Consider the following 72,089-nt stretch of genomic DNA (forward strand, 5'->3'; position numbering starts at 1 on the left):
GTAGTATATTACCACTACTTGGTGTCATCCCCTGGGTGGTTTGCGACCTAAGATGGCCTTCTATGCTGAGCATTTTCTTGTTATTTAGGATGATATTGTTGTCCACCTTGCCTATCTTTACTAGTGTTGGAATCATGCATTATGGTTCTCTTTGGGCTCTTTTAGGGTTGGTTCTCATCGTCTCAAGGCTCAGACTGATCACCATATGGATCTGGCTGATCGATTATGCCAGTTATGCACTCTGATGGAGGTTGAGACCGAGACTCACTTCATATTTCATTGTCCTCATTACTATGAGCTCAGAGGGAGATTCTATTACCTTTTTAGAGAATGTTCTTCTCTCTCGATGTTCTTTAGTTATATTGATCAGCAGTGTTTAACACTTTATCTTCAGGAGGCCACCCATCTTCGAGAGAATACCTTGTAGTCCTTTCATCAGAGATGGACTTTTGATCAGCTCATTACCACCTTTTTCTCTCCCTTTTCTCCTCCACGGGGTTTGAAAAGGCCTTCCACTACTTCACATTCTAGATTTGTCAGACATTGTACCAGTCTCTATAGGCAACATGAGTCCTATAGGGATTCTTCACGACATCTTAAGACTATGGATTGTCCACAGATGTATCTCTCTATTATGAATTTCTTTGTGACAATGAAGGACCCTTAGTCCTTTCCTTGTCTTTCTTTCTTCTTGTTGCTTTATTCCTTTTCAATCACCGTTTGGTGCCTTTGCTTGGCTGGCTCTTGTGTTTGTATGCTCAGTCCCATAAACCGTTTTGGTTTTTCGTGGACATTAATAATTTTATCTTATCTATCTTATCTTATCTAGCTTAATATTTGTTAGCTCATGTTATGAATTTAGTTTTAAAAGTGTAGTTTTGAGGAGAAAGAGGAAGCAATTTAACCCGTTCTTGATTGCAGTGAGCGTGAAATGAACACCTCAAACCCAAAACTAATTGACTCCAAATGAGATATTCCCATTGTAGTGATCCTTAAGACAACCAATGATAAAGCATTGATATCGTGCCTTAGTTGAAACACCTGTACCATAGGTTGTATATGCCTTGTTCATTCTTTGATGGAGGAGTATTCATGAGGTCATCCAGTCAACAACAACACAAGGCATTGATATTTTATATTTCTAATTTAATTAAAAAATGGATCATAGTAAAGGACAAAGTCTTGTTAATTTATGAAGGTATAAGTAAGAGAAGACATCAAAAGAAAAGACAAGGACAAGATTAATATGTTGAACTTCCCAGTGACGAACTGCAGATGAACATTTTCTGTGAAGGATATATATTTAGATTGAGGACAACAACGATTTAGATTTTATGATGAAACCAAGTGAACAATGAGATAATCAATTCAAAATTGTTTATTTATATGATCTATTAATTAGGAATTTACATAGGAATATTTAGAATAAGCATAGTTCTCTCTCTATATATATATGGAGGGTTCAAACTTGTGAGGCAATCCAATAAAGGCACAAGGTCTATGAGCTACCAACTAGTGAAGGCCACCATTGAAATGATTTACGAACTTGATATGAGCGCACTCTTGCCTGAAACCTCTTTGACTTAGACCCAAGGACTAAGGGGCATCTATGCTATCAAAATCACCTGAGGCACAATCCCAACCTCATCCCTTATGGTGTCAGAGCCTTGCACTCAACAAGACTTGATCCCTGTTGGGCTCTTTGCAAGCCATTCAAGTTCACCAATAGACCAAAGGCCCATTGACATAGTTGCATTTTAGATCAGAAGGGGGGAAGAAATTCATTTTTCCATTGCAAAACACTTAAATGGCATGTAACAACTACAATAAAGTAAACACCATCCTATTCCAACAATAAAAATCAGGAAGAGAACAATCAATCTACCCTAGATATATTGATCCTCTTAAGGAATAGAAAATGCCTATTAATAAAGAGACATAGCTATCTAATACCTTTAGAGGGATCAAATAATGCCACCAAAAATCCCTTTGTTAACAATTATCATAAGAAGAAATATGCGCCATATCCCTATTTCTTTTTTTCCACATCTTACATGTTGTCCACTAAAGAGATGTAGAACCTATTTAAAATAATGAAAAGTAAATGTAGAATCATATTAGACATATACTAGTCCTTTGTATAATCTATTGGAGTATATCAAGGTTGATCAAATTGAAATATTGAGTTAATGAATGGAAGAATATGAAGGAGAGAGTAGGTCTCAATCAATGGATAAAAATGAGAAAGCATTGGAATAATTTCAAGTAAACATTATTTTGGGTTTTGATTGGATCATGGTGTTGGGAAGAATTTCTATAGAAGAAACATTAAGAAATGAAGGAGGATGTGAAGCCATGAATTTCAAAGCTACGAGGGCATGAAAGTGTGACAAAAACATAATGAAGTGTCATAGAGGAAAGAAGAGAAATATCAAATGATTATAGGAACATGTGATTAAGTGACCTAGAGAAAGATAACAAATATCAAACAAATATTAAGTGACCTAGTGAGGCTAGTGTTCCTTTCGTGCCGGTGGTTGCTTTGGCGTCTCATCCTATGGATTCAGTGGCTGTGGGCGGCGTTCTCTCCAAGCTGGTGGTAAAGGATTTGGTCTCTCCCCCTGCTTCGGTTGACCCTCCTAGGGGTCAATTGTTGTCTGTCTCTCATAGGGTTGTTGAGGCCTCTGTGTCCCCTGGGTTCCACGGGTCTTTGTCCTCTGAGGATTGGGTGACTGAGGTAGCGAAGTTTGAGGACGGTTAGATTGCGGTTAAACGGAAGAAGGCTAAGCCTTTTGCTCCCCCTTTAGATATGACCCTTCGGTCGCGTAAGGGTAACCTCATTTTAAAAGGATAATCTTTTGTTCCCTTATGCTGACTGGTTCTTCTGGGTTGGTGTTATGGTCTTGTCACTGGTTTTCTGGTATCTGGTTTGGATAGCCTTCCTGGCTGCTTTGCTCCAGTTTGTTTGTCCTTTCAAATTCCAAAGTTTTTGGTTAATTTTACTGGTCATACCTGCTGGTTTCAAGTCCCTACAAAACCTGGTTTAGTTGTTTGGCTGGTTTCAGGTCCTTTTAAAACCTGGTTGTGCTTAATGGTTTATCTTTCTCTTTGATGTAATGGGTTTCAGGGCCCCTTCAAAACCTGCTTTTACCTTAATCTAAAACAAATATCAAACAATGATAGGAACATGAAAAAAGTGCAAGAATGGTAGTACAAAAAATTAACAAGAGAGGAAAACAGTAACTATCATCATTGGGAAAGTGACTCAATATGTCAAAACAGTGGCCTAATTACTACTCTAGAAGAAACATTAAGAAAAGAGAGGAAAAAAGAAACTATCATAATTGGGAAAGCACCTCAATAAGTCAAAACAACTTCATAGTCACTACTATAGAAGAAGCATTAAGAAATGAAGCCATAAATTTCAATGCTACTAGAACATGGAAGTGTTATAAAAATGTGATTAAGTTTTGTAGAGAAAAAATTATAATTATTAGACCATGATAAGAACATGCAATTTAAGTGTCCTAGAAAAAAGATAACAAATACCAAATAATGATAGGAAAATGAAAGAAGTGCAAATATGGTAGTACAAAAAATGAACAAAGAAAAAAGAAGTAACTATCATGATTGGAAAACTGCCTCAATATGTCAAAACAATGACACATTTATAATTATCACAACTGAAAAAGGAAAGATATTCATGTTATGACAAATAGAGAGTAAATAATTGATTTCGTGGACATAAATACAATGTAATAATGTGCATAGTATGATGAAGCATGACAAAAGTATTAACATAGAGATCCAATATTTATGAAAAGTATAGAAGAGTAGGAATAAGTTCCCTAAGGTTTGAGGCTTGGAGTGCTCCCTTCCAATGAGTTTATTGTGGATGTATAAAATAATAGTCAACAAAATCTTCTTCACCACTCATTTAGGTTTGTCCATTTATTGATGGTTCTGCCTAGGCTTTCCTTGTTGGTTGCTAGAGGTCTTGCAATGGTTACTCCCAGTGAGGTGTGAGTCTCTAGCCTTTTGCCTTCCATGTCATGTACTACCTCTCTGGTCACTCGAGATGGTGATGTCATTGGTCCTAGTGGTAGGTTAGATTTTTCCAAGCCTACATCAGGTCCTTCTAAGATGCCTATTTGGGTCAGGCTCCCCAACCTCCCACTCCATCTTTGGGTAGATTCTCTTCTTAAGGTGGTGGGTGAGGCTCTTGGTGATTGATGGTGAATGTAGAGTCTTCAAATATTTTTATTCCATCCATGCTCATATTCTAGTGGATATTGATTCCTTTAAGGGATTGCCTACAGAAGTCAAGCTTATTTCTCCTAAAGGCAATTGGATTAAGCCTTTGGGTTATGAAGGGATTCCCTTAAGGTGCAAAAGGTGTTTTAAAAATGGACATATTGTGACTAAGTGTGGTCAATGTAAATTTAAGAGCTATGCAACTTGGTGAAATGATGCCTCTTCTCAATATTATATAGTTGAGCAGAACTTGCCCAAACAGAGCTTTTCCTAGGTTGTTACATAAGATTGTCCTGCTTCTTCCTCTTTGGATTGTGTGCCAATGGTGGTTATGGTTTGAGTATGCTTGGAATGGTTGTTTCTGTTGATGTTCTTGCTTCAATCGAGGGATCTCTTCATTTTTTCTATTAATGGTGTTGTTGGCATTGTCCCTTTGACCAATGTTGGTTCTTCAACCATTGTTGCCTCCACTCCATTAGTTTCTGTTGGCTATTTGGTGCGCCCTTTTCCTGACTCTTTAGGGGTGGGACTTCTTTATTGCATTCAATTTCTTGGCAGGATGAGGTCGTAAAAGTGGAAGAGGGTTGGACTACAGTGCAAGGGAAACAATCTAAGTCATCACCCTCTTTTGAGATGACTCTTCAATCCCATAAGGGGAAGAAGAAAAGTATCCCTTATAGCTCTTTTTGTCAGTTGTAGGCATGGACTGGGTTTTTTCTAGTCTTGCCTGCTTTGCATTGGTTTCATGTGGTCTTTCTCTTGTCATGCAACATTTGTCTTTGTTCATGAAAGCCTAATGAGACTTTTACATACTTTTGATAATGTCTTGTTGTGGTGTTGACCTATTTAATGTTGTGGGATATCTTGAATATCTTTCATTATGGGTTTTAGGTCCCTTCAAAACCTATTTTGTATAGGGTTTTAGATCCCTTCAAAAGTCTATTTTGCTTTTGATAAAAAATAATGGGTTTACATATATCATTTGCTTGCCATTTCAATGCATCAACATTTGGTAGCACAATGGAAATGAGTTGGCATGTTTTTTGATACACAATTTGTTTCTTGTTCATGTATGGGTGGCCCCTTTATACCATCTAATTGTTGGCACAATTTCTTTGTCATACATTCACATACATATTATACAAACTTGTGCAAACTCTAAGCTCCATAAACAATTAAATCAAACTCTTTAGATGGGTGAAATTATTCTTGTATATATATTACAATTTGCTTCTCTACATATATTTTCTCCACAACTATATTTTATATTTACACTTGTAGGAAATAATATCTATAGTTCCTTATCCATTTTATTAATTATATTACAATTTCGAAGGCACCCATTGCCTACAATTTATTTCTTACCTCCTAAGTATGCTATAGGGTAGATTAAATTTGTATCTTGTATTTCTATTATCAATTGATCTCGATTGTTAATTTTGAAGATTTCTAAGTATCTATTAGCTTTATATCATTAAAAATATTTACTAACTATTATCATTTTATGTTGTGGAAAATATATTTAGAATTTTTAAAAAAAAAACATGGTTGAGTAATATGTTTTTGCCTTTTGTGATGGAGAGAAATAATTGTGAAACATTTTATTTATAATTATCTATTTTAAAGGAACATCTTAATAACTAAAAATAATAATGGAACACATGTCAAATTATATCTCTTTTCCTCATCATGGTTCTTATCCATATTTACTTATATATTAATGCACATTTACATATGACCTTTACCTTACAATTACCTATACATTGACATTTAATTGATTCCTTGTTAAAATAAAAAAAATTACCGGCTTCTATCAAAAGGTTTGACTACACATATTTGACTTATTGCTTCATCTTCTTATTTAAAAATATTTATTACATTTTGTAATTATTTTTTCAATCATTAAAGTGTGTTTAGCATTGGAGATAATTTGTCCACCTTTTGTAGCTATTGTGGCTCCCTTTGGCTACCTAGACCCTCAGATTGTCGCTCTTGATTTAAGCCAACCTTTGGTTAATGATGTGCAACATTGCCAACACTTTGTTCCTCATGCTTATAATCTCACAAATGGGGTTCCACCATCTTGTTGTGGCGGCCCTGGTGATTGAATCATCTAGTCAGTTGTTTGCCAATGAAGGAAATGTTGTTCTTTAGTTTCTCACTCTCCTCCCCATGTTGTGGGTGAGTTGTTTATGCACTCTTGATGTGGGTTACTAGTTGTGTTGCTAATGTGTTGTCAATGGTCAATGGTATGTTCTTGACCATGTTGAATATTGGTCATTTTGGCCTATTATTTTTCCCTCTAGATATAATTTTGCAACAAAGAATGCCATTGTTTTATTTTTATTAAGGCAAAATAATTAGATCTAGTTTTGCTATAGAGAATGCCATTGTTTTATTTTTTATTAAGGTAAAAAAAGGGTTTTGAAGATACCTGAAACCCTTTACAAAGTCATTATGTGTGAGATATTTCAATACAGTTCCTCATCACGAAATAGACACAACAACAACTAGACTATCAGAAAGCAAAAAACACACATCAAAACCAACCCAACCCCAACAACAAGCCAACAATAACCCAACAAAATACAACAATCTACAGAAATACAATAACCCAAATTTTTCAAAGTCTCAATGACCTCTTTCTCAAGTTAGCTAATCCTCTGAGAAACATACTTCAAGTCCATAGTGTCCTACGACGCATAACAAGTCATACTCCTCGCATTGGCTATGGTTCTTTTATCTGAACCAAAAAAAATCTCCAACAATAATCTATTTCTCTTGGTAATACTATAAGTTTTCCAGATTATACACTAGAGCTTTCATATTCTTTACAGAAGGCTTGAAAAATTTGTAGCAATGATCCATTATCTTCCTAAGACTGGAGTCAACTTTGATATCCTTTAATTCATATCCTCTAGCTTCTTATCATACATTTCCATGGTTTCCTTCTTCACCTCAACATACTTAGTAAGACCACCCATAATAACTTTCTTCTCATCCGAAGATGAAATAGTACAAATTGAAGGATATTTGTTGGTATTAACTAGGCCCGTTGAAGAGAAAGCATCAAGACCAACCTATGTTGAACTTTATTTTCATCTTTGAGTTGCATCTTCTCAAATTTGGAGACAAAGCTCGATGCTTTAGGTGGAGGCTCTTAGTCTCATGATAGACCCATCTCATCAATCTAAAAGAATAAACTAAATTTCAATTAGTAGTTAGCAACAGACTAAGACAAATTATATCTTGTCCTCAAAATCATCAAGACTCAACTCCATAGAGGAAAACTAAGCTTCTCCCTCCTTTTGATGAAAGGACTCATCAAACTGGGAAGGAGATATAGGGACATCATGATCAACATAGCTAGCATAGTGAACTAAAACTGGGCTTTTATCTTTCCCAATATCAGTATTTTCATTCATGTTGTCCTCGGAGTCGGGAGACCCTTTACCGTTCTTTGCATTTTTTATACTAATGTTTATAATAGGGGAGGGCAAATAGACATCTCCTTTTGAACTCTTTACCTTGCTAGTTCCCACAACCTTCTTAACAAGGGTATGCATTTTCTTCTTTTTTTTCATAGGAGGAGCCTCATTAGCATCATTTTCTATATTCCACCCCTCCTCAAAACCTTTGATTTGTATGGTTCCAACAACCTTCTTAATAGGACTTTTTTGTTTAAAAAAAAAAAAAATTGTAGGGGGAGGGGCCTCTTCATTGCCTTCCTTTGTCTCCCAACCGTTCTCATCCCCAACAAGCCTAACCACCCCAACACCTTCAACAACAACAACAAATCTAGAGGGGGATTCAAGAACTATAGCACACAAGTGCTCGAAGATTAAAAGAATTAAGGCTTGGTGCACAACAAGGGTTTTGGGGTTCTTCCTATGCTCACTAATGTTGGTCCAAGTTGTTGGAGTTAAGCATGGACTAAAGATAAAAGGGAAAATAGATCACAACCTTATGTTTGACAACACCCTTGTTTTGTTTCTTATTATTATCAAAAACATTGGAGATCATTTACACACAAGTAGTGTGTACCCTTTATTTCAATTGGAGCTCTATATAGTTTAGGCTTGCATATCTTAGGTTAAGGATCCATTTGGTTTAATGTAGATATCAATATTATTTAGGTTTATGGTTAAATCTAAATTAGTGTTTTTGATTAGATAAATAGATTTTGAAGGGTGTCTGAAACCCTGTACAAGACTAAAGATATTCAATAAACTCAGAAACAAAGATACAACAAACAAAAGCAGAATTGGTCACCCCTTGAAACATAGGGTAACCAAGGTGACAAAAAGCCTATCACCAACCAAAAGAAATGATCTAGCAAGGGTGCAAAGCCAGATATATCACGATTTGCCCTTTGATTTTGAGCCACCCTTGCACGATCTGAGGTTCATATCTAAAGAAGCAGCAGATGATCTAGTGTTCTTTCTTTTAACCGCAGTCCAACCATCCTCCACGTTAGCTGCCTCAGCAATCCAATCCCCAGATGAAACCGAACAAGGAAGCCCAGGGGGATCCAAAACACCAACATTCATCCTAGAAGAGCCCGTAACCAACTGGCCCCCCACAGAAAGGATAGGGCCAGGGCCAGGAAAAGGGTCCTGGCCCCCAACAGGACCAAGAGGAACATCTAGTACAGGGGCAGGAACCTCCTCAAACACTAGCACCGAAAGAACATCTGTAGAGGAAACGTCCTCGGATACAACCGTTGAATCCAGAGGCGCATCACTGGACTTTACCACCGTATAGTGTTCAGAAGAGGCCCCTGACCACCAAGAAGGAGGACGCCTAGATTTAGTCTTCATAGTGGCACAATGAGCAACAATGTGACCAGTTACAATTAGTGTTTAATTTTATTATTTGATGTTTTTTAGTGGTAGGGTTTTTATTAGGTATAAAATTAGAGTTAATGTAGGTGTTAAAACAAATTAATAATTACTAATTGAATTGAGTTTGATGTTAAATTAGGTTTAGGATTAGCATTTAATTTGTTTTAGTGTTCAATTTTTAAAGTTTAGGATTAGGATCTAATTATGGTTAGAGTTGGGCTTATACATTTAGATTTAGTGTTAGTATTTGTGTAAATGATTTGTTTAGGCACAAGGTTTCAAACTCATTTATCTTTGGGGCTGGGTTTTGATTTGGTTATGCAAGGCATGGTGCTCTTGTAACTGAATCATATAATGACTTATCTAAGATATTTCTATTACAATTAAATTATTTTCAAGTACTTAATCGAAACATTAGATTGAATCACAATATCGATCTTTCACCATGCTTGATAATCAAGTACAATTACATCTAGTAATCTAGGTTGATTTATGTTTAAGTGTACGCATTTAATATGAGACAATAAAGAAAAAGTCGACATAGGAGCAACTATAATTGGAGAGCAAAAATGCTCATAGCTCAATTAAGAACTATCTCCCAACACTTGAAGAGAGAAACCCGTTGGTGGATGATACCTAAAGAAGAAAGAATAAAGAGAATTTACCCTTTTTGGAACATGAAAGAAGTAGGGACTAAGCAATATTTTTCATTAGATGCCTAGTATATTGTGACATTCACACCAGTTATGAGGACATTTTGAGAATAAACAATTTAAAAAAAATCTTGATGTAACAAAGCTAGACAAAACCACATACCTTTTGACCAAATATTACTATAGAAGAACAAATCTTGAAAGGAGGTTAAGAATTGCATGACCTTGTTTTTCTAGGTTGTGTGTTGGAAAAATGGTTAGTGCTCCCCTTAGGATCCATAACAAGAGACTAACTACCTCTTGTGAATTTTATAAGTCTAGTTGTTATATTAGGCATTGACAAGTTGATCATTTAGTGCAATGACCACCACACTTGTAACAAGTGGTATCAAAGCTAGCCATAGGTTTGATTTCCCTAAAGTAAGGTTGGGGAAGAAATTGTTGGAAAAATGGTTTGCCCTCCCTTCGAGATTCATGAGAAGAGACTAACCACCACCTTTGAATTATATAAGTTGTGTGGTTGTATTGAGCATTGGCAGGTCATTCTATTAGTGCAGTGGCAACCACATTTTTAACAATGTGCTATTTGTGGGTCCCATAAACTACTTTGGTAATACGAACCTCATTAAAACCATTCATTTATTCATTACACTTGGTAAACATGCGATTGGACAATTCATTTTCAACGGAAGTTTGATTATTAATTTAAGGATCTCTTCCCAATATATTTATTTATCCATACAGGATTGTATTTCCAGCCATATGGTTTAAGGCTATTGTTATATACCAATATTACTTTATCATACATGAAAACAATATATTTGTTTAGATGATTCTTAAGTACTTCCACTTAAAGAAAATTGTTGCGTTTTTCTAGATTTTCTCGTCAAGGTTTTATGTTCATGGATAATTGATTTAGCAATTGAAACACAATTCTCTTTGTTGGGTGCCTCACTTCTATTAGAACCAACTAGTATATTTAATATTGTACCCAAATACATTTTAATTTTTGTTTAAAGTTTTATGGATATGAAGGCATTTGTCAAGAATTAGATTTCTTGTTATTAGAGATTTGTGACTCACTTGGACTTGCCAAGACTCAACAAGTCTAGGGCTAGGTGACCTTGGATGAATCCCAAGCCAAGTGACCTTGGGAGAGTCAAAGGGCTTAGATTTGGCTCATATGAGCCATGGGAAAGACTCACTAGAGTCTCAAGACACACGGAGTCGACCATGACATCAAACCAACGAGTCCCAATGGCCAAACTTGGTCAATGTCATGAAATAAAGAAGAAGAAGAAGAAGCAAGTATCATATAAAGCCTTGTTTTGACTCCTCTTTGTTTTTCTCTAATTCTTCTTCAACCCTAAAAGTGAGCTCATTTCATTCTACTAGCAAAAATGGACAATAGTGAACTATGAGGAAAAATAAGAGTCCACAAGAGAGCAATTGACAAGGAGAAAGAGCAAAAAGGTGTCAAAATATCACATTAGGGCAGCTTAATACTTGCATTTGGTGCATCAAAAGCTTAGTATCAATGATTGCAAAGAGGTTGCATCTCACTTGAAGTTTGATCTAAGAGATACAATTTGATTTGATTTAATTTTATGAAATTTATAAATAATAAAAACTTCATTGTTTTCTATAAAACATTTTAAGCTTGTTTCCTTTCAAATTCAAACTTTGAAGAAAGAACAATCGACAAATACAAATCTTAGATTGTATTTTGAAAAAATAGCTTACTTTTTAAATTATAATGGATAAATTTTAATCTTTTTGTAATATTATCTTATTCCAACACCCTAAAGCTTTCAAAGACTATTTTTAATTTTATTTACACAATGGCTACTCCTAACCTTAAGGCTAAGGCTACCCTTGAAGCCAGTCAAAACTATGCAGCTTGGATACCTACCAAAGATTTTTGTCATAGAAAAAATGAGAGGCAAAATGTAAATATTGTAATGGTGGCATCAATAGACCGATAATCTATATTGTTTCAATATGCAAGCATGATGTTTTGTGTGATTTAGCATATCTCAAGACTAATTATCAATGCCAAGTGAAATTATTAACATTTACAATAGACAAAGAAATGATGAAGAGGTAAAAGGAGGAGTTGTCGAGTATCCATTCAACAACTTCAAGTTGTTTTGGAGAGGCTTTTTCCATGCCTCTGTTTTGTCTCAGTGCTTGTGCTCGTGCTAGTAACTTTTAACATTGATCTTAGAGTCTGCAATTCTAGGATGGATTTCTCTTTTGAGCCATACACTACATAATTCCCAACCCTCACTTAAGAGCATGGGTTGGAATAATGAGGTAAAAGGATGCAACTAGATGTGCATTTGTCAAGATTTAGTACTATTACACTGCCATTTTTCACAAACAACTAGTTCTTTTTTATTTGATTGTTTTAAAATTTATAGTTTGTTCTATCTAATGCACCTCTGTCTAATGCACTTTTATTAGACATACGTAATATATTTGTGACATGTCTCCTTATTGAAAAACAATGGTAGACATTCTAAACATTTGTGAGGTGGGGTTCATATCACCTAAAAATTTCTAATTAAGTGGCTTATGTTTGTAGAGGCAATGAATGGTGTAAGATTCACATTAGAGGAACAACATGTGGTATGCAACAAATATGATGGCACCATCATGACTTATGGTTGGACCAATAAGAGAAATAAGAAGCTCCTATAAACTGCCTTGTTTTTTAGGTCATTGATCATTCTACTTCCTTAATTGCATTGAAGAATTTGAATTTGATTTAGTGATTGATATTTTCAATTTTCAATTTATCATTTTTTTATTGATCAATAATTTTACTTTCTTTTCATGTACCACCATGTTCGTTAAGTTCGTTGATGCTTTTGTACATAACAATAATGCAACATACTTATGTGAGGCTATAAAGGAAGTTACACGTGCTGGTAGGTGAAGAAAACACAATTCAAGTGGTCAATGTCAATGTAGAAAATAATGTTGTTGTGGGTAGACTTTTGATGATGACACACTTGAACATATTTTAGTCTCCATGTGTTGCCCATTTCCTTGACTTTCAATAAGCGGATATTGCCAAAGTTTCTATGCATAGATAAGGCCAAAAACATTTGCGAATTTGCAATCACACATAGGTCCCTAGCCTATTGAGGTAATATTGGAGGAAAAGGAGTTGGTTCGCTATGGAATCATGGGATTTGCAACCAATCTCACCACACTACAATCCTTGATTCAATCAAAGTCACCTTTGATACAAATGTTTGTTGGTAAGTAGATTTCATCCTATGCTACAATCACTAGAGGGATTGATGTTGCTGGTTACATTTCTAATTAGATATGCTTTTGTGCCCCTTATGTAGGTAATTTATTTTATAAATTCTATATTGTGTTTTACTTCTAATTATTATTTATATTTTTCTTCTCTTTTTCTCAATTAAATTCACACTCAACCATTAATGTTTCACAATATTTGAAGTTCACTAAAATTCACATAGCCCCTTATAGTTGTCCTACGAGTTGGTAATGTAGAGAACCCTGAGATCGACTACGTATATGAGGGCATGAATTGGGCTAAAGAGGCCATTAGATCCATTTATAAAGGAGATGTGAGCAATTATATAATATAAACACATTTGGGAGATAATTGATAAGAGATGTCACCTACAACTTCACAGGTCCACCCATGTCGCTTGTTAGTTATTACCTTAATCCAACAATCCATTTCCACATAGATTATAAGGTGGATGAGGTTCTTAATGGGCTCTTCTCAATGATAGCTAAAATGTAAAATTTTGATTAAGTAAAAATAGGTTTTGAAAGGACCTAAAACCTTGTATAGAAGGACAAGAAAGATATAACAATGAGGATCTTAAAACAACTGTGGAATACTAGCCGACAAACTAGAGGGACACACCAAAGTTTCCAACAAGAGGGCAAACAACCCAAGAGCCACAAACCATCAAGATTTACATTTTGGTCTAGTCTTTTGAGAACGTAAAGACATATCAAATGAAGGTTTCGAGGATTTGACTTTTTTCCCTTTAATTGATGTCCAACCATCCTCCACCTTCCTAGCAGTCTTCTGCCAATCCCCACTAAACCCCAAAACCCTCGCAACAAGAGAAGCACTAGCAACTATGTTCTGGACAAAGCCAACTGTAGAATAAGGGACAACAACAGCATTCTGAATCAAAGCCGCCAAAGGGACAACAATCGAATTGTCAAATGAGCAATTGAAGGAGGGTCAACAACAACATTTTGAGTCAAAACCATCGTAGAGACAACATTCAAATCATCAAAGACAATAATAGAATCCTCAGCCAAAGAAAGATCAATATGGGAAGAGCTATTCAACCCATTCACATTTGTGGATACTTTCTAAACCGTATAGTGATCATCTAAAACCCCCAATAACCAAGAAGGTGATTTCTTCGATCTAACCTTGTTAGAAGAGCATCATGGAGCGAGATAGCCAGTCTTATGACATTTCTTGCATCTAAAGGGAATACCCTCATAATCAAGAAGCTGAATTCAAGAACCATTTGGAGAAGCCGACTTAATCTTTTCAGGGAGCCCCTTGGAGACATCCATCTCCACAAGGATGCAAGCATATGTCCTCCTATAAATATTGGAGGAATCCGAATCAACCAACATGAAATCCCCAAGGGCATCCCACACAACCTCAAAGATTGAATCCAACCAAAAGTGAAGAGGAAGATTCAACATTCTTACCCAAAGAGGAATCTTATTAAAGGATTCAGTAGTCGGATCAAAATCCTGATACCAAAATTTGGCCATCAAGGGGAACCTTTCCTCCTGAGAGAAACCAAGACACAAGATGGAATTTCTATCTTCAACATTTGCAAATTTCACAATAAAACAACCCCTTGCCACAAGGTATATCTGAACTAAATCCGAAATGATTGATTCCCAATATTTGGAAATCCAAGCATGCAAATCCAAAAGAGAGGGCCAAAAACCCCTAAAACAAAAAATAGCAACAGTAGAAGAGTAATCCTCCCCATATGTGGAAATCTCATCAATTTCTAAATCTAGATGAAACACAAGTAGATTATAGAGACACACACTGCCATACAACTAACAAAAGACACAATTGTATGGATCCCCCTTTTTATAACAGGAGCACCAATACCTACCTTAAAAACAGCCACATCCACATAAGATATTGCAAATTTCCCCACAGCAACCTGAGACCCAAGGTAAGCACTAGGAAATGGAGAGCATCCACATCATAAGCAGGACTTGCGACAGTGACCCGAGCCATAGCATGCGGGCAAAAAGCCCCCACATCCGCAGCTAGAGGACGATGGGAATCCTTGACAGTAGCTTGAGGATGATGGGCGAGAGAGATGACATGTTGAACCCCAACATGAGTAGCGTGGGCAATAGCAGGCACATGAGCCGGAGCAAGAGCCTTCATTTCAAAAAAATATTGGAGCTGATATGTAAAGTTGATATAAATAGTATCATATACATTAGTTATTACCTTAATCCAACATTCCATTTCCATGCAGATTACAAGGCAGATGAGGTTCTTAATGGGCTCTTCTCAATGAGAGTTGAATATGTAAAGTTAATACAAATAGTATCATACACAAGATAGAGGCCCTTTAAATGGACCAAGGGAGCTCTCCTCTCATCAAATTTGTAAAGATAATTAGACAATATTACAACCAGGTGAATATATTTCATGTGATTACTTTGATTTTATTACTTCAATTCTTAAAGTTGGAAATGAGACTACGTTTTTTTTTTTCTTTTGCTCATCTTAGATACATGGTAGCAAATGTTTGGTGCTAAAACACAAAACCTCCAGAGGTTTGCCATCTGCATATTGTGCCAACAATGCGGTGCTTCAAATTTGAGTGCAATTGGAATATGTTTGAACACATACACTCCAAAATCCCCAATCCAATATCTATGGGGAGGTAAATAACCTACTTTTTGTTCATTACAACCTCCACAGTAGGAATTGATAGTTTATGGAGCCAAACTCCACCCCATTCATGCTAGAGGCAGCCGATCCAGAATTTGAGTGGATCATTGAGGCAATGGATCCTATCTTTAGTGACAAGGACCTTGATTAATATAACTAGGCAGATAGATTGGCTGAGATTGTACCCATGGTGGAGGAGGATAGAGCACGTGCTGCACAACTAGTGTTGGTGAGCATGGTATGGAGTCATATAACTAGGCAGATAGATTGGCTGAGATTGTACCCATGGTGGAGGAGGATAGAGAACGTGCTGCACAACTAGTGTTGGTGAGCATGGTATGGAGTCATAGGCAAAGACCATGGGTGATTCATCTAGAACCTACCTTAAATCCATTCATAGGAGGGATGAAGGGTCTTCTGGGACAAAGGCTTGTAGATTTTGATTTGACACATGTTTTGAACATTTGATGTCATGGATTTCATATTCTATGAGTTTTGTACACATTTGACAATATTTATAATTTTATATATCTAAGTTTGCTATTTCCTTCAGCTACAATTTGCATTTATACTTAAGTAATCGATGTACACTTGTGTATATGATCAAATTCAGCTCTATTTGATGATGTTATTGTATCTTTAAGTTCTATTTAATAAAGGGGCATGTAACAACTTCCAAATCCTTTTAAAATCTCTAAATTTAATGGACTATTACCTTTGCTGGGTTCTGGTTCTCAAGTTGGGTCAGCCTTGTCGAGGCCACACCAAGTCAGAGTCTTGTTTTCATGCTTTTTACTGTTTTCAAGGAAAAGAAAATCGTTGCAGTCAAGAGTAATTAGACAACATCTACTACAGTTTTGTTAGACACACCTGCCTAACTAATCTCATAACCAGTTGTGTGCACAACACTGGCCTGCAACTTACCTGTGCTCTACAGCATTATACTGTTGATTAGTTGAAATTCATGACACAGCTGTCCTGATCAGTAAAATGAAAGTGATTTAACTGCCCTCCAAAATGACCCAGATTATCTCTTCTTTATATGGGACTCGGTTATTACCTTCAATTATCATTGCATCAAAATGAGACTATTTAAATTCATCACTTCAGGTTAGAACATAATTTCCATTCGCCATTTATACAGAATAATTATAGTTGTGTGTCTAAGTGGGATCTTCTTGCTTTGTAATTGTTTACCAATAAAATAAGAAAAATATGGTAGGTCACCTTAAGATGACTAAAACTGAGTCCAAATCCCACAATAATTAAAAATTTAAAATCTAATGTTGTGATGATATCATGATCTTCCATTTATGAAATTAATACACAATGTAGGTATAGTCAAAGGTTTAGTGTTGCCCAAATTGTTTAAATCAAATTAAGGAATTTTGAATTCAAGACATTTCAGACAGTTGTATTTTTTGACGATAAATGTAAAATGATTTAAATTCAAGAGAAAATTCAATGCTTGCAAAAGTTAACTGATCATTCAATTCTTACTTACCATACATCCACAATACAAGATTTCACAAGGATCAGTAATCGTTAAGTACAAAAATTCCACAATACAAGATTTCACAAGGATCAGTAATCGTTAAGTACAAAAATTACAGAATTAAAAAGAAAAACCAAGGCAAATTTAGCATACTTATAACTCAGTATGCCTCATCTCAGGATGTTCGTTTATGTGGTTGCTATGCTTCCCAAGGTAAATTTCTGCAAGTGCAGTATGCATGGCTGCTCCTATAGGAAGAACATCTTCATCCAAAAAGAACATTGGGGAGTGCGGAGAATGGACTGCTCCAATACTTTCATTTCTAATTCCAATAAGAAACATTACGCCTGGTATGCTCTGTAGATAGAATGAAAAATCTTCGCCTCCCATTAGTGGAAAAGCAATTTTTACATTGTTTTGACCAAGCAGGGTTGCTCCAACATCCATTACATGATTATGCAAGTTTTCATCATTTTCTATAGCTGGGAACATTTTGTAGCGATCTTCCAAAAAATCTACAGAAGCCATGCATCTGTGTACAACAGCTTGACTTTCAATTACCTACACATAATCCAATTAATGAACTTATTTCCTTGATAAGCTTTCTTGACTTTCTTAAATGGGTTTTGATATAAACTAACATCAAAACAATTAATTTCAACTGTTTACATACAAGCATTAGGAACTAACCTCCTTTACTCTTTTCTTAAGATTGATGAGACCTTTTGTTGTAAAGCTTCTCAAAGTGCCTCCAAATTTGACTGTGGTAGGAATAACATTATGCCCCTCACCACCATTGATAAACCCAATGGATAGCACCTTATTTATAAAGAAACCAATGCATCAGTTCATCTTTTCGCAGATGCCGCAAAATATATGATTTTCACTCTACGCAGAAAAAGCTACCAGTCTGTTAACTAATTCAGGCTATGAATAAACTATCCTTACACTTGTGAAAGTCATCTCATAAACATCTGACGTTGATGTTCAGGAATACATTGTGACCTTAGCTATTAAGATAAGGACTTGTTTCTCATTTAGATTTTTCATCTTTTAAATCTTCTTTCAGAATGTTCTGTACAATGGATCTGAGAAGAGTAATTGCTGGAAATTTTATTTTTAAGCAAATATAAAAGATACCTTGGTCAACAACATTACCGAATTCTGATATAAGGCATAGAAGAAATAGTTGCACATGGGCAGATAGATTTAAGGAGAAAACACAGAATTATTTATATGAGTAAGCTTATTCATGAAAGATTTCACCTTATTAATCCATATCCAACGCTGTGCACTCTTTCAACAAATGCTTAAAGCAAAACTGCTTTATGGTTTTTCTATGGATTTTCTCTTGTGAAAAGAATCCATCCTTTTCAGAAAAACATGGTGATTGTACAAAATCTTTAAAGTTCTTGAATGTTCCAAGAAAATCTTGGTTTGTAAAAGTTCTGATTTTCATGTAGGCCTTGAAATGTGCTTGACTACATTGAATATAACTCTTTTGTCGAGCATGCAAACCCCAAAACTGTAGCAGTTACAAACAACCTTACCCTACACGTGTAACATGAAAATGGTTTTCAAAACATGGACTACAAACTTACAGGCATTTTTTGGATGACACTTTAAAAAAGTGCCTGTGACTGCTTCCCAACATTAACTTGTCAAATAGTTAATAGCACCAGAATGTTTCTTGGTACATCTGCAATAAATCCAACACAATAACTGGATTGATCTTCCTATTAAATTCTATAAAAAAACTACAACATTCACAAAAGAGTTTCCATTACTATCATAGTTACTTAACTCTTCCATCTGCATGGCTTGAGAAAAGGAACCTCTCTCAAACTGTTCTTCTTTCTGAAAGATTACAAGGAACACAATTGTAGTGTCATATTGTAACCCTTTACTATCTCTATCCTTTTTTGGACCTTGCTTTAGTGCACACCTTCCTGAGCCTATTTTTGTCCCTATCACATCCAAACTGTCATTCATGTGCACATGAGATGACCAAATCCTAAGATATGCAAACTAGTGCATGATATGCAAAATAGCACTAAAAAGGAAACTATAACCCTCTATCCATATCTGCAGTCCATTTTTGTAGAGTGTGCTTTAGGTATATTTTATTCGCAATTTTGTGTTTCCACTATCCGCTGAATTACTTGGACATTTTAGCACATAGGATGGATTTGTTGCATTGGATGACTTTGGGCATCTTGAGCATTGTTTTTGTTAGTGAACAGTTTTTCTCTTTTACAATCTCAATTAATTCACAGCTCTATTCCCAATATTGAGAAAAACTAATACACCAACAAATGAGTATCTTTACTAGCAAACTCTCTGCATTTACAAGGTGCAGCTCCCTTACTAAAAAGATTTTGCAATTAACTCTTATTATGAAAGAATAATTTAAAATGATACTTTTAACCAGAAAGTATAGGCAATAACATTCAACTCATAAAAATGAAGAGAATGTGCAGATTAAAGAACCACTCAAACCTCACTACACTATAAGCCACATGACTAATTACCACAATGAAATCACCAAGATCAGTTAACTCAAATGACCTCTCTCTGCTACTTTGGATAGGAAAATATCATACAATGACAAGAGAACCAACTTTACATATCATTCATTTCCATAAGAAGACAAATACTATGCATTCATAAACCACAAGATTTACCACTCAGATGATTCACATATAAAACCATAAGATTTCATATTTCTATTACATCATATAAAGTTTCAAACAGATCCAAAGCAAAACATTAAACGTAAGTTATTTTGTCCCAAAACAGAGCCGACCCTCTCAATGTCTTAAAAATATACAAAAATAGCCATGCAGGGCTTCAAAATTCAGTTTTGATACCTAACTCCTCCGGAAGTCGGTAAACTATCATCATTTTCAGCAAAACTTTTTAAAACAACTAACTAAAACAAAGAAACACCCTACTGGCTATTAGCCTCTAAATCCCTATCTAACCGCCAGTTGTGGCAGGAGGATTGGCCTATTGATCCTGGTTTGCAGCAAGACCTCCACCTGCTTCCTTCCACTCCTTGTGCACGGCCATGAATCCGATCGATTCTTTTTATTGTGGCACTTCTAGGTGCTCTAGCCTCAGCTTCCATATGTCCTTTATCCTATGAATGCAGTCCATTTTCCTTTCATGTGCCTCCAAGTGGTCTCTACAAAATGATCATCACAAAGTCAGGTCGGGCGATGGTAGTGAAATCTTTCATTGAAATTTCTCTGATTTCCTTCATAATTTTCATCTTATCAATATTTCCTTGGGTCCTCAGTACAGCCAATCCTCATTCTCCATTATCCTAAAATCAATGCATTTGATGTCATTATCCAAGATCTGCCTAAGACACTCCATTTGTTTCAAGAGCTCTGATGATTCATCTAAGCCTTGTTCAATAACCGCATTCCTCCATTCCAAATTGGCCCTTGCCACAAACAAGAAAACAGCATTAATCTCAGTATTGGGTTTTTCTGTCAAGAATTTGGCCACACCATAGGCTTGAACCTCGTTGATCCGGATGATATATTCATCCCATTTGACCTTCTCTACCTCTCACACATTGAGTTTAGACTCTAGTTCAATAATCACCTTGTTTGTCTGTGCCTTAGTTTCGGTGAAATTGGAAAATAGTTCACTTCATTGGCCATTATTGAGTCTACCTAATCATTGAACACCCTGGCAACAGATCTACCCCTCTTCATTTGATCTAAAAATCTTTGATTAGCAGGGGATGTGACATCTACTAAAGAAGTAGTGTTCGACAAGGTCAATGCATTAGGATTTTTAAGGGCATGGATGTATTCAACCATCAATTGCATGGATTGCTTTAGGTCTCTCTTATCCTTCTAATCTTTCCTAATCCTATTTGCGATCTTTTGATTGCTGGCATTGAAAATTTTCATGTTTGTTGCCCTTGCCCAAGGTCAGTTCTTTCAATTGTATGGTCCTGTGGTAGGATTTCATCCTAGCTCTTGTTGCTAGTTGGTTTGTATACATCAGCATCCAATGTCCAATTTTCTCATGTACTAGAGCATAGCTTCAACTTTGGGCCTTTTCCTTTTTGGTGTTTTACCCAGACACTTGTTGACCATGTCTTCTACCGGAACAGTCATAGGCACTATACTCCTCTTTTGAAAGAAAGGTTGAACCAATCAGGTGCAGTGGAGCTGCCTTTGGTTTGTGGTGTTTGAAGCTTTTAAGGGTTTCTGACAGCCAGCGAGATCAAAGTGTTGGTGTTGTCAGTTGTTTGTTTGTTCCCCTAATCCATGGCTTCTATAGGACTTCCTGCAGTAGATTTTGCTACTAATACACCTTTGCATTGCTCCTTGTCCCACCATAACTATTTCTTGCAGCTTTTTCCTTTGACTTTGTGAACACGGTGAAGATTGAATTTGAACCTGAACTAGTTTCCGCACAAGGGGTTTAGCTTCGGGTTCAGGTTCTTGATTATTTGCAGAGGGACATGGTACAATTTCATCAACATGTAAGGGGGGCAATACTGAACTAGAACTAGTTGAATCTATCTAGGAGGTCTATTTTGTTCCCTTCAATTTCAACTCCCTTTTCTCTTTAAGCCACTCCTCAGTCCTATTAATGACAAAAGGAGTTCTTGGATGGTCAACTTCTTCTAGCTTGCCCCAATCTAGTTTGGATATATGGAAGGTTTCAACCTGTTCTACAAATTTTGGATCTACTACTTTGTCTTCAACCTCTTCAACCCCGGAGATTTCCATTGGTAATTTGAACTCTATAATTTGTTTCAAAGTGAATCTGGACCACAACCACTTTCTTACGACCACCTCTTTCTTACTTCAAAGTCATCTTCACAATCTGCCCAGTAATAATCTTCCATCTGAGGTTCATGGACGAATGAGAGGTCTAGTTCAAATTGAAGAATAGACAAAGCCTTTTCTGTCAAATTTAGGCCAGGCCGAGTGGGGCTTCAAGTTCATAGTTTTTTAATTTAGAATCCAGTTTAAAAGCATCTTGAATGCTCTTGCAGTGACAGTGACTCAATTCAATAGGAAAGACAAATCCAGAACCTCTCCTGATTTTACAATTTCTGTTCACATCAGCAACTTGTCGACATATCTCAATTAACACATATCTGTCTAAACGGTACCTAGGTAACTTCAATGGTTTCCCCTGAAATCCACCAACCCTTAAATATGTGAATTTAGGGAATTAGACAAAGAAACTGCCATAAATTGTAATTAGTTGTACAACTTCTTCAGACAACCTTCTATTCTCCTTCCCCTGCAACTCGAAAACTAGTCTAGCCATAAATATGTCATGTAGCCTTTGGAAATCTTCAGGGTTTCTTTTATTTTGTAGCAGAAGATAGTAATCATAGATTGTCATGTTATCAGTCAAAACTTGGTGAGGTAAGCCTTCCCACTCTTTGCAACAGGCTAGAACATAAAATATACAAGATGACATGAAAAAGCCGACGATTCCAAATACTTGTGAAAGCTCCTCATGAAACTTGTCTGCAATAATCTTTGCCCAATCAATTTATTTACCCTTGCCCATAATAGTTTGAATGAAGAAATACATCCAGTTTTCCCACAGAAAAGCATGTTGATTCTATCTTATCCTATTCAAGAAAATGATAATATCCCTGATTTCTAGAATCATGTGCTATCCGGTTAAAGGCCGTAATAGACAAGAACCGCCCTTTTCTGGCTTCAGCAAAGAATCCTTGGCAATGACACTATTAAAATCTTTAGTATTTGTAGTTACCTAGGAATATGATAAGCTTATTGTCCAATCCTCGCACACCCCCTTGGGCGCAATTCTTAAGGCTCCCATGACAGTGACGTGATTCACATACACCAGAACCTCACTGCGGTGAGTCCTGATACATCTCTCAGTGGCGTCACATTTATCCCTACATTCTAGAACCAGCTCAAGACAAAGAATAGCTTCAAGAACCCACCGGCTTATACTAACCCACTTGCATATACCTTTTTGGCTATAAACCCAAGTTGAGTTTTCTTAAACCTAGACACTACCTTCTCATTTTCCTCATCAACTAGTGTGGCATCCCCTAATTCTAGTAGGAAACTCATCAAGGGCACATATTTATTTTCCTAAGGTAATTTGGGATGGGAGGTAGCCATGGGAAATTGTAGGTTTTAATTTTGCATCAATGAAAGGGGTATGGGAAAAGAAACTAGAGGTGTTTTAATACTGAAAAAGAAAGTAAAACTAAAGATTTGGGTAGGAGATACAAACTCACCGTGTTGGAATCCATGAAAAATATTATGATGCAAACACTACTTCCTCACTTCCTTTTAACTCCAAGAAGACACAGTGAACTTAGCTTGTTCATACAATCATGGCAACTTTGCCAAGAAAGGGGTTTATGATAGCTCAAGTCTGGGCAACATGCTCGTTGAATGATAGGGGAAAATACCGATTTGACAAGCATCATAATCTTTAATGAGGGAATTTACTTTCACACATACTAAATCTCATTCTACCGTCACCATTTTCAATCACCATTTAATACATGTCCTTTCACCTTTTTCAGAAGGAATTAAATATTTTTGTAATGCCACGTGTTTATGGGCGCCTAGCTATAAGCTTGTGAACTTGGAACTTTTGAGCCATGAAATAATTGGTTCAGAGTTCAAGTTCCATTTGCCAATGATATTGGGACATGGCACTCAACAAACCTGACTCATAATGACCTTGACCGAATTTTACGTTATTGAACTTTGAACTCGAACTAGCAAGACACAAGGTACAAAGTTCAACTTTATTTAAGAGTGCCAAGGTCCACTAGCGCTTAGGAAACTTCAAGTCGAACATACAAAACATACAAGGATGAACCATTGAACTTTGAACCTTGAACCAAGCGGTTCAATGGTTCAAGTTTGACTTAAGATGAAGCAAGGCAGAGCAACTTGACATGAGGCAAGGGGTGACTTTGAACCTTTAAACCACAAACCTAGAAAGTTCAAGTTCAAGGTTCGAGACTCCTTTGAGGGTCTTTTGTGTTCAACAAAAGTTTTGAAAAAAAGCCAAGGCAAAACGCGAGTAATAGTTTTCATGCACTTATCTATTTGTAGACACATTGAGTTAAAGTGCAATTCTTGTGCATAATATTTTTGGAATTTCATACATTCTATTATCCCTTATTTTGTACATGCATTGTATTATAAAGTATCATGGGGGTTGTGTAGTGCCTTTTGTTTTGCCATCACACTTATGTCCAGTGAGCGCCCCTCCATGATGACATTAAATCCTAGTGATTCTTGTCCCATGTGTGTGTCCATTGGATGCGTATCCTTTTCTAATTACAACTTCTACCTTGCAACCATCCTTCTATTACAAAGTAATTGGTAAAATAATTGCTTTATTAACAAGGACCGAGAGGTCTATATATACAAAAGAATGGAACGATGGTTCCTTAGGAAACAATTGTAAAGAATAGAAACTTTCTATTCTAGCTAAAAGAAAATTAACAGTTATCTACAACTAACTATATATTAGAAACATTCTAATATTTACAATAGATTACAAATAGATTACCATTAACTAATAATGGACCTTTATCTAAATTTGTGAACCCACTGAGTCTAGGATTAGAACTTCGAGAGTAAAGAAGTACATAATCTGAAATGCCCTTCACATAACGAAGTACACACTTTGTTGTCATCCATTGATCAGCCTTGGGAGTTGTCATAAAGTGTGAGATGTAGCTGACTGCGAAGCTGATATTAGACCTAGTAGCAGAGAGGTAGATGAGGCTGCCTACTAGTTGTTTGTATGTAGTATCATCAATGGGAGGAGAATCAGACTTGGCTGATAACTTGCGAACTTTCTCCATGGGTGTATATGCAAGCTTGCAATCCTGCATACGGAATTTGTCTAACAGAGTCCTGGCATATTTGGACTGAGAGATGAATATACCAAAAGACTGTTGCCAAACCTCAAAACCTAGGCAATAATGCATGAGCCCAAGGTTAGTCATATCAAAAGAATCGCATAAATTTTGTTTGATTCCCTAAATCAAAGATGTCAAACTGCTAGTGATGATTAAATCATCCACATAAATAATTAGAAGAATGATGTCACTGTCAGTAGTCTTGATGTACAAATTTGAGTTTGAAGAATTCCTCTAAAAGCCTTGATCACTGAGGTACTCATCAATTATCATGTACCATGCCAAAGGAGCCTACTTAAAGCCATAGAGCTTTCACCAATCTGAGAACCTGATGGTCTTTACCAACAACCTTGAAACCAGGAGGCTCCATCATGTAGACCTCTTCGTGGAGATCACCATTTAGGAAAGCACTCTTGACATCCATCTGATGGACCTTCTAGCCAAACTGTGTTGCCATGGCTAGGACTAATCTGATTGTGTTCATCTTTACAGTAGGAGCAAATGTCTCATAATCAACGCCCTGACACTGAGAAAAGCCCTTCGCAACTAAACGAGCTTTGTACTTATCCAAAGTACCATCAGATTTGTATTTGATTTTGTAAACCCATTTGCAACCAATGGGTTTCTTCGTTGGTGGAACATCGGAAAGGATCCAAGTGTTATTCTTCAGCAGGCTCTGGTGTTTAGATGTCATGGTCTATTCCCACTCTAGAATTCCTTTAGCCTTGGAATATGTTTGAGGTTCAAACACACTATGAATGTTGGCCATCAGAGCAAAGTTAACAAACTTTGTAGCTTTGCTCTCTTTTCGAGCAATTTTCCAATCAATGAGCTCATTACCACGAAGATCACCAAGTGTCTTAGCCCACCACTTAGGCCGGAGAGAAGAATGACCAACATTAGTATCAAGGAGATGCTCTATGATCAAGTTCCTTATCAAAAGAATCTGGATCAAACTCATGTGAAGCATCTATGAATCAAGATGATCCTATAGGAGAAGCTAGAGGTATCTATACAGGGATCACTGGTACGTTGGAGCTGTAGGAGCTACTAGAGCCTTCCCATCAAGTGGACCTAATGGAAGCCACTCCAAAATCATGAGCCTTTATAGGCTCGTCTGCTAGATCAGGAACGGGAGAAACATGCATGAATGGGCCTTGTTGCTCATCAAATACTACATCACGACTATATAGGAGACGAGAAGTCTCAATGTCGATCAAGCGGTAGGCTCTATGAAGATTGTTTTATCTAGCAAGCATGAGTTTCTAACTCTTGTCATCCAACTTGGTGCATGATGCATCATAGATCCAAACAAAAGCAAGGGAGCCAAAAACCTTTCGGTGACTGATTCTAGGCATGCAACTTGATCAGGCCTCTTCCAGAGTTTTACCTTTGACCGCCACTGTGGGTGATCGGTTCAAAAGATAAACTGCACTGTTAACTGCTTCTAGCTAGAACTGCTTCGGAATATGTCTACATTCGAATATGGATCAAGCCATCTTGGTGATTGTTCTATTTCGACTATCAACTACACTGTTTTGTTCTAGTGTGTGGGGTTTGGTTAACTGGCGTTTGATACCACGAGTATCCAAGAAGCTAGAGAATTCATTAGAACAAAATTCCCCCCCATTGTCTTATCTAAGAGTAATAATAGATTTCCCAGACTCTTTCAAATTTTCAATTAAAGGTTTAAACTTCTGAAACAAAGGAAATGCATCTGTTTCTTTTTAAGAAAATACACCCACATTTTTCTACTGAAAACATCAACAAACAACAAAATACTTGGACCCAATAACAGGAGTGGCCATAGGGCCGCAAATATTGACATAAACAAGCTGAAGTACCTGAGCAGCCCGTCATAAATCGTCATTGGTGAAAGGTGTGCGATGTTGCTTCCTAGTTGGGCATACATCACAAACTCCAAGCCGCTAAGTTTGAATCTCTAGTAATCCAAGGACAAGCTCTTCCTGAGCAAGCTAAGAGAGATAATGCACATTTAAGTGCCCATACCGACGATGCCAAAGTGTGCTAACAGAAGATCGTCGAGTAGCCATAGCTAAATCTTGAGAATCACCACAACCCGTAAGTCGGAAAAGACCATGATCCTCATGACCCACTCCAACAATTGACTAAGATGCCATATAGTGATGGTACACTAATGTGAACTGAACATGACATCCAAGTGTGGAGAATGTCGCAGTAACTGACTGACTGAGAGTAGATTAAGTTCCATCCCTGGAACATAGTACACATCGAGGAAAATGAGATTCTTCCTAGCAGACTGAATCTAAATGTTGCCTTTACCAACAACGGTGTACTCTTCTCTGCCACCAAAAATAACAGTTGTATAAGGCTGGTAATTAGTGAACTAGTCTCTGCGGTGGGTGAAATGACGAGAGGCACCTGAATCATTGTACCAGGCAGACGACTTCACATGATTTGTAGGTCTTTTAGCCATGAAGGCATAAAAGACAAATTTTGTTTGCTCAGTATGCTCTGCATTGTTCGCTTTGGGTTGCGAACCTGATTGCTTAAATTGGGTAGCTAAGCATTTCCGACATTCAACCTTCATGTGACCAAACTTGTGGCAATGGACTTCTATTGAGAAGACTGTTGAGACTTGCCTTTATCCTTCTGAAAGGATTTAGAAACAAAGGTTTGCTCTGTGGAGGAGCTGGAACTACTATCAAACTGTTGTTTCCAGTGATCTTGTTGAAGCAAAAGCGTGCAGAGATCAGTGAACTTCAGATCAACACTAGAAGACGTGATGTTGGGAATCTCGATAAAATGCTCATAGGACTTTGGTAGACTCTAGAGAGTGATAACCACAATGTCCTCTTCCTCCATCTTGCAAGCAATTGATTACGGATTTCCTGAATCCTATTCAGGTGAACCTGGAACAAGGTTCGCTCATCCATGATAATAGAAAACAAAGTGTTCTTCAAGAAGAAAGCTCTGCTTTTGTCAGAAGTCTCATGAAGACCTTTGAGATGTGCCCATTTCTCAGCAAATGTCATGTTAGATGGAATCTGAGAGAGCTGATCATCAGCCACAAATAATTTGAGAAGCATCACCACCTCTCGATTATTCATATCCCAAGAATCCTAATCAATACCAGGGGCAGTCGGATGCTGTGCAACACCTAGAACAATTTGATCAGTGTTCTGATATTCAAAAATTGCTATGATCTGTTGCTTCCAAGTGTCGTAGTTTCAACCATTGAACTTTGAATTGCTCTCGAGCAGAATATTGGTCAATGATGCCATTGCACATTTTTCAATGAAAAAGCGTGAAAATCTGTGAAGGCACTTCTTTGAGGAAAAAGAACAAAAGACCCAAATATTTTGAAGGGTACCCCAAAAGAGAGCTCAAAAAACCTAGAAAGAATTTACTCTCGGTTTCTGGATCCCCTCGCTCGAAAATTGAGACACCCAAAAAAAATCAGACGAAAAACCCAGGTGAGCTCTCGAAAAACCCACTAAGAATCTAGAATCAAAAAATCAAGGTAAAAAAACTAGGGTTTTGAGCAAAAAAGCAGGTCAGCAGCCATGGAGCTCAGATATGCGGACAAAAATGGTGGATTTGATCGAGAAAATGCCCAATTTTCCACAGGGACGTGTGTTGCTTGCTGAGACATCATAGGAGTTTGCAGAGATGTTAAGGAAACAACAAAAAAATTGAACAAAAAATCACGAGTTACGGGCAAAAAATCTCAATTTTTCCAGATGCGATTTGCAAGCAAAACTTGAAGTATCAGATTCCTGGCCTCTTCGAAGTCAAAGGGAGCAAAATCGTGATTGATGTGCAAAGAGAGCGTCATTTACAAACGAAGTTGCAATTTGTGCAACGAGGGCACAATTTTTAGCACTTAAAAACAAAAAAAACGACCATTGATAAAGAAAATGACCTTTTTGGATGGACGTCATTTTTCAGATCCTCAAACCCTAGCCAAGAACCAGGTTAGAATAGAGGAATTTCTTGAAAAAACGGAAACCCGAAATAGGTTTTAGAGAAAATCTCAAAAATAATTTCAAAAAATCTTTATAAATTCTTTGAAAAAATTTGAAGTATTGGCTTTGATACCATATTACGAAGTAATTGGTAAAATACTTGCTTGTTATTAACAGCGACCAAGAGGTCTATATATACAAAAGAATGGAATGACATTTCCTTAGGAAACAATAGTAAAGAATAGAAATGTTTTATTCTAGCTAAGAGAAACCTAACAGTTATCTACAGCTAACTATATATTAGAAACATTCTAATATTTACAATAGATTACAAATAGAATACCATTAACTAATAATAGACATTTATCTATTATCGTAATACCTTCTCTGCTCTTTTCTACAGGGACAAGCACATCATTCCCTTTAACAAGGGCCCAAAATTAAATGTTGGACATTCATTCCCCCATTTGTGGTCTGATCCCAATATTTTATAATGACCATTGGAAGTTGTTAGCATTATGTGTTCAGTGTTGTCATTGATGTCAATACACTATGTGCATTAATGTCAACATGATGTAGAGTGCAGAAGGAATATGAGTGTATTTTAATTTTTAAATGTAGGAAAGAGTACTTTAAGTCTTAACATGCAGGAGAGAGTATTTGAAGTCTGATATGCAGGAAAGAGTATTTGAAGTTTGAAATATAGAAAAGGAACTCGAATATTTGATATGTAGGAAAGACTATTTAAAGTCTGATACGTAGGAAAGTATCTGAAGTTTGGAATATAGGAAAGAGCATTTGAAATACTATTTTGTAAGATCACATGATCAATTTGATGATTGGTGATTATAACAAGGCTGCACGAGATGCATCTGGAAAGTTGGAAGTATGGGAAAATGAAAAATGTATGAAAGCAAAATTTGAAGTCCTTATAGGAGAATGCTCTGCATTCTTCTGCATACAAACTTGATGATTTTCGGTGTCAGTATTGTAATGCATGGTTTGTAAATGTTGTACAATCTTTTATTCAAGTCCACAATATTTCAGACGAAGTAGTGTTTTTCTATTTGCTGATAGAAAGGCTGGTTGTCAAGATTGGTTTGGAGAATGCTCCACATTGGGATCTCAAGATATGCAATTGTTTTATACACATTTCAGTTGGGTCTGATCTTAGAGGTGGATGCAATGCTTGTTCTTTGAGATAAACTAATTTATAAACATATTATGAAGGATTTGAGTACCCTTTATGTCCTGGGGTGGACCGCATTGAACATTTATGCTCATGGTGGTGGCCTATTTTGTAAAATTATAGTTTATTTATCTTTTTGTGGCTAACCTAGTTAAATTTTCAATGATCAAGCTTGTATATATATATATATATAGAGAGAGAGAGAGAGAGAGAGAGAGAGGTCTTATGTGGCTGTGGCTTGTTGTGCTTTGTGTGGTGTCATATGCATTGGAGAGTGTGTCTGGGCCATTGCTGGTGTCTTTTAATGCTTTTATAGTTTTATACACATTTCAGTTGATCTTAAAGGTGGATGCAATGCTTGTTCTTTGATAAACTAATTTATGAACAACATATTATGCAGGATTTGAGTACCCTTTACGTCCCAGGGTGGACTGTATTTATGCTCATGGTGGCCCATCTTGTAAAAACATTGTTTATTATCTTTTTGTGGCCAACCTAGTTAAATTTTCAATGATCAAGCTTGCAAAAGGATGAATTGAATGTGCAGTTGGTACAAATAATGCATGGATCAAATGTGAAAACAGAGTGCTGAGGTTCAGGAAGAGTAGAAGCTGAAGTGCACAAACTTCACAGAGCATCTATAGAGTTTGAACAAGAGATCCTACATCTTTTCGTTTCTTCATTTCCTTGTACCTGCTAGAAGATTGTAGCAGCTTGTGCAGATCAGTATATTGCAGTAAGACAAAGTGCTTTAGTTTGTGAGTTCTAAATCAGGGAGCGGCATGCTTCCATGGCAGTCTGCTTAAAACAAATACTGTTAACAGTTAATTCATATAGTGAGTAGGTTCTTGCTATGGTTTTCCCCATATTGGCTTTTCTATGTAAATCTGGAGTTCATGTGTATGTGTATTCATTACTATATCTCTCATTGATAGTTGGTATAAAGTTAATTGCTAAAGGTGTATGACATAAAAAGTTATTTGTGCAAGCTAATTAACCCCTAGCATCCAGAGGTGCTTAACAGAAGTCAAGCTAAATAAAAAAATATTTTGTCAAACCTATATAAGGGCATCATCCTAATTTATTTTCATCTCAAGCACCCTAGTGAGCATTATGAAGCAGCAAGCTACAACAACTTCCAAGCAAGTGTATTCTAATGATTGATCATGCTATGTTTTGTCATGTCATGTTGCACCAACCCTTGAAGGACTCACCTAAAGAGCATTGCACCACCACTCAGGCCTAAGGTAATATCATTTCAATTCTGATGTGGCCTTCCCTACCAAGGGTAAAATCTCTCTCATTATCATATATGCAGTGGAGGTGGAAACACCAACATGAGGTTTACCTCACGCAAGCCCCTATAAAACACATCGTATTCCCTCTTCTAGGTGTGTGGATTACATATCCGACAACCAAAAGTCATGGAATTGCACAAATTAAACTGAGACACATAGTTTTGGACTTTGAACAAGCAAAAACCACATGCCGATTTGCAAACTTGACAGTCACTTTTTGGCTGACTTTTGGAGGGAATGATCTACCGAGCATCTTGATCCCTAGTACAAAGTTTTAACTAACAAAAGCACCTCCATGTCTAGGGTGCCTAGTGCACTTGGCCGACACTTTGATCTCTAGGTCTCAATAATACGTTCTATGCATCCCATTTCCAAATCTGTGTTTTTGTGTTAATTTTTTGTTTTGCATTTGTTGATTTATGCCAAATGTTATCAATTTTGCATCATTTCACCTAGTTCTTGCATCTTTATATCAAATCAAATCAAACACAAAAGGAGGAAATAATCATACACAACACCTAGCTCTCCTTTGGTACTGAGCTCGGATCTCATTGATTATTCGGATTCCAACCATAAAATTGGAAATAGGGATCAAATAAACTCTTAGTTTGCATTTCTAGACTTAGACTTGTATTTCCATCACTTCATTACAGTGAATCTGGAGCTAATAACATATTGCATAAATCTGATCAGATTTGATTTTCATTTATGGATCCTATACAATCTGATTGGTTTGCACTTTCACAGTTGATTACATTGCTAATGATTTGCTACATTTATCAAATCATTAGTTGAAAGAAGGTTTATTTTATTTCATCTTGCTTGCATTGATTCGTTGTATCTTAATGTATTGCATAATGAGGGTTTCAAGGACATTCATGACATTACATCATTTTAAAGAGCTTTCATACACATCTTATATTGCTATACGGTGATATTTTCATAAATATTCATATCATGTTTAGTTTTCATAAAAGATTTTGTAGATGTTTCATTGTTGCAATTTTGGTATCTAACCTACAAATGATATGGAGATGAACAATGCTTGTCCCTCTCCTAGAGTTTCCCTTTTACACAAGTAAATGGTACTTTCATCAATGATCTCCCTAATAGAAATGAAGCATTGAAGAGTGAGTCCTTGTCCCACAAGGATGCTTTGGTACAAGAGAAAATTTGCTTTCAATGATGGCTATCCAACTCTCAACACATGTGGATTTAAATCCCCCTTATTCTCCTAGAGCTTATCTTAATAATTGGCATGATTTGAGGCAACATGATATCATTCATTTCCTCAATGATATGTCACCAACATTATATTGAGTAGAAATAAAACACTGAATGATGAATGATGAAAGCACTTCCTCTCAGCCCAACAACTCAATGCAAAAGGGCTCTATTGCCTCCGAAGTGGATACAAATAAAGTCAATAAAGATGTGCATCCTCGTACAAGGATCCATCCGTATCCATCTATTCATCCCTTTGATGCTTCAAAATATGCAGTGATTATAATGAGGTGGATAGTGAAAGTCCTTTCCCATTAGAGTTGCACACAAATTACAACTGTGGTTTTGACATGATTTCCAAACAAGGAATCGTGGAAAAGGTCTCGGATGTATGGAACAAGGAATCAAGGTCCCTATAGAACCCACAACCCAATATAATAGATAAGGCATAAGATTCCCTCCTTCCTTATCAATTCCTTCATCAAAATCTAACCTTCCCCTCCCACAAGAGTGAAGATCTTTACCTGAAACCAATCACTTATCTAGAGAGCACAAAATATTTATGAGATTTTTGAAAGACAATTTTCTCAACATTCCTCCTGTAAGAAATAAGGTTGCACCTATAACAGGTGATTCTGTGAGTTAATTCTTTTGCATTTATCATCACCTGTATTACTGTTATACTATTGCTGATTGTTGAGCATTTGAGAAATGTGTTAAGAGTGCTTAATAATAAAGCTAGTATTTCTTTAATATTTGGAATTGACTTTTTCCTAAATCTAGATTTGCAGGCTCCTCACTATAAGACATTAGTAGTTTACCTCTTTAGGGCCCACTGTCATTCATGGTGGTTTAATTTCATGTGCAATCATGCTTGTGTAACAACATAGTAACCTAATTATCCTTGTCTCTAAATTGAGGGGAAAGCATAGTTTTCAGATATTCATCCTGCCCAAGTATTCACTTTTCCTTTATTGAGTTGTATCATTTAAAAGGATATCTTGCATAGAATTGTTTGTCTTTCATGAGAATCTTATCCTTGTTTGGGTGTGTATCATTGATTAGGACTTCCTTGCTTGAAAGTGTATAGTTTTTATAAATGATCTCTCCTTGGTATTGGAAGTGTATAGGTTTTATAAATGATCTCTCCTTGGTATTGAAAGTGCGCTTCATCCTTCATCAAGAATCCCCTCTCCTAGCCATAGGAAAGGTGTGTATTCATGATCTCCTTCCCATTTCCTAGTGTTGAATATGTCATCTCTATTGAAGATCTTCCCTCTTTAAATAATTATCTTTATGTAACATCTTTTCCTCCCCCTTTAATAGTTATGCATCCTTCATAAGAATCCCTTTGCACTTGTTACAAGATATCTTTACACCTGTCTCTTCCTTGCTTGGAGATTTGCATCCTTTCTAAGGATCTCCATCCTAGCTTGGAACACATGCATTTTTGTTAATGATATCTACTGGGTGATGAAGGTGTATTATCCTTTACGTGGATCTCTATATCGCTAAAATACCACCATGGTAAAATGTGGATGTCTAGTAGAATTTGTGTCTCTTTTCACGGATCACATGCATACACAACTTGCTATCAATTAGAACCGAAGGACCAAGACTCCTCAAGGGGACCATTTTACTTATGCAGATTCACAACAAAAGAGACAAGCTGGAGAAATCACATTAGACTAACTAGGAGTTTTTGTGGGTCCCATAGGCTTATGGCCTCGTGGACGTCCTTAAAAATATTTCATTCATTCATTCGTTCAAACACAAATGACCCAACGTAACACACCTTGTTGGCTAATGGAATTCATGTTTTTTCCATGGATCCCTAGCATAACATTACTTGCTAGTTGTTGGACCATGGATTCTTGTCACATCAGTTAATGAATGTTCTTGCTCTTTCTAGAAGTGCACTTGTGTGCTCTTGCAATATCATCTTGCAAACAATATTAGTGCTTGAGACATTGCTTATCATTGATGCCTCTTCAACTAGTTGTCACGAAGCATTTGTTTTTAGTACTAACCCATTTTTAATTTGTCTTTTAGTTTTGTTGAGTATCCTTCCTTAGATGTTGTTGTGTGCATTAAGATCCTAAGCTTGGGGGCTTGTTATTTCCACTTACTAACATCTTATCTCTCTTAGTCTTTCTACAAACTCCTCTCCCTACTTTATCATGAGCGCAAGTTCATACTCTCGCTAAAGTAGGGGCTAAATGTTGTGTCATAAATTGCAAAACTTTACAAATGGAGCCCTTTTTTGGCCCTTTCTTTAGTGTTCTCTTATAGCTCTTTTAAAACCTATGTTTGGCAGTATCACATCCAACCTGTCACTATATGCTCATGAGGTGACTAGATCTTATGTCCTAGGACCTACTCTGCAACCATACTTCTCTACTCCTTTTCTTGGAGAATAAAGCATCAACCATCATAGTCCTAGTGGACTTGGGTGCCTAGAAATTGTTGTTTGGTATGCTAGTTTAACCATGGGCAATGATACAGATCATTGTTGCCCTCCCAACCATAGATGATATACAACTATTGTCTCCCCTGAGCACTTCTCTTCTAAATTTGATCTTTTGTAGGATTGAGTGTGATGCCAAGAGAGGAAGATTCAATTTTCCTTTAAACTATTGGTAGTACCCCTTCACCACTCTTCCAAGTTGGCTCCATTAATTTACTGATTGATCATAATTAACAAATTGGCTCATATAAATGTCTAAGGCCGATAGGCCAATTGGACGTTTATGTTATCCACGTCAGCCTAAAGGAGTCCAGTTATAGCTACCATAGTTGGCACATTCGCAGAGTAATCAGCGAGTAGTAGGAAATCGCCGAGTTTTCTCAGCCGGCGAGTAAATGGCAAAAAAACTCGCCATTTTTAGAACTCGGCTCCACCAAAAAACTCATCAATTAATTGCTGAAAAATCGATTAGTTTTTACCAAAAACTCGGCTGCGAATTTGGAAAAGTGCTATAGGGCAAAAAATCTTTTTTTTTTCAACATCAATTTGTATTGTGCGATCAGAGGCTTGAGGAGGGGAGAGAAGAAGGGTTTCAACGTATTTTTAATTAAATTTCAGCGATTTTTTAGGTTCCTGAGTTTTCCTGAGTTTTTTTTTTTAAATCGCAAAGTTTTTCCCTATTAAACTTTTGGGGGGCTTGGTGAGTTTTTGGCTTTGGCGAGTTTTCCAACTATGGTAGCTACAACAACATTAATACTCCCTCTTAGCAAATAAGGAATCCTTCTCAATATTTGAGTTATATGGTGATATCCACCATAGCTACTCCTAGAGGGTGGGTTCATTATGGATACTCCAATGAATTGAAATGCAAATGAACATGTGTCCATCACGGAATCACTCAACATGATGCCATCATCTCATCATGACGTTCACTGTGGCTACTCCTAATGGGTGAATAAACACAAGTGCTAAGTCATGGAGTCTCACATGACATTTACCATGGTTACTCCTAGAGGGTGGATTCATCATGGCTACTCCCGTGAATGAAAATGCAAGAGCACGAGTGCCCATCACGAAGTCACTCAATGTGATGTTCTCATTTCATCATGACACTCACCATGGCTACTCCAAGAGGGTAAAAAAATAAAAGTGGTAAGTCATGGAGTCTCTCAACATGACATCCATCGTGGCTACTCCCAAAGGGTGAATCCATTATGGCTACTCCTAAATGGTGTAACAAGGGCTTTCAACTCAGGCTTCTGTCTTTTAGAGAAGAATAAATTAACAAGGGCTTGTATCTCAAACTTCTCTCTCACAAAGAAGAATGCATTAACAAGGGCTTGCACCTCAAACATCTCTCTCAAAAAGAAGAATACATCAACAAGGGCTTGCACCTCAAGCTTCTCTCTCAAAAAAGAATGCACTATAGTACATATCTAGAAATCGTTGATGTTGAGACTCTCTCTCAACAAGGGCCTCATTCCCCACATTTCAAGATTGTCTCGAAAATGCACAAACTTTAATTTGACAAGGGGCTTGGTGAGAACATTGACCATTTGATCATAAGTGCTAATGTACCTCAACTGAATAGCATTCCTTTGCACCATATCTCTAATATAGCTATATTTCATCTCCACATACTTTGACTTGTCATGAAATACAAGGTTGGCATCTACATAACTCTTGATGAATCCCAAGCTCATTAAGTATCCAGCTATCCAAGAATATCACAACCTAAGTGTCAACATAAAGGCCTTCTAGCCTACATACATGGGGCTCTATCCCATGAATCATAGTCCTCTGACTACTTCAGTTTCCCAAAGAGGTAATCAATCATCATATCGCATTAATGCAACTTCCATCTCATGACAGAACTAGAGAATTCATGGTCCAAATGGAAGTATAATTGATTACTTGACAAATTGTCTTGACATGTCCCGCTCCCTTTGAACCAATATGACCAAGATCCTCGGATATCAGCTGAAGAAAATCCTCTAGTTGCTCCCTCTCACAAAAGCATATCATGCTCACATGGTCCTAATCATGGAAGATATCTTGCTCCAAGAGATTCTCATCATTTGGCATGATCCACTTAACTAAAAGTGCTAGATCTAAGACCACCTTGGAGCTACTATCATAAGATAAAGTCTTAGATTAGATGGGATTAAGACCATCTTGAGGTTAGAACAAAATCCCCTTTTGCAGTCCATTCCATCTCACTGGGAGAACCCTATTGTCTCAACTTTGCTTTGTAATCCTAGATGCTACCATCACTTGCACAAATGGCTCAAAGCACTCCTAATGCATCGTTCTGCTTTTCCTCACACTGGTACTCTATTCTACTAACAAATGTTTGAGTAACAATGATGGAATAATAAGGCATTCCTATCACTTTTTATGATTGTCGCTTCTAACTTATCAAGCCCTCTGAATTCAAGTGCAATTTCAATAGTCTAGGGAAACTTGTATTCCAAAGTGCATTTGTCTAGCATCCTATATACAATCCACTCTAGTCTAGAGTCCATCTATGTCGCCTCCTCATTTGATTTTGCTACCTTGGCACATAGAGTTGCATACTCATCAAAAAATTTAGCAAGCAAAGTATGCACATAAACTAAATCTTCTACTACATTAAAAATGCCTCCAGCACCCAAAGCGTAGGACAAAGAATCATTAAGCTCGCCAAGGTAATAAAGAGAAAAAAAAAGCTCATCAACATCCTTCCTGATGCAATCTACTTCTTTCTTCCTTTTGAGTATTAGGCCTCTTCAAAGCTCCAGTTTGGTCCTTTCATCCAATGAAGGTTCTTTCCTTGATTTGTACTCCTTTATTGTAGTCATGCTTACAACTCTTTAGCATTCGATCCATTATTATATCTCAACAGTAGTGACCTTCAAGTGCATGACGTCTAGGGTAATCAGATGTTTACAATGGTGTTGTGATAATGGATGAATGCCCAAGTCAATATGAAATTAACGACATGCACACACGCCAAAGTATTTAGATATGAAACACTAGAGTACTAAACTTGATGCTTGTTCCTGTTCATACTAACATGTGCTCATTATTTACTAGTAACTATGGTTTAAAGTCTCACGACATAACCAAATTGTCACCCAATTTGTTTGAATGACTCTTTAGCAAAAGTCATAAGTTGTTCCTACCAATATTCTTTCTATGCCAAGTATCAAAAAGCATAGCAGACAAGATGATATTCATGTCTCCACTACAAATAGTGATTTCCTTTTTCCAAATGGTAGGTATAGTTAATTGAAATGAATGATCAGCATCTACTCCTATGGTCAACTCCTCAATGATTGCCAACACATTGAATTGTTGCTAGAGTATAGAGCAACGATATATATCACCAAACAATTACTTTGTTCTGTCCACCAATTCATTGGAATCACACACTTCAGAGATATAATGGTATTGATATTGTGGCTCACAATTTGAGCCACAATCCAACAATGGGTCGTTGGCATTGGAAATAGATGTCGTCAATGACAACATTTGACATATCAAGACTCTCCAATGATAATTATCAGCAATGAGCAGCTCAGACACTTGGTCCCTCTGTTAATGATATGTGAGCTCTCAAAGTTGTCTAAACTGCAAATTGTCAGCTTCAATAATATATTTCACAGTAATGGATGATGTTCACAGGTGAACGTAAGGAACTAAGCTGATGTAAGGAACCAAATAGCACTATTATTTCTTAGATGCCACTAGTTTGGAGCCGACACCAAGTCCTCAAAATGTATTCTCCGTATATCGCACAAGTCATCCAAATCAACAAGACACTAGATTATCTTATGCAAGAAGGGTGATATTCGATATAGAAGTCTTCCGCTAAAACTTTGAACTTAATAATCTATAGATCAACAGTGGAAGTTAACCTTGAATATTGGTAATGCAAAGGATTGTAGTGTCTCCAAATGATTTCAAAAGTTGGAATGACATTGCCAATGTTTGTATCTTTTTGTTAGATGGTCTTCTCATTCTTAGTTTTGATTCACTTTTTATCCTTGTAAATCTCCTAATTGAAGATGTTGGTTCCTAATGGTTTTACAGTTCACTACGTATCCCTCATCTTGTTGTTTTTAGCAAACTGCCTTAGAACATAGGAGCCACTCAGCACCAAAAAAATCCCTAAGACCAAGCTTCTCTAATACCATATTGGTTGGTGTGCTCGTTTAACCATGGGCAATGACACACATGGGCGTTGCCCTCCCAACCATAGACGATATACGACTATTGTCTCCCTCAAGCTCTTCTCTTCTAAATTTGGTATGGTGTAGGATTGAGTGTATGTTAATGCCAAGAGTGGAAGATTCAATCTTCCTTTATGCCTACCAATAGTGCCCCTTCACCAAGAGTTACCACTCTTCCAATTCGGCCCCATTAATTTAGTGATTGTTAATTATCAACAAAGTGACTCATATAAATGTCTAAGACCGATAGGCCAACTAGACATTTATGTTATCTATGTCAGCCTGAAAGAATCCAACCACAGCTACAAAAATATTAACAATACCAAAGCCCCTTCAAAAAGCGCCCAAAGTCAAATGTGTGTGAGTGTTAGTTCCCACCAACTGTGATCCGATCCCAATATTTTGATATGACTATCACACATAGGCTTAAATTGGGAAATATCTTGTATATAAAGGCATCATCTCTAATTCATTTTCATCCTAAGCATAGATGGACTACTTGTAGGATTTTTGACGAGTTACAAATACTTAGCGAGTGCTTTGGCGTATAGAGTTTTTATGATTTTTACTTGCATCAATAACTCCTCAATTTTTTCCCAAAAAAGGCCATAATTTTAAAACAATGCTTGAAGGCCAAAAAATGGCCCAAATGAATTTCATTTCTCATCTCTTCACTTGGATTTTGCCGAGAGACGGGAAAAACTCTTCCAAGCGCTTGCAAAGTGATTTCCATTGATTTGAGGTGGTTTTTGAAGAAAAATCAGATTCCCAGGTAGATTTTCCGATTGCTAGTACCAAGAGAAGCTAGAGGCAAAGCTACATCTAGGATGGAGGTTGAGCCATAGACTAAGTTAGACATTATGAGTGAGGAGGCATAGTCATGCCCAAAGCAAACTTCTAAGGAATGAACCCTGAGTTCTACCTCTCCCTTAGTTTTTATTAAAGTTGAGAAGAGAGATGTAATTGCAATGATATATTTACTTCTAATTTTACAAAAATTATTTACTATTTTGCTTCCAACCATCAGCATTGCTCATGAGAATGAGATTTTGTACCCAAATTGTGTTTAAATATATCTAGACTTAGCTTATTCCTTTTGTGTTCTCATTTATCTGTTCTCATTTATCAACACATTGGATGCATCTTCTCATTGAATTTTGCACAAATGCATTTCTAATTAAATTTAAGCAATTTTTCAAGTTCCCGAGTTTTCTACCAAGAACTAGCCAAGTTTTTCCCCTTTTTTTTCTAGGCCTTGGCAAGTTTTTTGTTTTGGCAAATTTCCTATCTATGATCCTAATCATCCTAAGAAATTCGCAAGTTACATCATCGGGTAAACATTATTGAGCATCTTCAGACTTTGAGCATTACGGAGCAGCAAGCTACACTAACCAGCACGCAAGTGTATTTTCATGATTGATCTTGTTATGTCTTGTCATGTCATGTTATTGCATCAACCCTTGAAGGACTTGTCTAAAGATCATTACATCACTATTATCAAGCCTAAGGTAATATCAATTCAATCCTGATTTAGCGTTTCCCTTACCAGGGGTGAACTCATTTTTTCAACATCATAGTTGTAGTGGAAGTGGAAATAGAAACATGGGGTTGGATTTAGGCAAGCCCTTACATAGCACAATATTTTCCCCTCTTCATGTTTGCAAGTTGCAGATCTGATGGTCAAATGTTGCAGAATTGCACAAAGAAGACTAAGACACAATTTCATACTTTGAACAAACAAAAACCCTAAGTCTATATGATTTGCACACTTTAGTGACACTTCTTGGCTGAATTTTAAAGAATGATTTGTAGAGCATCCCGATCTGGAATCCAAAGTTTCAGTTTATGAAAGCACCCCCAGATCTAGGGTACTTAGCACATTTCACATACACTTTGAGCTTCAGCTTTTAATAATAGGTTCTTCTTTGCATCCCATTCCCGAATATGAACTTGTATTAACTTTCTATAATGTATCCATCAGGTAATGATGAATCTAATCAATTTTGCATTGTTTCACCTAGTTTTTGCATCTTCATATCAGGTCATACCAAACCAAATCAAACACAAAAAGAGAAAATAATCATACACAACATCCAGCTCTAATTTGGGATTGAAGTTGAAACTCATTGAATATTCCTCCAATGAAAAGTGGAAATAGTGACTACATAAACTCTTCGTTTGCATTTCTAAACTAAATCTCACATTACTATAATTTCAAGAATCTTTTGGCAAACCTCTTTCGAGCCATTCTATGAGATTATCTTGAATGTCTATAACACAGAAACACTTTGAAAATTATGATTGTTTATTAAGCTTTGGAAGAAGAATCTTGGAAGTACACCTCTTTTATCCATTTTGTGACGTCAACACATTTCTAGAAATAGGGAAATGAATGAGCCAGGCATGTTACATGATGAATATTGAAATACAGTTTCTTAGACTCAGGAACATTCGAACAGAATTCAAATGGTCATATTTGTGCGCAACTAGCCAACCAAATGACATACAATAACACAATAGAGAAACATGAAACAATAGATTCCTATTCAAAGACTTAGCATATTTTCAAAATTTGCAGGATATGGTTATAACTTTTATAGATGGTTATGAATTTGACTAGCTGCACTACTATAAAACACATTATGAAGCTATGAAATCTTGGGATGCAAAAAGCTCTAGTTTGCTAAGGTAGGTTAACAACCTTAATCTACAACCGGAATATTCCTGTAACAAGAAACTTTGAACCTTGCCTCACAAGATATATTGAAGAATAAAAATAGTAAATGAAAAGATAGAGACCTTTATTTGTATCACGCCCCGACTCACCTTTATAAATATAAGAAACTAGTAGCTAACCAAGAACTTCTAAAAGGGAAAAGGGCGAATTGAACATACACTTTCCTATGACCTGAGGTTTATTTTCTCTACTAATTAGAAGGGAGGGAACCCTATGGATCCCCCAAATAGGGTTAATAGTTAATACACATGAAGCTACTAAACATGGAACAACGAAAAAGGATACACCTTAAACCACTAAAATGGTTATATTGCAATAAATTTAATACCTACAAGTAAATTAAACTCCTCGAAGCAATTCCTACAACGAGAAACCCTTACAATCTTACAAGAAAAAAAGAAAAATCAAGTCACAAAAGGGAATGTTTTGCATCTTTTAATTTTGATAAATCAGCTTCAAATTTTGGCTTCCCATAATAATGGAAGCAAAATTAGTAGAGCATTGAGCATCGAGCTAGGTAGAGCAACAAACTTTTTTTTATCTTTCTTCATCATTTGGGGCTTTACATCTATAAGTATTTACTGATTCAAATTTTTGAGATGGCTAAGGAAACACATATAGATTTGTTAGTTATTGCTTCTGGATTAGATAGTGTTGGAATTTTTACCATCAACGTTTCGAATCACACTACGTGATTCATCATCAGGATGAGAGAGCAAGAACTGCAAAAAAGTAGTGTGATTCGAAATGTTGATGGTAAAAATTCCAACACAATCTAATCCAGAAGCAATAACTAACAAATCTAATGGATTGTGGAAATCTGATCTCTCTAAACACATTTAGAGTTATTGTTCATTGTTTTTATAATGTGTTTAACACATAATAACGAGAATCGCCATAAAATCATGTTAAGATTCTAACCTATATAATCCTACAGGTATGACAGTACAGACCGTACCTCTCTTAGTGTTGATATATCTTAAGATTGGCATCTAATATTTATACTTGCTTATCCTATAGGTGCCAACGACTTTCTAGGGATGTCTTTGTTTGTGTTTGACTAAACTAATTTTTAGTTAGTTAAATCCTAAACTAAGTCTCCTGAAATTGCTGACTTAGGAAGAGGTATTATTAAATGTCAAGTGAAGGGTTATGTCCCTTAAGGAACACACCCTCTAGCAAGGTATATATTCGGTTGTGGATGCAGATTAGAGGACACACAATTCACAACAGTCTGCTCCTATAAGCATCTCACTTCCAGCAATCAATAAGTCTGCAATATTATATATTATCAGTTTGGAAACAGAACATTGAATCTACATTCAAGATAAACCTTCAACAACATACTTAATATTGATAATATTAAGAAGATCATTCTCAGCCAATCTCAGAACTGAATTATAAGTCTGATTCAAGACTCAGAATTTGCAGAACATTACAAATCACCTGAATCGTCGGTTTGGCGATTCGATTCATGTTTCCTGATTTTTTTTAAACCGGTGAACCAGATCAGCAATTTCATCACATGAATTGCCAAGTCATGAAAAAAATCGCTAAAATCACCTTTGTGAATCACAAAGAATCGGTCGCACGAGTAGGCAAAAAGTCAAGTCAAATTTTAATAAAAACACATCTTTTTTTAATGTTTTTTTTGCCTTTCCTCTTTGTTTTAACCCTAAGGGCCTTTTAATTGTTTAACAAGAGTAGAAGAGAGGAAAAGTGAGAGAGAAGAAGAGAAAAGAAAAACCACAGGTTTACAACCAGCAAGAAGGAAGAGCACCAAAGAGAGGAAAAATTCATTTATCATTTATCTGTTCTCATTTATCAACACATTGGATGCATCTTCTCATTGAATTTTGCACAAATGCATTTCTAATTAAATTTAAGCAATTTTTCAAGTTCCCGAGTTTTCTACCAAGAACTAGCCAAGTTTTTCCCCTTTTTTTTCTAGGCCTTGGCAAGTTTTTTGTTTTGGCAAATTTCCTATCTATGATCCTAATCATCCTAAGAAATTCGCAAGTTACATCATCGGGTAAACATTATTGAGCATCTTCAGACTTTGAGCATTACGGAGCAGCAAGCTACACTAACCAGCACGCAAGTGTATTTTCATGATTGATCTTGTTATGTCTTGTCATGTCATGTTATTGCATCAACCCTTGAAGGACTTGTCTAAAGATCATTACATCACTATTATCAAGCCTAAGGTAATATCAATTCAATCCTGATTTAGCGTTTCCCTTACCAGGGGTGAACTCATTTTTTCAACATCATAGTTGTAGTGGAAGTGGAAATAGAAACATGGGGTTGGATTTAGGCAAGCCCTTACATAGCACAATATTTTCCCCTCTTCATGTTTGCAAGTTGCAGATCTGATGGTCAAATGTTGCAGAATTGCACAAAGAAGACTAAGACACAATTTCATACTTTGAACAAACAAAAACCCTAAGTCTATATGATTTGCACACTTTAGTGACACTTCTTGGCTGAATTTTAAAGAATGATTTGTAGAGCATCCCGATCTGGAATCCAAAGTTTCAGTTTATGAAAGCACCCCCAGATCTAGGGTACTTAGCACATTTCACATACACTTTGAGCTTCAGCTTTTAATAATAGGTTCTTCTTTGCATCCCATTCCCGAATATGAACTTGTATTAACTTTCTATAATGTATCCATCAGGTAATGATGAATCTAATCAATTTTGCATTGTTTCACCTAGTTTTTGCATCTTCATATCAGGTCATACCAAACCAAATCAAACACAAAAAGAGAAAATAATCATACACAACATCCAGCTCTAATTTGGGATTGAAGTTGAAACTCATTGAATATTCCTCCAATGAAAAGTGGAAATAGTGACTACATAAACTCTTCGTTTGCATTTCTAAACTAAATCTCACATTACTATAATTTCAAGAATCTTTTGGCAAACCTCTTTCGAGCCATTCTATGAGATTATCTTGAATGTCTATAACACAGAAACACTTTGAAAATTATGATTGTTTATTAAGCTTTGGAAGAAGAATCTTGGAAGTACACCTCTTTTATCCATCTTGTGACGTCAACACATTTCTAGAAATAGGGAAATGAATGAGCCAGGCATGTTACATGATGAATATTGAAATACAGTTTCTTAGACTCAGGAACATTCGAACAGAATTCAAATGGTCATATTTGTGCGCAACTAGCCAACCAAATGACATACAATAACACAATAGAGAAACATGAAACAATAGATTCCTATTCAAAGACTTAGCATATTTTCAAAATTTGCAGGATATGGTTATAACTTTTATAGATGGTTATGAATTTGACTAGCTGCACTACTATAAAACACATTATGAAGCTATGAAATCTTGGGATGCAAAAAGCTCTAGTTTGCTAAGGTAGGTTAACAACCTTAATCTACAACCGGAATATTCCTGTAACAAGAAACTTTGAACCTTGCCTCACAAGATATATTGAAGAATAAAAATAGTAAATGAAAAGATAGAGACCTTTATTTGTATCACGCCCCGACTCACCTTTATAAATATAAGAAACTAGTAGCTAACCAAGAACTTCTAAAAGGGAAAAGGGCGAATTGAACATACACTTTCCTATGACCTGAGGTTTATTTTCTCTACTAATTAGAAGGGAGGGAACCCTATGGATCCCCCAAATAGGGTTAATAGTTAATACACATGAAGCTACTAAACATGGAACAACGAAAAAGGATACACCTTAAACCACTAAAATGGTTATATTGCAATAAATTTAATACCTACAAGTAAATTAAACTCCTCGAAGCAATTCCTACAACGAGAAACCCTTACAATCTTACAAGAAAAAAAGAAAAATCAAGTCACAAAAGGGAATGTTTTGCATCTTTTAATTTTGATAAATCAGCTTCAAATTTTGGCTTCCCATAATAATGGAAGCAAAATTAGTAGAGCATTGAGCATCGAGCTAGGTAGAGCAACAAACTTTTTTTTATCTTTCTTCATCATTTGGGGCTTTACATCTATAAGTATTTACTGATTCAAATTTTTGAGATGGCTAAGGAAACACATATAGATTTGTTAGTTATTGCTTCTGGATTAGATAGTGTTGGAATTTTTACCATCAACGTTTCGAATCACACTACGTGATTCATCATCAGGATGAGAGAGCAAGAACTGCAAAAAAGTAGTGTGATTCGAAATGTTGATGGTAAAAATTCCAACACAATCTAATCCAGAAGCAATAACTAACAAATCTAATGGATTGTGGAAATCTGATCTCTCTAAACACATTTAGAGTTATTGTTCATTGTTTTTATAATGTGTTTAACACATAATAACGAGAATCGCCATAAAATCATGTTAAGATTCTAACCTATATAATCCTACAGGTATGACAGTACAGACCGTACCTCTCTTAGTGTTGATATATCTTAAGATTGGCATCTAATATTTATACTTGCTTATCCTATAGGTGCCAACGACTTTCTAGGGATGTCTTTGTTTGTGTTTGACTAAACTAATTTTTAGTTAGTTAAATCCTAAACTAAGTCTCCTGAAATTGCTGACTTAGGAAGAGGTATTATTAAATGTCAAGTGAAGGGTTATGTCCCTTAAGGAACACACCCTCTAGCAAGGTATATATTCGGTTGTGGATGCAGATTAGAGGACACACAATTCACAACAGTCTGCTCCTATAAGCATCTCACTTCCAGCAATCAATAAGTCTGCAATATTATATATTATCAGTTTGGAAACAGAACATTGAATCTACATTCAAGATAAACCTTCAACAACATACTTAATATTGATAATATTAAGAAGATCATTCTCAGCCAATCTCAGAACTGAATTATAAGTCTGATTCAAGACTCAGAATTTGCAGAACATTACAAATCACCTGAATCGTCGGTTTGGCGATTCGATTCATGTTTCCTGATTTTTTTTAAACCGGTGAACCAGATCAGCAATTTCATCACATGAATTGCCAAGTCATGAAAAAAATCGCTAAAATCACCTTTGTGAATCACAAAGAATCGGTCGCACGAGTAGGCAAAAAGTCAAGTCAAATTTTAATAAAAACACATCTTTTTTTAATGTTTTTTTTGCCTTTCCTCTTTGTTTTAACCCTAAGGGCCTTTTAATTGTTTAACAAGAGTAGAAGAGAGGAAAAGTGAGAGAGAAGAAGAGAAAAGAAAAACCACAGGTTTACAACCAGCAAGAAGGAAGAGCACCAAAGAGAGGAAAAATTCATTTATCATTTATGTTCCATCTTTATGTATGTTAGCTTCTATTTGATGATGTTATAGTGTTTTAAGTTATATTCAATAAAGGGTGCATGTAATAAGTTTTAAACTGTTAAAATCTCTAAATTTCAAGGGTTTTTTAAATTTGCCAATTCGTGGTCGATTTGATTCCGATTCATGGCTGATTCACAATTCGATTCAGCCTTGCCGATTCTGATTCTCGTTACTTTGGTTTAACATGACTATTGAGCATTTAAAAATAAAACTACCAATTCTTTAAGTGTCTAGATTGTAGGATCCATTTATGTAAAAATGGAGAAAGATAATTTCTTGGTTGCAAGTACAATCACCAAATATGAATACTTGAAAGTTGCATACTGGGTACAGCAATTTGAAGAATACGATGGGGAAGGAAACTGTTTTTCTAATTGAGATAATTTTATTCCAGGGAGGAAAGACTTATGCTCAAACCGTTTTGAAGATTAAAATCTGGTCAGTGAAATTCAAAGACAGGCTGCCAGCAAGACTAAAATCTGAAGAATGAATTTCAGTAAGAAGGCCCTAACAACAGCTAATATGTGCCAATGATAAAGCATTGTGACTATTAACAGATCAGAACTACCGCACTCAAAAAAAATAGCTTTTCATTAATCCTAAATTTGTGATCCTTTGATAGTTTCCTCATAAATTGTAAATTTGCATACCACACTTCAGAGAATGTATACACCTTTTCAAACACCAGAAAGAATGAACAGGTTTTCGTAGGAAAGGCTTCGATGAATACAAGGTAAAGTAAGAGATTACAAGTGACATGTGGATGTAGAATTTAAAAGTATGCTTACATGACACAAATACACTACTTACAAATTACAAATAGACTGGATGACAAAATCTTCTTAGAGGTACTCCAATATGATAAAGACTACAGAAAACTTGAAATGTAAGTAGCACACATATTCTTCATCAAATGTTAATGAACATTATCAGTTCTATTAGGTATTTGCAAGAGTATACAGCATACCTGGCTCTGGAGAGGATCTGTTTCTCTAGAAATGATCTCCTGCAGGCTCAAAATTATAAATGATGTAGCAACAACAGGGTCTACATTCATGTGTGGAAATGCTGCATGCCCACCTTTGCCATCTATAGTTGCTTCAAACATAGTTGCAGCAGCACATAGAGACCCTGGTCTTGAGGAGATGGTTCCAGTTAGCAAGGTCTGATCGATATGCATTGCAAAAATTGCCTCAGCACCTCCAAGTGCACCTTCATTGGTCATAAGATCTGCACCTCCTCCCCCTTCTTCTGCAGGTTGGAATATGAGTCTCACAGTACCCTTAAATATCAGACAACGACCATGATTAGCTTTCACAGCAACTAATAGCTGATTGGTGTAAGAACACTGGCTGATCATAGCCCTCAAATTAATGGACATTTGTACACCATAATTAGCAAAAGTATACCCTATGGTTGACTGTGGATGCAAATTTTTTAATAACAATTCATTTCTATTGACTTAAGTTAGCAGCAAAAACTGATAATCAGGTTGATGCATTAGAAAATCAAAAAGTTACCAAACTTTTCTTCAGATCCTCTGTATTATTGAGAATATGTGCACGAAGATACATGATGCTCCAATACAATCTCCTAATGCTATTACAGTTCAACTAACAAACAAGTATGAGATATTATTTATGCCTAGTATTGGATGCTTCACACACCCAATGTAACATGATAAGTTGGGGACAGACACAAGAATATAGATTATAAATTATCCCAACCATCATTAAAGCCCTATTTTGCTGAGTATAATTATTTCTGTTAAGAAGAATTAATGCTATACTGTGCCCTATGTTTCATCAGTGGAAGTGAAACATAACTGATATACAACTCTGAAGCAAAGACAAGCGATATAAGTGTGAGCTAAATAACATAAGTTTTGTTAAAGCATGCTGTAACCTGGTGCACTTGCATCTCTGTAGCTTAAGTCAAAGGTACTTCACTTTTTAAAAAGTAGAAATGATTTATCGATTCCTTTGTGAAATCACCATGCATCTATCATGATTTAATTTATCAAACAAGACAGAGATATTAGACCAAGAAATTAATGTGTTTTCATGCTTAATTAAAGATGGTGACAGCAATGCATGTAAAGAGAAATAGATTAGAAGCTCAATTACTCGCGGATGTCATTCCAAACTTTAACCCCTTCAACCTGTCACCATACATTTGCAAAGAGGTCTGCGGCAGACTTACCTTCCCTGAATATATTAATAGCTCTAAACCCTTCAAATTTCATGATGATTAGTTTGATTTCATCAATGATGTCTTTATAGGACCAGTGAGTGATAGCTTTAAAATTCATGATATCTATTATGTTTTTAGAGTTCCTTCTATCATAATTCTGATGAAGCCAAACTGGGTGGCCAAGTTTATCCCTTTTAGACTTGCTGATGTCAGTTTGACATCCCAAGTTCTCCAAAAAGCTCCAATAAGCTAACCTTTGTTGTCCTTTATGAGAGCTCCCTCTCGCCTTCCCTATGTTACCCTTTGCAGACCCATCAGAGTTGAATTTGTACCAACCATGATCAGCAGGGAAGTCTGATGGTATATTGTTTCTTGAGATAATAATCCTATAATTTTTGGAGATTGCCTTTGAGTTTTGCTTTTCAGATCTGGTATTTCCCCCAAGGACTTGGACATGTAGATTATTTTGGAGACTTGTCATGTTATTTGCAGCGTCTTTAACTTGAAATGGGCTTAAGCAATAGATGTTGTGTGAATATAATAAGAAACTTTGTTTGTAAATTTATACCTGTTTAGCGAGCATTTCTTTGTTTGTACATACCACATATATACCAGTTATTGCTTTCACTCGTTTCCAATCTAATCTTGACATCAATAACAAATATGGCAACATGAACACACTCTCAAAAGAAATCATGAAGGCTTCTGACACGAGCACATCTACCTCCAAGAATCAAACTCTTCCTAGGGTATCCACCAATAGTCTTCCTCCTCGTTCGTACTTTTTTTGATTCTCCTGTATTCTGATTCCCCCATGGGATATGTATCATTTCCTTATCATAGGTATTGTTCCATTTGATGTTAGATATATTCTGTGCATTCCGAGTTAAGTTCCACATCAATGGAGATTTCTCACTCCATATATATAATTTTTTATTGTCTCTATCATCTAAGATATCATATCAGAAATTATTTTAAGGTCTGGTTGCTGATGAATAATCCTTCTTTAAGTTCCTTTCCATTTGCAGCCTGGTGGTCTGATACCATGTTAAGGTATTAAAGATTGTTTTCTGCGAATGGAGTAGCATTGCCATTTTTATTATTGTATTCCAAATGCAGATTTGAAGACTTATAAATATGAGAGGAGAAGACATGTCTCTATGGTTAATCATCATTAGATAATAATAATATATTAACAATGATTATTAACAATGATATACATATATATATATATATAAGAGTAATTGTCTAAATGATGATTTGCCATCAACAATGTATCTCATGATCGAATCAATCTGACTGAAGCTACAAACTTAACATACAAAGATTGGTAAAAGCTCTCTATGGCCTCATACAGGCACCCCGTGCATGGTACATTAGGATTGATAAGTATTTGATTGATCAGGGGTTCAGCGCGATCCTTCAAATTCTAATCTATATGTCAAGCAGATTCGAATTTGTATGTCAAGCATGCTAGTGGTGAGATTCTTGTTCTTCTCATGTATGTTGATGATTTGATCATTACTGATAGCGTAGCACATTTGGTTCAGTAGGCCAAACAGAATTTGTGCCAGACATTTGACATGACAGATTTGGGACTTCTCCATTATTGTTTTTGTGTAGAAGTTTGGCAAACAAACACTTCCATTTTTATATCTCAGTCAAAGTATGCCAAAAGTTTGTTGGGTAACTTTTGGATGTAGGATTGCAATCCCATTTCTACACCTATGGAGAAAGGGCTGATACTTTCAGCTAAATCAGATTCACCAGTGGAGAACGAGTCAGCCTTTTGGCAACTAAAGGGCAGCCTTATCTATCTTTACTGCCACTAGACCTGACACCAGCTGTGTTGTTAGTTACATTTCTCTCTTCACGACAGCCCCAAAGGCTAACACTGGGTTGCCGAGAAGCGTGTGCTGCAATATTTGAAGGGTACTCCTGATTTTGGCATTCTGTATGGTAGCAGTCAGACCCTCAGCTCATTGGCTATACAGACTCGTATTGGTATTAGAATGTTTTAATATTTTAAGTCTCTTGCTATGTTTAGCTAGTTCTAGTTAATGGTCATTGAGACTTCATTTTTAGTTTAATCATTCAGTTCTATTATTAGACGTTGTCTTAATTAAGACAACTTTTCTTTTTTGTTTATGCTATTATTAGCATTTGTAAACTCTACTTAAGAGTTCATCGATGATACAATTATGATCCAGCTTTTAATTATTTCAACGTATGGACCCTACAAACAACATCAGAATATAACACTTGTACCAAGTTATCAATAACATCAGAGGCAGAAAAGAGCTTATTAGTGATATTTATTATTAATTGACATTCATTACTGTGATGTCATCACTAACCAACTTTCTCTCTGACCATCCAAAACAAGAACTCAAGCACTACGAAATTATTTTACAGCACGGATCCACCATAGAGCTTGGACTTATAAAGGTTTATGCTGCTGGAATCAAGTATTGCCTTGAGATAGATGAAGAGTGAAGACTCTATCATGTAACAATACTCTAAAGTCCTGACACGTGAACAAAGCCCTGAGAAATAGGTCATTGGAATAATACCCTGAGAAGTTTGAGGAAATTTCTATATCAATGGTTCAGTAAATTCATAAACACCACCATATCAATGTTTAAGGGACTCACAATTTTCATAAGGTTTCAGAACTGTATAATGAGTTTTGGGAACCAAGAAGCTATGGACCTAGAACTGGGGACAACGGTCAGAGCACAAATCTAATGTGTTATATATTCACAAACTATATATATACATTCATTTACACACACATATACATACACACATGCATATGTTTTTTGATAACCCAGAGGTATAGGTAACCCAGTGACACAATCCTTGGCCTATTAGTCCCATTTACATGAATGCCAAGGTGAACCACTAATCCCTTAAGTCCATATGACTCACCCTCTCCCCCTGCACCATGAGTAAAGCAGGCTCAAACCTGTGATTTAATTGCCAGCATTGCAACAACATAGCATTGAGGCTAAAGCCTAGGGGTCGTGCATATAAATTTTTAATATAATTAACATATATAATTTAATAGCACTAATTAATATTTGATGTACAAAGCAAGGTGTCAGTGACGTACAAAATAACTCAAATAAGCAAATATTTTATTACCAACTTCCTGAAGTTAGACAAGAGAATGTGTGTCCAAATCAATAAAACACATCTGCTTTAATAGGGTATTTTTCCTTCAATATAGTGTCATGCCCTCTTTCTTGCAAGGTAAACCATTTGTACATTCCATCATGTTGTCTGTTTGTTCAATGCTTTCACAGAAATTGAAACTGTTATCATGACATAGAAACTCTTTATTCAGCATGTGACGCCCTTGTGTCCCCAGCACAGTCGAGGAATACCCAAGCATTCCCTGGCCATCAGGGTTCCATGCAACATCCCCTGCCAGTGGGATGCCCTTGGGAGGGCATTCCCTGCAAGCAGCAGCAGGGGACTGGCAGGGGACACTTCATCCTTGTCCCCATTCTCAAGCTTCTACCCACCTCAACAACAGCCCAGCTACACCATATCAATGCAGTGGGGGAGCTGAGATCTCCAATGTTTCAAGGACTTTGCTAATTGATCAAAGGGCCTTAAGGACATCACTAAATATGGATCTAACACCTAATTACAAAGCCAGCTATACAAGTGCTCCAATGAATTCATAAAATATTATTTATTGGAATGATTCAATAACTAGTCAGACCAATGCCTGATCAATTCACAAAATCAGGTCGAGCCTCCTCAAATTGGATTTACACAAGATTCTTTGAGACTCGTTCCTAACTGTTTCAAAATATTATTATGATATTAGAGAAAAATTTGTTAGGTGTAAACATGCACAATGCAGTAAAATAAAATGTTTGACAATTCAAGTTTCCATCCAGGTTAACAGCACAATAAACTATGTAGATCAGTGCGAAACTACTCCAAAACTAGTGTGGACCAAAAACTTTTAAGCCGCAATTCCTGGAAACTACGATAAATCCCACATGTAACATTCTCAAATAAATCAGTCAGATTGGCGGATCAAGCAGACAAAATATGATCCAAATGAAGACACAGAAGTCACTGGTCCAATATTATGTCAGGGCATTCTGTCAAAGTTTCTAAGATTCTAATACAGTACAATTCGTTAAGTAATATTCCATGGATCAGCTACAATTTGAACGTGGGACCTTGTATTAGCAAGCTGGGATGGTCTTCCAATGAGCTACCGACCACTTTACTACTGATGTCCGGTTCATAGTCTTCCTGTTAACCCTCAACCAAGACATGTCTGTTTGGTACTTGTAAGCTGCTCGTCGATTTAATTTTCCAGGAACCAATTAGAGTCAAACGTAGGACCTCCCATTAAGATGCTAGGGTGCTCTACTGTTAAGCCACAAGCCCTTTTGTGATTTGGAGTGTGGTTTGTTTGCTTCCAACATTTAAGAGGTTTCTATACACGACAGCCGGTAGATCAAATATGATAGCATTTAATGTTGGTTCTTTGGAGGTTTGTGCGTCGTAATTAAGTAAGCATTATCGGGAAATTAAAGTTTTTGTATTGACATGTCCAAATTCACTAAATCGGCATATGCACCTAAGAAGGCAGCGTTCTTGAAGTTGTACAGAGACACCTCGTTTTAATAAGCTTTGTATCAGCTTAATAGCTTAAAAAAGAAAAGAAAAATCGCCAAAAACACAGAATTAGCAGTACTAATATTAATTCACACACGCTGCCGAAAAAGCCTATGTCTTTTTCCTTGTGGATGTGAAATCTACAATTCTTTAAGAAAGTAAAACACAACAGAAGCAGGGGCATAAATCAGACTATTCCAAGCAAGGCTTATTATACTAGTCAAGAGATGGTTTTAGATGTAGATACGTTCACAACTCAGGCACCAAAGCCAGAGTGTACCTGGCCTACTTCTCACACTTGTCATAGGCATTTCTACCCATCTAAAACAATTCTTACTCTCATAAGTATTCTAGGTTACCAAACACTTATCTACAAAAACAAATTAAACTAACCTTGAGCTTATCCCTCCTTTGGTGGAGCAGTTTGGCAGCCCCAAGAAGCATAGTGACATGTGCATCATGCCCACATGCATGCATTCTTCCAGCAATTTTGCTCTTGTGCTCCCACTCCACTTGTTCCTGTGTATACATAACAGAGTCCCGCACAACCATTATAAATAAGCGAAATAACTAATATCTTACAAAATTATCACGATTGCCATTGTTTTTAAGACACGCAAGCCAAGGGTCCGTATGTATGTGTATACTTGTATAGGCAAAGCATCCATGTCAGCCCTGAGAGCAACAACAGGAGGCAACCCAGAACCAATCTGAGCCACCAAACCAGTCTTTGCGTATGGCCACTCATATGATACCCCAATTCTATCCAGTTCACTTCTGATAAGGGAACTTGTGTTATATTCCTCAAACATGAGTTCTGGGTACTCATGAATTCTTCTCCTAACAGACTTTAACCATTGAATATCACTCTTGGCGGCATCCATGAGCTCCCTGCCATAAACTTCCATGGATGTGGAAATGTCATCTTGCACGCCAAATGCAAAGCTCACCAGTAAAAAACCAGAAACTATGATTCCAGTGACCGTTGAGAGAGCCGAAGTGGTATTCATGTTAGATATCTAGTCTTCTTCAAAATGGAGTGAGAACAATTGGTTATATCTTTGATCACTGTGGCCGGGGTAGTTATGGGGCTTGTATCTCATGAACAAAACGTGTGTTGTTTTAAATTGTGTACCAAGGTAATAAATGCTTTGCAGTTTCATATATACAGGTCAAAATCAACTCCTCCGTTTTGTCTCTCTTAGCATTCATGGTATTCCCCCCGAAATTTCATAAATTCAGTTTGTGGGGATAGGCTACTTTCGCTTTTAGGACAATATGAATATGGGCGAGAGCATCAGTAATAATCTGTGAAATTGACCTACATCTCTGCTTAGGTAGGCCATACCACATTAATATGTTTCCCAGGGAGAAGAAGCCAAAAGTGGGGGTCTAAATGTTAAGTACGTCAAATAAGTTTGAAAAATAAAACCATTCCCTGTGAAGTGTGAAGTGGGGACCTCCTGATGTATGGGTGCTCATCCTCTCTTCTCCTCCTGGTTTGACTCACATTCCATACAGAAAAAGCTGAAGTCCAGAAATAGCCATTGGCTATGACAAAGGTGAAGGCTAAACTGCTGACCTAAACAGCCTGGAACGAATCTACAACATTCCTTTTTATGCAAAACACCCTAGCATAATCCAAGGAGGTATGAGGCAACCTCTACCAAAAACATAGCAAATATTCTACTATGGGCCTCTCCAGGAAAACCCCACCCTCACAAGATTTAGTTTAATTAAATAATAATTCTAGTAGTAGCAAATTAAGCAGGGTTAATTTTGGAGAAGAGTAATTTAGTTAGTGTTGTGCTTCGAGTTAAGAGTTGTATTTGGAAGTTATAGTTAATAGTGAGATTGGTAATTTTTTGAGAAGGTTGTAAACTTCACTTTGTGATCATTAGGTAGATATAACGAGTATTGTGATCTATTCATTCTCATGAAAGATAGGGGAAGAGCATGGATACTCCCACACATTACGTTAGTGCATATGTAGAACCTAAACTATATGTTAAATTTTGATAAAAAGAATTGTTTGCCTTTGTATGCAAGTTGACACCTAAAAAAAATCTCTTGGCTTTTTAGGAATTACCAAAACTCCTAGTAGAGATCTTCAACGGTTGAATGGTCAAAATATGGTCATTTCACTCAAAGATGACCAATGACCATCCACTAAAAATTAGGGCCTTAAAAGTCTATGCGGTGGCCTTTGTTGGTTGGTAGCTCGCAGGCTTTATGCCTCGTTGGATTGCCTCGCAGGTCTAAACCCTCCATCAAAAGAAAAAAATTACAAGTACGTGTGGTCAAATGTCCCAATAGTAGTGCATAAGGCGACATATATGCAGCCAAAAATATGCACCTGATTTGACAATTTTTTGTAATTATTAATTAATTTAAAAGTTACAGAACCATAGTTCTATGACTTTTAAATTAATTAATTAATTTGAAAAACGGTCAAATCAGGTATATTTTTCAGCTATTTAGCCAAGGTCCATAAATGGGTCATTGTGAAACAAAAAAGATAAAAATATGATTGGTTATGGTACATATGTTGTCATTTTTTGGTTATGTTAATTAGAGGGTTAGGTGTGCATGGAGTGTGCACTTATTGGAACATGTTTGGTTACAAGTATTATTCCCTTAGGTTCTTATGAACAACAACTCATAAAAAGTGGGTCAATGAGTTTGACTTTTCTAAGCAAGTTTTCCTTATATGTACATTCAAATTATTCTTAGTATTTTTAATAAGAGTTAGACTATGTTATTTTAAAGATATTAAAGTATATACTTTTTTTCATCTCTTCTATCTCATGTGGTATTTATGTACACATTCTCTTGTTTATTTCAACACACTTCTACAGTAGTGTAGATTTGTCTGTTTGAACTCTTTTAAATGTTATTTTATTTCTTGAACATTTGTGTTATTCTCTTGGATATTAGTTTTGAAATGTTATTTTAATTGCATAAACGAGTTGTATGTACAGTTTAATTGTATCTATTTCTTACACCAGCTTTTGGATTTTTATATTATGCTTAAATTCTAAAAAAGGTACATGGTTCCTTGGTGCAAAGGTAGATAATATTAGTTTCCATATTAAGAGTTTTTAGGGTTATTTGTAAGCTCTTGAAAATCTAATATGATATCCTCTTGCATATTTAGATGATTAATTATAATAGTTTACTCTTGACAACATTTTCAACTATTCCATAACATCTAGAAAGCTTGATAGAATGAAGTTTTCCTACTAGCTTAATAACCAACAACTTTGATGACGTCTTTGACCAACTCCTAATTGAAATGTTATTTTTAAAGCACCAGCCTTGTTGCCAATGATACACCCACCCACAAATGTTCTAAAATTGGACCATGTTTGACCAACTCTACTATCTAAGATCATTTGTGCTTAGGTAGGGCATCATTGTCACAAAAACAATTGTTAGTTTCATCATTAAAGTGTCACCCATCAATCTTTAAGTTCTCTTCTCTTCCCCATCAAAGTGTTTATTCTAATAGTCTAACTTCAAGAAGCTCATTTTGAACCATATGAAGGCATTTTTTGATGGTTTTTTTAAAACTAATGCAATCAAATTTCCATAATCCATATCAATGTATATTCTAATTTATGGGTTTGATTGTAATTTTTTTTAGCATCAATGTTCCAAATCACACTACAAGATCCATCATTATGATGCAAGGGAGCAAAGGAAGAAAAAAAAGTATAGACCTAGCAAGGAATAAAAAGAGGGAAAGGAGGGAGGGAGAGTACCAGAATCACACCAATCGAGACTGACAAGCCCACTGGGAACAAAATTAAACCATAAAACAAATAAGATCCAAAAATAGAAAACTAAACAAAAAGTTAATCCAAGAGAGAACAATGCATGAGTGTGGTAAACAAAATCATGTGCCTAAGGAGCACTAAGCGTCATTGGAAGGTGATTTTTTGAGGCCCATATCTCGAAACTCATGAGAGATATCAAAGAATTGTCAAGTGTAATAGGATGGTTTTATAGAGACCTACAATAACCCATCTCAGTCTTGAGAGATTCAACTTTGTTTTAATTGGGCAATGCAATCTCATTTTATGTCAAAACTATCAATGTAGCTTAGTTGAAAGTTCCAACATTGCATATAGTTCAAATCATTCATCATGACATTGAACCATTTATGCCATTAGTTCTAGTTGGCCTAGTAAATGTTAGTGAGAACCTTCTTTTTCCCGCAGATTCTCTCAAACATTGGTGATCATGCAAAACCAAAGTGTCCCTAAGGTGTACTGCGCACCATTGGGCAACAATCTTCTAGGGTCCATATCTTAGAGTTCATGTATGACATTGACAAGTTGTTAGGTGTTGCAGGATAATATTATGGATACCTACATTAACCTATCTAAGTTTTGGGAGATTTGACTTTGTTTTGATTTGGTGATGCAATCTCAGTTTATGTCAAAATCATCAATGTGGCTCAATTGAAAGTTACAACACTACATATATTTTGAATTGTTCATTGTAGCCTTGAACCATCTATGCCATTAGCTCGAGTTGGCCGAATAAAAGCCAATGACAATAGGTACTTTTTCTCCTAGATATTCTCAAACATTGGGAACCATGCAAGACCAAAGTGTCCTTCAAGGTGCATTAAGAACTACTTGGCAACGATCTTTCAAGGCCCATACCTCAAAGCTCATGGAAGGTATCAGTGAACTGCTAAGTGTTGCATAACAATGTTAGAGATGGATACAATAACCTATCCCAATAAGGTATGTCACTAAGAATTTTGGCATGTCAAGAGATAAAGTGGGACCATGCACATGGTAAACTCACCTAACCAAATGTGATCAAGGTATCCATTTGTACACTAGGAAAGTGTCCCACTCTAAACCCTTCTATCCAAATGATTCCATGAGTTTGGAATGCTTGGATGCTGGCTTAGAGTTCCCTATTCACAAAGTGCAAGAGAGTGTATTTCAAGTACAAGGGCTCTTTGTTGAGCCTTATGAATACTCTTCTTGCTAGTAAACCATGCAATGGGAGGTTTCAAAGACAAGATGCAAGAATGCAAATGTCCACAAGGAGTTCCTCAAGGATGCAATGCAAATGGAGACTAAGCTAGAATGAGAGTGTAAAAATGCAACTATGCTAAGCAATATGAAAGTGTTACCAATCCAACTAATTACTATGTGATATAAGCTATTGCCAAATGAAAGCTAAGCTACATGCAACATGATTCTAAGCTTGTATATGGTGGAATGAGAGAATGAAGACAAGAAATGGAAGTTCTCCTCAAAGCTCCAAGAAACCTATTAGAAAACCTACAATATAACAATATTCAAATGGTGGATGGATCCTTTGAGGGGGCAAGATCTCTGCCTTTTAAAGTCATACGGATGGTGAAGATCAATGTCAAGATGGTGGATGATCAACGGTGGAGTTTGAAAAGAGGAGTGATCTATGTACACACACAAGTCAATCAATAGAATATAAGTTGACTTGTCATATAAGACAAAAGTCACAAAGCCTTTTCTTTTAATTTGAAAATTAGAAAAAGGACTTTATGTGTGCACTTTAAGTGGGTTAGAAGAATGGGGTCTTTTATTTAATTAAAAGGGGACATATTCGTTTAATCAAATAATGAACTTAGGATAGCATGGTCAAACTATAGGTTATAATCTAATTAATTGATTATTAGCAATTTGGTCTAGGTAAATGATTAATTAAATTAGCCAAAATGCTAAGAAGGGGATTAATAGTCTAGATGAACATTTTTAGGTGATTACATCTGTAGACACCTAAATTTGATTACACTATTTTAGTAATCCTATTTAGTTATCTAAAAAGGGCATTATTAATTAAATTTCTATTTAATTAATCCTTTGTCATCCCCTAGTTGATTAATTTAATTAATCATCTATAGTCCTAATTGATAAACCAAATAATTTATTATTTATCAATTAAATCCTATTCTTCTATCTAATTCCAAAAATCCCCATTTATTAAAATAAATCTATTTGATAAATGAAATCCTCAAATTAAAAAACCCCTAACCTATCTCTAATCCTCCATTTAGCCTAATCCACCGCATCCACCCATACTAACCAAGCTTAGCCACTAACTCACCCACCCTCATTAATGCCATCCACTTGCACATCTCTAACATCCCTAATCTAATCCTAAACCCAAGCCTAATCCACCCCCTAATGTTGTCACATTCCTTAAACAAGTTTAAGGCTTTCCTAATCCAAACCAAAGTCTCCCCTCAAAAAACCCAACCACTAAGTCATGAGTGCTCTTACAAAACATAAAAGACTCTTACAAGCCCACTCATGACTCTTACACCCATCTTCCACACTCTTCCCTCTTCCACACTCATTCCTCTTACATCCCTCTTACATACTCAACCCCACTCATCATGCCTTTAACCAACCCTTTACCCTACCCTCTCACACTCATCCTCCTTGTGACAAGTGTCACCTTCCCATTGGTGCTAAACAAGCACAATCCATGTGCTCTCCTTTGAGTGCATCCTAGCCCTCCTTAAGCCTTCATCCATCCTTGCATATAAGCCCTCCATCCCTCTACCCCTTAGCCTATAAATTGAATCCCATCCCAAGCCATTTCATCAACAATCTTTGAGCTAAAGTTACCATGCTATTTTGAGAACCAAAGCCATCAATCTTACCCTTATAATGCCAAATTGAGAGCTCACAAAGCTACCAATTTGCCATTACCCATCTCCATTGAAGCAGCTTTTGAGCATCTTGAGCATACATCCACAGCAAAAGGACACATCTACAGAATCCAGAAAGCATGGAGTGTTTTCTCTTGTGAGGTTTGCACTTCTTGTTTGCTTTCTTTGTCTAAGCATATATGTGAATTTAGTTTTTGGTTTGTGAATGTTTACTTTATTTGTTAATGTTCTTTGCATACTAAATCTTGTTCTACAACATCTACCCCTCTTTGACTAATGTGTGATCAATCTGGGAACACATTACGTCAAAGAAAATAGAAGCCAAGTAGGCAACAGTAGATATAGATATCTTATTCTGAAGAACAAAATGTAGAAAGAGATGGAAAATCTTGAATGTACAGCCTGATAGCAGTAGTACTGAACACTAGGAAAAAGATGATGTTAGAATCAAGAAGAATGCTAACACCTAGCAAAACAGATATATCAAGAGCAAGTGAAAAAGATCAAAGAAATGCTCCTAAGAAATAGATAGATGTAGCAGGTGATGATAGAGTATTTTTGCCCCCTCGAGATTGAAATTGAAATGAGATAAGGGTATGCAGAAATGAGAAAGATATGATAAAATCAAGAAATAACAATGTCCAAGATGACAAATAGATGATTAGAACCAAAGAGTGACTATTAAGGAATGACAACATGCCCCAGTTTGACCAGAGTTGACCACAAAGGATAAAGCATGAAAATTAGGTCAAATCAAGTAGAAAAGATGATGTTAGATATGAAAAGGTGAATTTGAGTAGATATGAAGCATGGAAATGATGAAGACATGAAGAAATGAAGATGCTCCAGTGATGATTCAAAGATTAGACCAAAGAGGATCAACTAACTTTTCAGAATAATTTAGAAATTTAAAATGCAATTTTGACTATCGAGATGAAGTCGAATTTTGATTTGATCCCAAAAATGGATCCAGGATGACAAAATTAGCCAGGGGTGCAATTTTCGTGGAATTTGGAGGAGTTTGAAAATTAGGTAAAAATGAGGTCGGAGGCTATAAAAGGGGTCCAAGTGTCATTTTTAAATCATTTTGTCTTTTGTGATTTTTGAGAGCTTGTGAGTGGTCGAGAGAGAGCATCATGGCTTTGGCAAACATTCTGACTCATCGACATCGTTTCAAGCGCAGCCGGTTGCACAATCGGCCATACCACTACGAGGCACTGGTAATTGTATACTTTTTTTCTGCTTGTTTGAGCTTTTGTGTACTTTTTTTGCACGTTTTTAGGTTTAAAAAATGACATATCGAGTGATATTTTCTAAAGTACCTGTGATATTTTAAAAAGTATCCCACGGGTACTTTAGAAAATATCACACGATATTTTGCACCAAAAAAGTGTCGCATGGATAGTTACAGGTATATCATATGAGACATACCCATCTGTCGCTCGGACTGGTGTGAAATATTGCATGACAAAATTGTATCACATTGGTTCACAAAAAGTATCGCACGATATTATTCTAGCATTTTATGTCCCTTACATCTAGAAAGAAATGTCGTACAACCTAGTTTTGAGCATTTTTGGCTAATTTAATTAATCTTTTACCTAGACCAAGTTGCTAATAATTAATTAGTTTGATTATAACCTATAGATTGACCATGCTATCCTAAGTTTATTATTTGATTAAAATAATATGTCCCCTTTTAATTAAATAAAAGACCCCATTCTTCTAACCCATGGTGGGCACCAAAAATGTACACTAAGAAAGTGTCTCGCTCTAAACCCTTCTATCCAAATGATTCCATGAGTTCAAAATGCTTGGATACCAGCTTAGAGCTCCCTATCCACAGAGTGCAAGAGAGTATATTTCAAGTACAAGGGCTCTCAGCTGAGCCTTAGGAATACTCTTCTTGCTAGTAAACCATGCAATAAGAGGTTCCAAAGACGAGATACAAGAATGCAAATGTCCACAAGGAGTTCCTCAACGATGCAATGCAAATGAAGACTAAGCTAGAATGAGAGTGTAAAAATGCAACTATGCTAAGCAATACACAAATATTACCATTCCAACTAATTCCTATGTGATTTAAGCTATTGCAAAATGAAAGCTAAGCTACATGCAACATGATTCTAAGCTAGTATGTAGTGGAATGAGAGAATGAAGACAAGAAATAGAAGTTCTCCTCAAAGCTCCAAGAACCTATCAAAAAACTTGCAACATAACAATATTCAAATGGTGGATGGATCCTTTGAGGGGGGAAGCTCTCTCCCTTTTAAAGTTGTAAAGACAGTGAAGATCAAGGTCAAGATGGTGGATAATCAACGGTGGAGTTCAAAAAGAGGAGTGATCCATGTGCACACACAAGTCAACCAATAGAATATATGTTGACTTGTCATATAAGACAAAAGTCACAAAGCCCTTTCTTTTAATTTGAAAATTAGAAAAAGGACTTTACGTGTGCACTTTAAGTGGGTTAGAAGAATGGGGTGTTTTATTTAATTAAAAGGGACATATTCTTTTAATCAAATAATGAACTTAGGATAGCATGGTCAAACTATAGGTCATAATCAAATTAATTAATTATTAGCAATTTGGTCTAGGTAAATGATTAATTAAATTAGCTAAAATGCTGAGAAGGGGGTTAATAGTCTAGATGACCATTTTTAGGTGATTACACCATTCACTCAAAAAATTCTAATATCACGTAGTTAAGGGCCAATTAGGCCTATTTTACAAGGAACCTACCGTCTAAAAACTCTTCCAAATGAAAATTAATAATTCAATAGCTTACAAAAGGTTCAAATAGACAAAAATGATATTTTTTATGTGTTGAAAAATGTCAAAAGCTGTCTAAGAGGTAGATATATCGATCATTCCCAATATGCATTCCAATAATGTGACTCCAATATTAAACATGTTACAATTCTGTTATATTAAATAATCATTTAAAAGTACATACTCTATATGAGTTTCATGTAATGAACAAATTGGATCGCACTTAAATTTTAAGTATACGTGTCTTTAAGTATCAAGACATACACAAAATGAACAAGTATGATCACATTTTAATTATAAGCATGTACACTTCAAAGTATCAAGATATACACACAATGAACTTTTTTTAACCATATTTTAATTATAAATAAAGTAGATGAAGATAAGTTTGTCACTACAAAAATTATGCACACAATTAACAAGTTGGATTGAATATTAACTTTCATATATATCAAAATGAATAGTAATCATGTATATATACAAAAATGGCATGTAATAACCCTCCTTTACTATCATTGTAGACTTCATTGTTAAAGTTCTATCTGAAAGTTATGTGGACATGTTAGCCCTTAATTAATATTCAAAATGCAATACCTCATGTTAGTGCACATATAGACCCACACTTAAAATTTGAAGGATTTGGATTTCCCTTAATTCTCAAACCTTGTTAAACTGGGTTCATATGGTCTAATTAGTTCACATCGTACCTAGTTTGGTTTAGTAGCGAGCCTTGAACCTAGACCAATTCAAACTGGTTCAACAGGTTCAAATTGGTTCAAAGGTTCATAGGTTCATCGGGTTCAAATAGAGCTAGGTTCAATGAAGAGGTTAGAATTCAAGTTCACTCTGTTAAACCACTTTGAACATAGTTCAAATGGTTCAACTAGTTCAAACTAGTTCAATGCATATTAATATGGTTCAACAAAGTTCAAGTTGGCTTATTTTGGGTACAACTAGTTCAAATGGTACACTCAGGTTCATCCAAATGTGAACTAGTTCAAATAGGTTTGATAGGCTCTTAAACAAGTTCATCCAAATTTGAAAGTTTGACAGATACAAATTGGTTCATCCTAGTTCATAGTTCAAAATGGTTCAATGCAGATCAATATGGTTCAACAGTGTTTAAGTTGGCTTATTCTTGGTACACTTGGGTTCGTCTAGATATGAACCAATTCAAATAGGTTTAATAGGTTCAAACAAGTTCATCTAGGTTTAAAAGTTTGATAGATACATATTGGTTCGTCCTAGTTCATAATTCAAATTGGTTCAATGAAAATCAATATGGTTCAATGAGGTTTAAGCTGGCTTATTGTTGGTGCAGTTGGTTCAAATGGTATAGTCGGGTTCATCTGGATGTGAACCAATTCAAAAAGGTTCAATAGGTTCAAATTGGTTCAACAAGATCAAAAAGGTTCAATGGAAATGTGCAAATTGCAAATTGGTTAATAAAAGTGCACAAAAGTTTTAAAATGGTTCAAAGAGGTTCACGGACCCAATGAGTTCAAAAGTTCAATTATCTGAAGGCACAAGTTCAAGTTCAAAGGTTCAAAATGTGCAGGTTTAGGTTTATAGGTTCAAATTGTTTAATTTTAACAGTGTCAACAAATTTTCTAAAAACTGAAAAATGGGTCTCAATGTGGGGGTCATAATTGTTAATCCAACTATTGGATTGAGGTGGTTCTTGGATATGTTCTAGAATTCCTAATTCCTTAGATTCTTTCCAAACCATTTTGCAAAATAATATACAGACCAAAAGTTACAAATGTTGTAGTGCAACACTATAAAAATTGTCAACGATAGTCACAAGATGTTGACATCACATCATCTCTAGCAAATGCCACATGTCCCAACATGTATCCACCCTTGATTTTATAAACTTCTTCATTTTTATATTTATGAATATAATGTTCATAAAGCATTGGCCTAAAAAAAATATTGTATTGAGAGATTTTAATTTATTAGAACATCATGTGATCGACTGGTATATGGTGCTATATGTTTGAAATGATATGAGAAGGTAAAAACACAAGGATAGAAAGACTTTCAAGAATTAGTTATAATAATTGAGAAGGGATTGAAAGGCTCTATATATTGTGTATAGAGGGACAAACAAAGGGTTCCAAAATTCTATCTTTTTGGGTTGTAGATTTTGCGTTGCAGGCAAGGAGGATTTCTTTTTGTTTCTAATTGTAGATGCAGGGAAAAATTAATGTTTTTACTTCATATTGTAATTTATTAGTGTAGGGAGAAATTTGATTTGTGTTATTTTGTTGTGCATCCAGAGAAGGAAGATATTTGCATATCAAGTCTTTGAGTTTGAAACATTTGTCTTTTGACTGAAATCAATCTTTGAATTCATTCATTTTTTCTCCAAATTTATCTCTATCTCATTTAATTATGTATGTGTTTATCATGTGAACTTTGAGCCCTAGTTATTCATGTACATGAAATAATTAACATGATTTTCCCTCTTTTGTTTTCTTTGTAATGTAAGGCCTAGATAAATGGACTTTGTGCCATTTTTTTTTTTGTTCCTGGTTGTTTGTTTTCTTTCGCATCTTTTCTATGTCTACGAGTGGATGTTTGTGTGCCTTTCTTGCTTTCAGGTCAAAAGAATCTTTGTAATTAGTCCTTTGAATTCATTGAAGATCTTATATAGGGAGTAGTACTTGGATAATTCAAAGGAAGATTAACAATGTCATGATAATATATCCAATTGTGAGTGCGGTTTAGACTTTGTTGGGGACATTCAGAGTTAATTTACATATTTATGTTTGAAGGAAAAATATGTTCACTAACACTTTGTTATGTAGGATAACTGATTATATCATATAACAATAGTTACTTAATTGCAATGATGATGCTTTAATTGCTATTACTTAGTCTACATTTATATAATTTGATGTAAAAAACCCTAGATTGACCCTGCTTCATACCTTTCTTCGGTTTTGCCTAAATTCTGCAGTCATTCCTCCTTTTCATCGTGCTCTATCTCACTTTCCACACTAGAGGTTCAATGTTTGTAGATATATCCTATGTTCATCCCCATTACTGCAAATTTTGATTTACATTGGTGTGACCCTAGCTGCCATAGCTTTATGTTCTACTTTCTTTGCAAGCTCCCAGCCCTCTGCCACTTTCTCTTTGTTTTCCTTCTTCATCCATTACTCAAAGCTTGCCTCCTCAAAAAATGATTTTGAAACCCAAAACATTGGACCACTTTCCTTTGGTTTTTATCGAAGATCAGAAAGAAAAAAGCAAAATTTGGTCACCCAACATTTTCAAAACTTACTCCTTTACTGGGAAAATAACCCTCATTGCCATTCTCCTTTTCTTGCTTCCTACAGTTCACCGATGGAGTAGATGGGAGACCAAGAACCCCTTCACCTTTTGTCCTTCCCTCTCCTTGAAAGAGCAAATCTCCACCATTAGTTAGAGCCATTCTATTATTATCTTTTCCTTATAAGCTTCCTTATCCACCCCACTTGGCCACCACATAAAACCAAATTTCCCTCACACCTCCCCCTCTTCTTCATCTATGAAGCATTCACTATAATTGAAGCCCTTCCCTGGCCATGCCCATTCCAACAAGGAGTCAATTTCTACAATCAAGTCTTTTGGGAATAGTGACTTTATCACCCATTCCACTTCTTCTTCCATGAAAGCCAATTTCAGCTCCCACACCATCGACATTGCAACAATTTCTACATTACTTTTCTAGTGGTGGGTCAAGTTTTGGAACAGTTCTCCAACCGTTCCTTTCATTGCCTCCAAAATCCTTGTGATGAGCATTGAAGTAATAGCTGCAATCTCTAATTTTGGACTGGACCAAAAAGCACTTTATGTTGTCTAGTCATCCGAAAGGTAAAGGTAGCCTCCATGTCAGCCTTGAGTATTTTTCCTTCCCTGTCACTTTCACAAGATCTACACTTTACTATTTAAGTTTGTTAAAAGGAACCTTTTTGAATCTCTTTGTTTTATAACACTTTGCTTATCTCATGCACCGTCCCATTCACCTTCTACATCTAATAATTTTCCCCTTTTCTTTTTAACCCACCTTTTCATTATGTGGTCATTGATTTCAGAATTCCCAAATCCCTCGACATTACTCCATTTTGATAGTCCTCTTGATTACCATCCTCCACTCAATCATTTTAAAAGACAATTTTAAATTTTGGTTTATTTCTTTTCAAAAATCACACAAAACCCCTTGCCAATGGTTACACCATTCAAAACACTCATCACCCACCTCCAAGCATTATGCCACCCATTTTGATAACTAATCCACTTCCCCATTAGCCTCTCTATACACATGACAAATTTTAAAATCTTCTAATGTTTTCAGCTCCTCATTAACAACTATTCAAAAATTTTCTAAGTGCCATGCCGAAATCAGATTTCTTCTAATCGCTCACACCACCACCATGGAGTCCCCTTCCATAATTACTTTAACCCCTCACCTTCTTAGCACATTGGATTGCTAATAGAGCTGCTTGGAATTCTACTTCATTATTAGTACCATCCAATAATCAATTTGCCCCTATAGCCAGAGTCTCTCCATTATGATCTCTCACTATACATCCCACCCCAATTTTCCAAGGTTACTTTGAGCAACACCATCAAAATTACGTTTAACCATCCTTCCTTCAGAGCTTTCCATATTACATTTTGTCTCTATTTTTTTTATTGAAATACCCCTCTTTATTGCTCCAACTTGTATGATTTTAATCCCCGACCATTCCTTCTGAATGACTCTATCTTCCCTCATAAAAATACACTTAATAAATCCTTCTTAAAGACCATTGCACTCACTCTCAATGGAATGATCAATACTTCTTTGGAGTTGTTCCACACATTCTGACACCTCTTGAAAGATTCTTCTATTTCACTCCTTCCACACCTCATATATTACAATTGATGGACTTATCCTCCACACAATTTCAAGCATATTACCTTTTCTCATTCTTGGCCATGATATGAAGAAATCAACTAAAGAAAAGCTCCAAGGCCCCAACCATCCAAACTTATCTTGGACATAACACCAACTTTTTTTCTGCTACCTCACATTGTAACAACAGATGATCCACTAATTCTTCCTCTTTACTACACATCACACATTTAGTTGGGCCTTGAAATCTTAATTTCTTTATTCTTTCCCCAGTCAAAATTTTGCCTTAGATAGCTAGCCAAGGAAAAGTCCCCACTTTAAGCAAAATCTCATTATCCTAGCACAAATTACCTGCTTCAAAACTTTCATTCCCTCTGTTTGCTATCAACTCGTAGCCTAATCTTACAAATAACTTTCCTAAAGTTGCAATACACCATCCAATCTTGTCCTTTCTCACAATTACACAAACTTTCCTTCGAGAAAATATATATTTTAAGGATTGTTGTTGATCAAGGGAAAGGCCCTCTACCCTCCAGTCTTTCTACTCCCAAAATTTTCCAAAAACACCTTCCTTTTCAATCAAGTAATCTCTCACTTTACCTCCCCACATAATACTTAATTTATGTTTTAGGTCTTCATCCTAACATTCTTCATTCAAAGCTTGATATCCATTCCATGAATCCTCCCATAAATTTTCTTACCTACCATCACCAATCTTCCATGAAATATGATTTGTAATAACATGTCGATAAGATGTTATAAAGTTCCATAGAGCTAAACCTCTTAAGGGATTTGGACCGTTAAGATCCTTGTTTCTTCATCAGAGTCCAAATATTTTCCCCTTAAAATATTAGTGCACATTTCCTCTTTATCTAAGACCATTTGCCACACTAATGTAGCACCTAAAGCCACATTCATATAATTCCAGTCTCTAAGTCCTGCTCCTCCATTCTTTTTCAGTCTACATATTTTATCCCATCTTAATAGAGGGATTTTATTACTATCCCTTGCTCCACTCCAAAAGAACCTACACATCTATTTTTCCACATAGTTAATTACCTTCTTTGGAATTTTAAGGCACATCATTGAGAAAATTAGGACTGTTGACACAACTAATTTTAACATCAAAATTCTACTTGCCAAAGACAACCACTTTCCCTTCCACTCTTCCATCTTTTTGAAATACTTTTTTGCTAAACTCCACTTCATCTTTATTTTCACCTTGGAAGAAAGGGATCCCTATATATCTTCTTGGTAGTAACACTTGCTTTATATTAATGATTCTACAAATAACTGCCCTTTTACTTACAGGGGTATTAAAGAAGAAGATCACATATTTTTCCTAATTAATCTTCCGTCCAGAGACTTTCCCATACAACTCTAATGTATGATTTATCATTCTAGCTTCCTTCTCTGAAGCTTCCCTTCTTAAGAAAGTGTCATCTACAAATTGAAGGTGGGAAACAACTTCAACACCCCTAGCCACATTCACACCTTTCAAAAGGCCTCTATTTCTCTTTATACTAATCAATCTCCCCAACACTTCAGCCAAAATGATAAAGAGAAAGGGGGATAAAGGATCCCCTTGTCTAATTCCTTTCTCCATTTCAAAAAAACCTTGAGGGCTTCCATTAACCAATACAAAAAACCTGACACAGCTCAAACAACCTTTAATCCAATTAATCCAATTATCATTGAAACCAAACTTATTCAAAACTTTAAATAGGAAACCCCTATTCACTTCATCATAGGCTCTCCTTATATCTAATTTCGCCATCATTTTACATAGTTTCTTTACTCTGATAGAATGAATCATTTCATGAGCTATAATAACCCCTTCAAAGATACATCTCCTAGGTGCAAACCCACTTTGTTCCTTTGAAATCACCTCACATAACACCTACTTTTATCTATTCGCAATCACTTTAGATATGATTTTATAAAGAGTGCTACATAAGAAAATATGCCTAAACTCTTCAAAGGTCCTACATGCTTCCTTCTTTGGCACTAAAGCTATGAAGGTGTTATTTAAGTCTCTTAAAACAAAACCCCCCTATCTAGATTCCTCAACCACCTCCCACACTTATTCATCCAAGCAATCCAAAAAGAATTCGAAAAAGCTCCCTGTAAACCCATCTAACCCTAGACTTTTATCCTTGCCTAGACCCCACAAAGTAGTTTTCATCTCATATTTTGTCACTTTTGCACACATCATTCTATTATGCATATTGAAACACAGTTAGGAATACACTCCAAGACTTCATCCTCTAATTCCTCTCCTTCTACCTCTAGCCTTCCCCTATCTTGGAAAAAATATACATCCTCATTTATTGCCAGCCCTTCAAAATTTACTACTGAGAAAATCTTATTATGTGCTCTTCTTATTTTGAATGGGTTATGAAAAAAATTGGTGTTTCTGTCACCTTCCTTCTGCCATGTCTCCCTAGATTTCTGTCTCCATAACACCTCCTCTCTAGATAAGATCTCTTCATAAGCCTTTTTCAGCTTTTTTTCTTCTATGAAGTCTACTACCCTCATCCCCTATATAATTACTCTTTCAGTTAATTCTTATAAAGAGAGTTCCAATTCCTCTTTCTTTTTAAAAATGTTTTGGAAGGATTCCCTATTCCATACCTTCAGTTTCCCTTTGATAAATTGTAACTTTTTAAAAACAGTAAAAGATTTATTCCCATCAAAAGTTGGAGCATTTCTCCACCATTCTTCTACCAATTCCTTAAAGCCATCCACTCTTAACCACATTGCTTCAAATTTGAAAGGGTGCCTATCTGGAGAAGAGTCTTCCTAAATTCTCAAACTAATTGGAAAATGATTGGATCCATGGATAGGAAAAATCTTAGCTTCCACCATCCAATCAACCTGTGTCCAATCCCCTCCTAAGAGAAATCTATCCATTTTTTCCACAATATTAACAAACCCGATCTTCTATTATTCCATGTGAATTGCCCTTCTTTAAAAGGGATATTTACTAGTCCATCATTTGTCACAGAGGCTGAGAAATCTTCTTGATTAACCCATCTCCATCCTCTGCCCCCTTCACCCCCCACCCCAAATAGAGAATGACATTATAATCTCCACCCAAAACCATAATCTCATCTTGTAGGAACTCCATTACCTCTAATAAATATTTCCACAACACTTTTTTGTCCCTACTCTTAACTAGCCTATACACATTTATAGCATTTAATTCCATTCCAAGTTGTTTTGATCTTACCTTGAGTCAATGCCAATTACCTTCCTGTTGCATCATAATTACACTAATTGAGTCTTCCTTCCATAACACACTTACACCACTAGAAGCACCTACCGCTGTTACCCACTCACTACTCCATTTACTAAATTTCCTTTGAACTCCTGCTACATCCTCCACTTTTATCTTAATTTCCTGTATAAGGA

General features: G+C 36.0%; 1 protein-coding gene across 1 annotated transcript; it reads right to left on the reverse strand.

Moving 5' to 3' along the window:
- Window positions 1-17,175: 17,175 nt before the first annotated feature.
- LOC149531430 (IAA-amino acid hydrolase ILR1-like 5) lies at window positions 17,176-56,049 on the reverse strand. Its single transcript, XM_089809093.1, has 5 exons — window positions 54,978-56,049; window positions 54,724-54,849; window positions 48,455-48,769; window positions 17,896-18,024; window positions 17,176-17,766 (listed from the first exon to the last, which is right to left on the reverse strand). Exons 1-5 carry the CDS (start codon window positions 55,338-55,340, stop codon window positions 17,359-17,361), a joined length of 1,341 nt encoding a protein of 446 aa, XP_089665219.1. The 5' UTR covers window positions 55,341-56,049; the 3' UTR covers window positions 17,176-17,358.
- Between the last annotated feature and the right edge of the window lie 16,040 nt (window positions 56,050-72,089).

Source organism: Cupressus sempervirens, chromosome 11, assembly GCF_028749045.1.
Source record: "Cupressus sempervirens isolate cs-2001-9-10 chromosome 11, ASM2874904v1, whole genome shotgun sequence".
Classification (NCBI taxonomy): Eukaryota; Viridiplantae; Streptophyta; class Pinopsida; order Cupressales; family Cupressaceae; genus Cupressus; species Cupressus sempervirens.

Bases quoted from the DNA above. Each gene is read 5' to 3' on its own strand.
- LOC149531430 (XM_089809093.1), bottom strand. From the start codon at position 55,340: ATGAATACCACTTCGGCTCTCTCAACGGTCACTGGAATCATAGTTTCT. The intron at 54,850-54,977 runs GTATACACATAC...ATGTATACACAG, and splicing joins TGGATGCTTTGCCTATACAA to GAACAAGTGGAGTGGGAGCA. The intron at 48,770-54,723 runs GTTAGTTTAATT...CTGATATTTAAG, and splicing joins AAAGGAGGGATAAGCTCAAG to GGTACTGTGAGACTCATATT.